Source organism: Ascaphus truei, chromosome 4 (assembly GCF_040206685.1).
Source record: "Ascaphus truei isolate aAscTru1 chromosome 4, aAscTru1.hap1, whole genome shotgun sequence".
Lineage (NCBI taxonomy): Eukaryota > Metazoa > Chordata > Amphibia > Anura > Ascaphidae > Ascaphus > Ascaphus truei.
In genome coordinates this window covers 31,872,083-31,944,171 of record NC_134486.1, presented here as the reverse complement: position 1 = coordinate 31,944,171, position 72,089 = coordinate 31,872,083, and the positions used below count along the sequence as shown (strand labels likewise).

The 72,089-nt window shown below is 45.8% G+C and overlaps 1 protein-coding gene across 1 annotated transcript; it reads left to right on the top strand.

Moving 5' to 3' along the window:
- The first annotated feature begins 27,200 nt into the window (after positions 1-27,200).
- On the top strand, positions 27,201-49,697 carry DEGS1 (delta 4-desaturase, sphingolipid 1). The gene is made up of 3 exons (XM_075595517.1): positions 27,201-27,477; positions 42,917-43,659; positions 45,444-49,697. Exons 1-3 carry the CDS (start codon positions 27,396-27,398, stop codon positions 45,588-45,590), a joined length of 972 nt encoding a protein of 323 aa, XP_075451632.1. The 5' UTR covers positions 27,201-27,395; the 3' UTR covers positions 45,591-49,697.
- The last annotated feature ends 22,392 nt before the right edge of the window (positions 49,698-72,089 follow it).

Below are 72,089 nucleotides of genomic sequence, written 5' to 3'. Positions count from 1 at the left end.
AGTATGTTACCTACTTTCCAACTAGGGCAGTATGGACTCTTGATTATTGATGATGCCCATTGTAATAATAGCTTTATTTCATATAACGCTTTTCTCCCAGTTGGACTCAAAACACTTCACAATTACAGTATAGCGTGCGGTGTTACACAGCCCATAGGAATGGGACAGGCACAGTCCCTGCCCAGGTGAGTTTACAATCTATGTTGTTGGTGCCTGAGGCACAGGGAGATAAAAGTGACTTGCCCAAGGTCACAAAGAGCCAGTAATTGAACCAGGTTCTCCCTGATTCATACTCAGTGTCATTGTTTACAGTCAATCTTTACTCGCTGAGCCGTCACTCCTGTACAACAGCGTGCCCTGCTCCTGTGAGTGACTCGCGTATTTTATTCCTACCGTCACCACTACAGCCTCCTTATACAGAGCGGACTTGGTGACCTCTTTCTCACTTCTCCCTTTGTGTATCCCCAAAACAAAATCAAGAGTATACACTCAATATACTCAATATACTCACAAGCTCCAAATACAATGCACACGTGGTGCCCCAGTGCTGAGGTGGGAGGCTCCCAGGGTTGGAAACATAGAGATGCCAGATAAGAAGAAAGAAACAGCGGGAACTGCAAAGAGTGCAAGAGAAAAAGATTATTCACATAGAGCTGCTTATGAATCTCCCTAAATGTATGAAGCTTCATATGAGTGTCACGGTGTTTCCCCCACCCAATCGCAGATAGGGGCCATTACAGGGTGTGTGGTGCATATACCTGCTGGCAACAGGAGGGCTGAGTCGTCCGACGGTGGTAGTGGGGATACAGGACTAGGCTTCTGGGGTTCATACACCACATATCTGCTTAGCAGTGCAGCGCCTTCATCTGCCGTACGCTCCAGGAGCTGAAGGTGATCTCCCACAGTAGAACTTATTACCTCTCCCCCCGGTATGGTCATGCACCAGACCGGAGGTATAGAACAACAGGAACGGTTTATTCGCTCTGTACAGCACAGTTACACGGCAGGTTTCGGCCCGATGCAGTACTCTCAGCTCTCACTGGATGATGGTCCCTGGACCGTCACTACAGGCCAAGGGCACCCGCAGCCGTCCTAGCTCTTCCCCACCTCCCTAGCGGAGGCAGAGGTATGGTCCACACTCACTCTCCCTTGGAGGGAAAAGCACATCGGAAAGCCTCAATCTCAGACTCCCAGTTGTGTGACCTGCCTTCCTCAGAGGTGGAAGGACACTACTAACTTCAGGGTGGTCCTTCCTTTAAGTACAGCCAGGAGACGGGCACCCAGTTGTCCCAGTTACAACAGGATGTACCCCCTCCTGCTGTCACTCAAATGCAGTACCAATGAGGGGGGGGAAAAACCCCATACCAACTACTGGCAAGCCTGTAAATACCAGAGTTTACTGCCAGCCCATTGGGTAGAATAGTAGCCATCAGGTGACCTGCCTACATGAGGTTTCATGTGAATAAATTATCTTTGGTTCTGTTGCAATCTTTGGAGTTCCCGCTATTTACACAAGCCAATTACTAAAACCAGTTAAAACCATGACAAAGCCATCCCCACATTCTGGGAACTGGATCAACAAGCTCAAAATAGGCATGTTCCTTATAAATGTAGGACAGTCACAGTATATGGGAGATCTATTGAAATACAAGGTGGATCAAAGAGGAGATCCAAAAAAGACCCTCACGTAATTCACTCAATGCTAGTAGGATAAATTTACTTTGGACTAAATGTCCGTGAGATACATTATCTCCATGGGGCTGGTATTAAAACCAAGGGTCAGCATCAAAAATGGCACAGTGAATGTTTATTATTTACAGTGATGTTAAAATCCCTGTTGATGAGCGGCAGCGTAGTGGTATGCTGGGATAGCTTTACTTAATACTCGCATATATAATTGCAAATAAGCATTTGAGTGCGAGTATAAGAAAATTATATCTCCCATGCTAAACCCACCAACCAAGTATAATGGACTATACAGATAGTATACCAGATGGTGTGTAATGGATAAAAGAAGTGTTAATGCCAAGTAGTGGAACGGTATACAATGGTAAATAGACATACAATTTTTTTGGAATCTCCTCTTTGATCCACCTTGTATACAATATATACTATATATACTTTCCCTCCATGCACCTTGTGTGTTAAAAGACTATCAATTCCGGATGATATAGGGTGAGCGGTCCGGTCAATCTTTGTTATATTGATCTATTGAAATGCAAGATAGCATCTGTAACTATTGCTTGCATGTAGGCGTTTGCGGACACTGATACACTCCAGGTTGTTTTATTCCATATATACACAATCTGATGTGCAAAGCAGCCATCCTCCCCAAATACAAAACACTTTTTGGCCCAGATCCACAAAAGGGTGCTATGCTTTAGCACGGCTTTATTCCCATTCATATGATCGGGAGCTGGGGCATGCTAAAGGTTAGCCCCCTTTGTAGAGCTGGGCCCTTGTACTTAACGGAGACGCTGTCAGGAATCGGCGTCCTCCGCACTCCCCACACAGAGCACTCTCTCCCCTCAGGGAGTCCCTGGACACACAAAACAATCCTGCCTTACCGACCTCTGCGGCTCCCTGCCCCTGCCGCCGTCGCGGGATCACTCCCCTCGGCGAGTCCTCTGCTCAGCGCCGGGCGCGCCCACGCCCTCCCGCGCGCACACCTACACCATCCACTGGCTTGGTCCACGCGCGTACACGCGTTACGGAGCGCGCTCATTCTGCACACTCTTCTTCCCGTCCCCCGGACCTCAGGCTCCGCCCCCGCACACCACACGAGCATACTCAGGTTACCAACAAGACTCACCTGCCTGTTATGCCTGCACCAATCTGCAGTGTCTCCCTGTAGCTCTTCCTGTCCCGCCTCTGTTCCTAATTGGACCTTCCTGCTTTATCTAGCTCCTCTCTGCTCTCAGTCTTTGCTCGACATAGTCTCTGTATGGAAGTACTTCTGGATTCTCTCAGTGTTTTCACAGGTTCTGACGCGGCTTCTACGACCACCCCCTCTGGCTCTCGATCTCGGCACTCCTTGGACAACGCTCACTCTGGTAACCCCTTGAACACGGCTTGGACTACGACCTATCTCCGCTCTCCACTCCCTGACCTCGGCAAGGCATTCTTCACTCTATCTCTACAACCGGTACCGGCAAGTATTGTCTACCTTACTACACCTGGCCTGGCAACACTTTATACCACACTCCGGACACACTCCCTTTGCTGCGGGTGCGTGTATTACCACTTCCCCCTTCAGCTCAGGGGACGGGTCTGGTCTGCGGGCAGCACCGGCGTAACATTATGTCGAGCCCACAAGAAGCAGACCAGACCGAACTTCAACAGTTTCTCTCCAATCTGCTTCAACAAAACCAGGCCATGGCGGATCAAATTGTGGCCCTTACACGCCAGGTCGCAGTACTCTCAGACCGAGTACCGACCTCGACCTCGCCAGATGTAAGCCCCCACTCCGCAAGCGCAGTTAGCAGCTCGGATGTAAGGATTCCTCCCCCCAAGCCTTATGCAGGTGAACCGCAAGATTGTAGGGGTTTCCTAAACCAGTGTGAGGTGCAGTTTGAAATGGCCCCCCATCTCTAAAATACTGATCGCAAGAAGGTAGCCTACATTTATAAGCTCCTCACTGGCAGCGCCCTGGCTTGGGTTTACCCGGTTTGGGAGCGACGTTCTGACCTTACCCAAGATTACCCGGCATTTAAAGCCGAGTTCCAACGAGTATTCGATTCCCCCGCTCGTCGGGAGATGGCATCTGTTTCTCTCCTCCAGATCACTCAGGGACGGCGAATGGTGACACAGTATGCTGTGGAATTCCGGACTCTAGCAGCCGAGACTAACTGGGGACAAGAGTCTCTCGTCTCCGTATTCTGGCAAGGCCTGGCAGATCCCATCAAGGACGAACTCTCTCGCCAATCCAGGCCGGATCAATTGGAGGTCCTGATTGATTTGGCCGTCCGAGTGGATCAACGCATCCTGGTATGCCGCTCAGAGCGTCAGCGCACTCGCTTCCATAACTTTCAAGTTCCGCTCTCCAGTACTCTCAGCAGCACTCCTGCTCCCCCAAGTGCTACCACACCTCTTTGTCCTGCACTGGAGATGCCAGAGCCAATGCAATTGGGGGTACAACGCATCCACACACCGATACGGCAGTTCCGCCACGCCGGGGGATTGTGTTTCTACTGCGGATCCATGGAACATCTGGTTCGGGAGTGTCCACTGCGCCCGGGAAACGGGAACACCCAGTGAGTACAGAGGGGCTCTCTCTGGGTGTAATGTCTCCACGTCCCCTTCATAAAGATGAACTCCCTAAGAAACTTACATTTCCAGTCTCCCTTTCAGGCGATAAGTTCAAGACTTCTACCGCTGCTTTCATTGACTCAGGAGCTGGAGGAAACTTTGTGGACCTTGAATTCGCCAGGTTAAACCGCATACCGCTCGTGAGGAAGAAGGTTCCCATCGCACTCGTCGGTATCGATGGACGTCCTCTTACCACGGCCCACATCTCCTTAGAGACGGCCCCCTTGCTTCTGTCCTCACATCTGCACAAGGAGATCTTAGTTCTCGATGCCATTCACGCTCCTGGGATACCCATCACCCTTGGTCTTCCTTGGCTACAGCTTAACAATCCTCTCATTGACTGGACTTCCTCTGCTCCCATTTCCTGGAGGCCGAGGTCAGACGAGACTCATCAACTGCTGGCCAATACCTCTGTTCCCGAAGTTATTCTACCTTCTGTTTACCACCAATTCCGGGACGTTTTCAATAAGGTACAGTCAGACCTTCTACCGCCACACAGGACTTACGATTGTCCGATCGATCTGGTTCCAGGTTACTCCCTACCCAAGTCCAAGACCTACCCCTTGTCGTTACCAGAATCTCACGCTATGGATGAATATATCCAGGAGAATCTCAAGGAAGGCTTTATTCGTCACTCCAATTCCCCAGCAGGGGCTGGGTTTTTCTTCGTCAAGAAAAAGGACGGGTCGTTGAGGCCTTGCATCGACTACAGGGGTTTGAACCACATAACTATCAAAAATCGTTACCCCCTTCCCCTTATTACCGAACTGTTCGATAAATTACAGGGGGCCAAGATTTTTTCCACGTTGGATCTACGTGGTGCCTATAACCTGGTGCGCTCAGGAAGGGGGATGAATGGAAGACGGCCTTCAACACACGTAGCGGACACTACGAGTATCTGGTAATGCCTTTCGGCTTGTGAAATGCTCCCGCTGTCTTCCAGGATTTCATCAACGACGTCTTTCGTAAGGTACTCAATATTTTTGTTATTGTATACTTGGATGATATCCTGATTTTTTCCAAAGATCTCCAGGACCATATACGACACACCTCCTACGTCCTTTCCCGTCTCCGTGAACACCATTTGTACGCCAAACTGGAGAAGTGCACCTTTCATCAAACCTCTACTCCGTTCCTGGGGTACATCATTTCCGATGAGGGGTTTATGATGGACTCCGGTAAACTTCAAGCAGTCACTGAATGGCCAAGACCCAATTCTCTCAAGGCCATACAACGTTTTTTAGGGTTCGCCAATTACTATCGAAAGTTTATACGTAATTTTTCTACCATTGTGGCACCCCTCACTGCGCTCACCAAAAAAGGAGCTGATCCTACTGCTTGGTCATCCGAGGCCATCTCCGCCTACGAGACACTCAAGAAAGCTTTTAAATCCGCACCTATTCTCCGTCATCCCAACATTGAACTTCCCTTCGTCCTGGAGGTCGACGCTTCTGATTGCGGCGCTGGTGCCGTTCTTTCTCAGAGACCCACGCCTCAAGATAAGTTACATCCCTGTGCATATTTTTCCAAGAAATTCTCATCTGCCGAGAGGAACTATGACGTGGGTAACAGGGAACTTCTGGCCGTGAAGATGGCTCTTCAAGAGTGGAGACACCTGCTGGAGGGGTCGAAAGAGCCGTTTACTATTCTCACGGACCACAAGAATCTTCTTTACATAGAAAACGCTCGACGCCTTGGTCCACGACAGGCTCGTTGGGCCATTTTTTTTTCTCGATTCGATTTTCACCTTTCCTATATCCCCGGGACCAAGAACGTAAAGGCAGATGCACTCTCCCGTATACATTCTGCTGAAGAGAGACCAGAGGAACCTTTGGAGACTATCCTTCCACAAGAGAGGATTCTCGCCATGTCTTCTTTCAAGAGTCTTGACAAGATTTTGCACGCCCAGAGATGCATTCCCAAGGATTTGGTCGTTCCCGACAACAAACTCTTCGTACCTTCCAAATTTATTCCAGAGGTCCTGTCTTGGGGTCACTCCTTTTAAGAAGACTACTGATCTCATTCGTCGGAATTTCTGTTGGCCTAGGATGTCTCAAGATATTTTGGAGTTTACCCGCGCCTGTCCCACGTGTGCTCAAAGCAAGACTCTCCGTCAAAAGCCTCAGGGTTTTCTGTTACCTCTTCTAGTTCCAGACCGCCCCTGGTCCCACATTTCGATGGACTTCATCGTGGAGTTGCCCAGGTCCAGAGGAATGAACACTATCTTGGTGGTCGTGGACAGGTTCTCGAAGATGTCCCATTTCATTCCACTTAAAGGATTACCCACCTCCCCCGCCCTTGCTGATATCTTTACGGAGCAGATTTTCCGGATTCATGGGATCCCTTCATCCATTGTTTCTGACAGAGGTTCTCAGTTCGTATCCAAATTTTGGAGAGCTTTCACGAAGAGATTGGGCATCTCTTCTTCTTTCTCTTCCGCCTATCATCCTCAGTCCAATGGACAAACGGAGAGAATCAATCAATCCCTGGAGAAGTACCTGAGATGTTTCATATCCGATTTCCAGGATGATTGGGCTCAACTCCTTTCTTGGGCAGAGTATGCCGTCAATTCTGCCAAAAACGAGGCCACCTGGGAGTCGCCCTTCTTTATAAATTATGGGTTCCACCCTCCCTGTCTTCCCATCCCCAACATTCCTTCTGGAGTACCCGCTGTAGATTAACGCATTTCTTCCCTCCAAACCGCATGGTCCAGGATTCAGTCTACCCTTCTCGACTCCTCCCGCAGAACGAAACTACAGGCCGATCGTCGTCATCGTTCGGCGCCCAGTTACAAACCAGGAGATTTGGTATGGCTCTCCTCTAAGAATATCCACCTCAAGGTACCATCTCCCAAACTGGGACCTAAGTTCCTGGGTCCCTTCCCTATTTGTGAACAAATCAATCCCGTGGCATTCCGGCTCCAACTACCACCCAGTATGAAGATTCCCAATGTCTTTCATGTATCCCTCTTAAAACCATTTATCTCCAGTCACTTCTTTCCGGATCAGACTCGTAAACCGGACCCCATTACTGTCCAAAATAACGAGGAATACAAAGTTCACTCTCTTTTGGATTCTCGCCTATCCAGGGGCCAGCTCCAGTTCTTGGTGCAGTGGAAGGGCTTTGGCCCTGAAGAGAGATCCTGGGTACCTTCAAAGGACATTCATGCCCCGGCCCTTCTTAAGTCCTTCAGGAAAAAGTTTCCAGAGAAACCGTTCATGGACCGTCCTGAGGCCGTTCCTGAAGAGGGGGGTACTGTCAGGAATCGGCGTTCTCCACGCTCCCCACACAGAGCACTCTCTCCCCTCAGGGAGTCCCTGGACACACAAAACAATCCTGCCTTACCGGCCTCTGCGGCTCCCCGCCCCTGCCGCCGTCACGGGATCACTCCTCTCAGCGATTCCTCTGCTCAGCGCCGGGCGCGCCCACGCCCTCCTGCGTGCACACCTGCACCATCCACTGGCTCTGTCCACATGCGTACACACGTTACGGAGCACGCTCAGTCTGCACACTCTTCTTCCCGTCCCCCGGACCTCAGGCTCCGCCCCTGCACACCGCACGGGCATACTCAGGTTACCAACAAGACTCACCTGGCCTGTTATGCCTGCACCAATCTGCAGTGTCTCCCTGTAGCTCTTTCTGTCCCGCCTCCGTTCCTAATTGGACCTTCCTGCTTTATCTAGCTCCTCTCTGCTCTCAGTCTTTGCTCGACATAGTCTCTGTATGGAAGTACTTCTGGATTCTCTCAGTGTTTTCACAGGTTCTGAGGTCCTCTGGCTCTCGATCTCGGCACTCCTTGGACAACGCTCACTCTGGTTACCCCTTGAACACGGCTTGGACTACGACCTATCTCCGCTCTCCACTCCCTGACCTCGGCAAGGCATTCTTCACTCTATCTCTACAACCGGTACCGGCAAGTATTGTCTACCTTACTACACCTGGCCTGGCAACACTTTATACCACACTCCGGACACGCTCCCTTTGCTGCGGGTGCGTGTATTACCACTTCCCCCTTCAGCTCAGGGGACGGGTCTGGTCTGCGGGCGTAACAGACGGTCACATAGGACTCACTGGCCATGTTCCAGTCAAATATGGACCCAAGTTACAGCAGTCCAACTGAATGATGGGAACATGAAAGAGACAATACTCTTACTTATTGCTTTGTCAGTAATAATGCTGCTGGTGGCCAGTCTGAGTTTACAAACGTAAACAAATAATAAAACATCTTCTGGATCAAAAGTCTTACAGTGGTGAAAAAAATTGCTATTTTATTTCAGGGACATAACTAAGGAAGAAAAAACATGGGTCCAAATAGCTTCTTTAAAGTGGCATTCCCAGCATCTTACTGATTGGCTGATGTCAGTGTACCTGGAAAGGACCCGAGCTGGCTGCACTAGCATCTACCATTCAAGTTCTTCAGTGTTTGTTAATGAATAGTGTGAGCTCTGACACACGATGAACCACTGTTCTATTGCACACGGGAATCAGCCCTACAGCACCTGTATATTGTAATGGCTGAGTCTGAGCCATCTGTCAGAGAGGAGATTAAACATTGTAATGCGCTCACAGGAATAAGCGCTGCATTTTAATTGGTTCCCAGTGGTATGGTAAACATCTAATGCACCGATGGGAGCAGAGCCTGTATTTTGATTTCTGGATGAACCGAACTCACAGCCCGTTTAACTCTTCTGTGAATTAGTAGCTGCAGAAGCAAAGGAAAAGACTAAACAAATGAAACAATATAAACTTTGGAAAAATAAAATAAATGGCTTCTTTTCTTGTTTGGTAATAAAAAGGTTTGGAAAAGTAATGCAGAATATTAGTAGCCAAACTGGTCCTTTCCCTGTCCCCCCCCCCCCCCCCCCCACACACCTACATTCCCCTAGACTAATGCCCAATAACCCATTTAGCCAAATGTGGCTAATAGTGCTTTGGGGCATTAACGATAAAAAAAATTTTTTTTTAAATTGTATTAAAAAAAAAAACCAGTAGAAGATTAAAAATACATTTTAAATCAATGTAAACCATTGAATGTCCCTGTGGCTACCTAGGCCCTCTCAAAGGGGGCATAGATAATCACATTGGCAATCAATGGTAAGCTATAATTTATTTATTATTTATTTATAAAATGTTTTACCAGGAAGTAATACATTGAGAGTTGCCTCTCGTTTTCAAGTATGTCCTGGGCACAGGGTTAAGACAAATAATACATGGTTACAAGTACAGTTACATACAGAGGCGGCACATTTTATTTGAGTGCGGCTAGCTCCGCAAGCCTGGGGATGCTCCGGCATGCTAGCCCTGGTGTCCCGCGATGTGGGGGACGGCGGCAGGGGGTTCCGGGGGACCCGGGGGACCCGGCGGACCCGGCAGCGGGAGGGAGAAAGCCCCGATCGGAGGGCGCTCCTCCGTGTCTTCGGCGCGCGCCCGGCACCCTCCGGCGCGCGCCAGGTTACTGCTGCTGCCGAGAACGGGCAAATGCTCGAATAAACTCAGCCGCAGCAGTTAGTGAACAGGGTATACATTATATACAAGACATTGCAGGCACAGTTAAAGATGATATGTTTATAGGTGTACAGTATGTAACAGTTACAGACCAGGTTACAATGAGAGACCGCTTTAGTTTTGAAATAATTTAGACTGGTGGCGGCTGTGAGAGTCTCCGGTACTTTGTCCCAGCTGTGGAGTACACGATAAGAGAAGTAGGAGCGGCCGGATACTTTGTTGAACCTTGGGGCCATGAATATTCTTCTGGAGTTACATCTCAGGTGATAAGTGTTGCGTGTGGTAGGGGTGAGGCGCTTGTTCAGATAGGCGGGTAGCTTGCCCAGAAAGTATTTTAAAGCAAGACAGGAAAGATGAACGTTGTGCCTAGACTCAAGTAATGACAAATCATTACCTTACTGATTAGTAAACCATTGCCAAGCATAAAGCACTAACCGCTACGGTAATGAAGGAGTTAATCCCTCCCACTACATGCCCCCCCCGGGAGGGCTAACCACCCAACCCAGGGTAACTACCCCCATCACCCACCTGCCCTACCCCAAATAGGAGTAGCTCCTTCCCATACACACACACACACACACACACACAGAGTAATGGGCAACAGTCCTATTGTAACAGAGTGCTCACAAAACAAGGCGTGACCGCGAGGCCGAGGTGGGGATTTGAGGTAACACCAACCCACAGCCGCGTGGACGCGTCTGGAGTGTAGATTGGTCGAGGAAGCCGGGTCGGGGTAGGAGAGGTCTGGATAGTCAGTAATGCTTGCCGAGGTCGGTGTTGGAGAGTAGCGGGTCGTAGGAGGTACTTAGCCGTGGTCTGCATTGGAGAGAAGCGGATCGTCGCAGTGGTTTGCCGAGGTCGGGATGGAGAGGTGCGGATCATCGTTGGTAGCCGAGGTCAGGAAAACAGAAGAGCGGAAGAGTAGCCAAGGTCAGAAGCAAGACAAGACTGTGGAAGCAAGATAGCAGCGAACACCACACATTGGAAGGTTTATGCTCAGCTGATGAGCCAGGGGGGCGGCTGAGCATATAAGGAAACCTGAGACCAATGAGGGCGAGACTGTGATAGGCCGATGGAGTGCAGGAGACAGGTGTGGAGAGGATCCCTATAGCAGAGAGATGACGAAGCACATGCGCGTGCTGACCGCACGCCGCGTTTGCGCGCTGGGCACTGATGACGTTGCCGCGTGGGCGGAGTCTGGATGCGGGACCGGTAGGGGACAGTGCTTATGTCCGTGTGGAATGTGCGCACGCCCCTAGCCTTGCGGCTAGTCCCAGAACCAGCAGGAAGAACGCCAGGAGTGACGGAAGGAGCGGGGGCCCGATCACGGGTTGAGGTGAGTGTCCCGCAGATCATGGATCCTGACACCTATTAACCAAATGTGGCTAATAGACCTTTTGCATGTTGAAAAGGATAACAAAATACATTAAATAAAATATATATTATAATAATCAAATAATCAAAACTAAGCCATTAAAACCATTGATTGCCACTCTGGCTACCTAGGCCCTCAATGTCGGCCTAGATAGCCACATTGGCAATCAATGTACACCATAAATAAAAGTATTAATTACCCCTGCCAGGATGAAGGCCATCATCATCCTCACTGGCACCCGGAGACTCAGTCAATAAAAGGGCCGATACCCTGGACAGGAGCACAAAATTAGAAGGAAAAATGCTTTATACTCTGCTTAATTAGGTGTTTTTTTGTGGGGCACTTAGGTTAACTGAGTTCTGGCACATATTTTTAGGAATCACCAAGAAACTCCCTGTATTGATTATGAAATTATTAGGAAAGAGTCTTGAAAACTAACTAGGAATGGATCAGTGCTATTTCTATCTCATTTCTTTATTTCAAAGTGAATTATAAATTGCAGTGCAAATATACATTAATTGTTCCTTGCTTAGGGTTACAACACCGTTTCCCTACAAAAACCACCACCGTCCATTGCAATCCAAAATCTACAATCTATGGCGAGTTCCTCATACAGAAGCTTCCTGACTCGTATGCAACATCTATTCCTGGGTCATATAGGGCGAGTAAACGCCTTTAGAGACTATAAGATTAGCAAAAAAGTGTCTTGTAAAAATTTGACTGCAGGGCATTGCCTTTTGTAGCCAATATCATGGCAATGACAATATATTTTAAAAGATGAAAACTCTGTCATTAAAAATATTCATAGTATAGAAAAACTTGGGGAGCGCTCTAAAAGATTAAGTGCAAAATGTGCAAACACTGTGAAAATATATATATATATTGTGGCAGGACGGCTTTGTGGCAGGGTCAGTAAGATGCTAGACGCTGTGTAAAGCTTTAACTGTAGTGGTTTATTAGCCACAAACAAATAAACATAATGGGTACTGTCCCTTTAAATCATAATAAAAACATATTAATAAACACCTATTCCCATTAGGGAAAGCCAACTACACCATAGCTTTCGCCCTCACTAACTGCATGGCCAGCTAAGCTGGTTCCCAAGCCAAAACATGCCCTGGCATATGGAACAAGGTAACACAGTCTCTGCATACAACAATAAAGTGTTTTTGCTTATCTGTCAGTCCTTTGGAGTAGACGTCACGGCTTCAGCATGGCCTTGCGTCCTTTTTTCCTAGGGGAATTCAGCCCCACCTTGAGCCCAGAGACCTTCTCTGTAACAGCTTCCGCAGCTGGGGAGCACTTCTATCTCCCCCTTCTCTGGGGAAAACAGTCTCTTACTCTGTGACTCCCAGCATTGTCTCTCTGTGTTTGTTTTAAACACTTCCTTGTTTCACTGAGGAGCCCAGCCCCTGATTAATCAGATTTCAGCTGCTGCTCTTTCTCTGAGGAGATTAACGCTCTGTGAACTGGAAAGCACACTTACTTTACTGTTCCAGCCTACTGAGTCAGTGACTCTGTCAAAAGTTCAATTATATATTTATATTTTATGCACATGTAGCCCTGGTCCCCAGCGGCTCCTAGAGACCCCTCTCCTTAGGAGCAGCGTGGTCGCGGGTGCCGCCGGAGCCATCGACGGACCCGCCGGCTGCTTCCAAAGGTGGGGGCCGGAGCAGGGAGTGGTGAGAGCCTTAGGAGGCTCGGCGGCATACCCGGTTAGCGGGGGCCGCCATTGCGGGTGCGCACACATGCGGCGCGATCACGCATGTGCGGGGCAGAGTAGGGAAGAAGCTAGGGAGCTGCAGGCGGCCCGTAAGAGTTGCGCAGGTGCAGAAAGGAGCACGCGAACCCTAACCTACCAGGGAAGGCTCTTGGAAGGGACTAAAAGTCCCACGAGCCTCCGCAGCGCCCCACGTGACGCCAGGGAGCCAATAGGGCTGGAGGATAGCCCTGCAGGAGCAAAGAGATACATTTCGCGGGCTTGGAGCACGTTAGGCAGTTGGTGCCAGAAGCTAGGGGAAGGAGGTAGGGTGCAGGAGTCAGTGACTCCCTGCACTAGGCCAGCAGCCCCCAAGGCCCCAGCTAGCCCTGAGTCACCCAGTAGTGGGAGTTGTGTCAGGGACAGCCCCCAGGTTTGGGACCCTGCCACTTACTTTCTAGAGCCAGTTAGGGACATAGCAGAAGCTGCGCGTCCGTCCAGAGGTTTGGGCTCAGACCTTTGCTGTTGCTGCATCAGCCATCCGGGTGGGATCGCCCCGGACGGTAGTTTCGATGTACTGTCGACGTCAGGATCCTTTGTGAAGTTCCTTGGCAGGCCCGGCACCGGAGTGCCCGGCAGGTAATTTACAAGTGCACCAACGAGTCATATCACATTCACAAGGGACATAGTGGCTGCGCAGTCACACATATTCTCACTTGAGGGTGGGGTAATACTGTGTGGGGTTACGGGACACTGGGTGGGATCATGAGGTGGAGGTAGCGTCCTGCGCGACGCAGTAGATAGTGTCTCCTGTAGGGAGGGACATCTGTTGATATACGTGCATATGCTTATGGTTGCTGCAAGTAAAGTCATTGGTTGTTTTACATACGTTGTGTGGAGTGATATATATATTTCCTGCGAGGAACCATTCCCCCTCTGGTGGGAGTCATCGCAGGTGGAGGCGCTGCACCAAGTACGAGGTTATTCATATTGTGTAAGTATATACCCCAGGTTCCCCGTGGCGGAAGCTCAGCTCTCCGGGTTGCCAAACAGGTACCGCACCACCCTGAGAAGTAGTCAGACACACCTACCCACCTCTGGTGGGAGCCATCGCAGGTCGAGGCGCTGCACCAAGTACGAGGTTATTCATATTGTGTAAGTATATACCCCAGGTTCCCCGTGGCGGAAGCTCAGCTCTCCGGGTTGCCAAACAGGTACCGCACCACCCGGAGAAGTACTCAGACACACCTACCCACCCCAATCTCACTTAGGGGGGGGGGAAAGAGGGCTACACACACACACACACACACACACACACACACACACACACACACACACACACACACACATATATATATATGAATAAAATATAAATATATAATTGAACTTTTAAAACCACATATAGTTGGGATTTTCTTTCATGTGTCTGCAGGGATCTTCACTCTTCCTCCCAGGGTTATAGAAATAAGAGCCAGAGGTCATAAAGTTTATTGAGAACAACAATAGAGCTTTAAAAATGTGCACTCACATTTACAACTCTGGAAATAGTCCTTGTATTGGACACCAATACATGGTGTCATACAATACACCTTCCATGTATTTCTCTCCCGAGTCTCACTCTTACTCCCTCTTTTCCTCACTCACTCCCCCTCCCCTTTCTCCTCTCACTCGCCCCCACCCCTCTCTCCCTCAATCCGCCCCCACCTTCCGTCAATTACCTCACTCTCACTCAATCCCCAAAAATACATACCAAAAAACCCCACCCCCTAAATACATATAACCCCACCCCCCTAAATACATAAAACCCCACCCCCAATACATAATTAAAATACACCCACACCCACACATAATAAAAATACACCCCACCCCATAATACATATTAAAAATACACCCACCCCAAATACATATTAAAAAATACACCCCCAGCCCCCAATGCATATTATAAAATATACCCACCCCCCAATGCATATTAACAAGACCCCCAAACCCCAATACATATTAAAAACACCCCAACCCCCAAATACATATTAAAAAGACTCCCCCCAATACATATAAAAAAGACCCCCACCCCAATACATATAAAAAAGACTCCACCCCCAATACATATAAAAAGACCCCACCCCAATACATATAAAAAAGACCACCATCCCCAATACATATAAAAAAGACCCCACCCCCAATACATATAAAAAAGACCACCACCCCCCAATACATATAAAAAAGACCCCCCAATACATATCAAAAATGACCCCCATTCCCCAATACATATTAAAAAAAAAAACCCTCCCCCCCAACACATATAAAAAAGACCCCCACCCCCAATACATATAAAAAAAGAACTTCACCCCCAATATATATATATAAAAAAAGACCCCCAATACATATTTTTTTAAAACACCCCCAATACATATTAAAAAAGCCCCCAGCCCCCCAATAAATATAAAAAAAAGACCCACTCCCCCAATACATATATTAAAAACAAAAACTTACCTTGTGGATGGTCAGGCCAGGTCCAATGTCTGTGGGGCCCCGGCGGCCGACGCTGCAAGTTGGGCCCGATCCCCAACTCTCCCTCAGCTGCGGGCCTCTATCCCTCTGTCCACACAGGGCTCCTGACTTCAGCGCGTGTATGCCGGAAGCTGGTCCACGCTTACTTCCGACATCTCTGTGGAGGTCATGTGGGCCAATAGGAAACCGCAAGGGATGATGTCACCGCTTCCTATTGGCCCACGTGACGCGGGACATGTAAGCCGCCATTTTGATAGGCACACAAGCTCCCTGGCTGCAGAGATACAAGTACCGTTACAGAGGTAAGTGTAGCCATGTGTAAAATTGGTGTACATATCTCTTTCTCATGCTGGCAGTAAACCTGGTAAGTATGCAGGATTGCCAGCAACAATCATGGAGGTTTGCCCTCAAACCCTGGTGAGGTGTCATATGTCCCAAAGGAAGTGACAACATGCTTTATGTCCACCCTTAGTGACACAGAGCGTGTCTGTCCTCTGGGGGTGATATGACACAGCACTGCCTAAAGTTAGTAGTTCATTTCCTGTTGATGTTCTGCCTCTGTTCAGTGAGAGGCATGTGTAGGTCTGCAACAGTGTTGCAGTGGTCTCATGCTAGCTGTGAGTCTGTGCAGCTGAAAGCAGACAGAGAAGCTGGGGAATCTCTTTGAGAGGAGAGGTGGAAAGCAACTCTATTAGAGAGAAGGGACCTTCCTAATGGAGTGCAGCAGAGAGATGAGCGGCTGAGCTGCTAGCTGTGAGGGGCAGCTTGCCCATACAAGATCAATAAAGATGTCCTTGATAAAAGATACCCTCATGTATGAGTCTGGAATTACTCTGCAGAGGAAGGCACCACAGAGGAGTTCCTCATCAGAACCATCCCCATGCGGACGCAGGGATCCTGATGAAGTGGAGGCGCTGCACTGGATATAGGTAGGACTCGCACACACTACCTCAGATATACCTGTCTGGATTGACATCCCCGAATACCACCATGCGGGAGACTCAGGGGTCCTGTTGCCTACAGGTGCACCACCAGACACAAGCATGTAATGGGGGCTGGATAGACCACAGGGGCCAATATGAGATTGGGGGGGTCAGACCAGACACGAACAAGCGTTACATAAGTATCTCTGGAAGCAGAGGGTCCCCCGGGGGAGCTGAAATTAACAGCTCCAGAGACCCCCTTCTTCAATCCTGTAATAATAAATAAAAAAAATAGTAAATCTTGCAGTGCTACAGGTTTGGCTGCTTTCATTAACAATCTTGTATGCTCCTCCTAAGTCATAAAGTAATCAGGTTTCTGCACACACCATGTATGTCAAATAACCCACTACCGTATAAAGACAGGGGGCAGGACAAGTTGTGTATAAAGGGAGCTAAACCCACTCACATTATCAGGTTACAATATTTACAAACATTTCCACCATTACCTTTTAAAAAACAGTTTAATAATACCAGCGCTAACCACGTTATTTTCATCGATTAATAGTATCTTCATCAAGACTTCAATTTATTGTTATATGGGGCTCAACCTTCAACCTCTTCCCAGCCAGCAGAGCATTCCAAAGTACAGCAGCAAGACGTCAAGATTCCAAGTAATTACTTCTACATCTGCGCTTTTTTTTTTTGGCATTTTACTATTTAAAACAAATAAACAAATAAATAAATGTCATAATTCTATTCTGTTGCAATTAAACACATAGAAAACATTCCCCTGAAACATGGTTCACTATGCAATGACTACACTGTTTTTCTTTTATCCGTTTCTAAGAATATGATCTTATCTTGTTCGAATGACAGTGCTATACAATATATTGAGCAATTAGAATATAAAGCAGATTCAGTTTTGTTCCTCGTGCGTGTTTTTTTATCTGATTATAGATTTATGAGGCTGTAAAAAGAGCCTCTGGGAACCCTTAATTAGTATTATTATTACTTAAGGAAATGCCTACTCTTGGTGATGTAAGTCAGGGGTGCGCAAAGTGGGGGGCAGAAGATTTTCCAGGGGGAGGGGGGGGGCGCAGCAGTTACAGAGGTCCCTCTCTCTCCTAAAGGCATTTAAATTAAATGCCGGGGGACCGCATGAGGCCTCTGCAGCTTCTCCTACATGGTCTTGGGCGATGTGTCGCCATGGTAACCCGGCGTTAAATGGGTCACATGACGCTGCGGTGCCATGGCAACATGAAGTCACATGACCCCACGACGTCATTGGACGCCGGAGCCGAGCAAGAGGGGGGGTGCGAGCCGTGAGCAGGCAGGGGGGCGCAGGATCAAAACTTTGCGAACCCACTGACGTAAGTTAATGTTTAATGGTGTCTGCGTAGATAATTCCAAAGTAACAACTTGTGCAGCCAACACACCACACGCAAACAAGTTCTTCAAAGTGCAGGTCTCCTCAAAGATCGGTGATGAAAGGACCATACGGGACCTGAAACGTTGTTATTCCACTGTTCTTGGCTGTCACATTAAATGGAGAATTGCATTAGGAACGTGTGAGTAGACCTCTACTTTGTACCTCTGTTTGTACCTCTGTCTTTGAGGAGATGTGAGGAGATGTGTACTTTGAAGAAACTGTTTGTCTGCATAGATGTCAATAAGATATTTCACTCTGATTTACCCACCAGACTATTCAATGTGCCTTTCCCCCCAAAAATAATCTTGAAGTTGAGTCTAATGGGGTGTCCTCCTGAGCTGCTCTAAAGAAGTTTATATCGAGATGGAGATATAGATATACACATGAACATGCAAAAAATACCTAGGCCCAAAAATGGAACACAGAAATAGAAAAAAAGAAGAAACACAGGGTGTTACGTCCTGAGAATGTCACACACTCTCCAATAGTAAGGCCGTGCGTATAGTGCCCGCGACGGGCGACGGAGACAAGACAACGCCCAAAAACAAATACATTGCCGCCGCCACCGCGTGCGCTTATAGTAAGCGCGACGGCAGCAATGCGACGGAGCCGGGAATATTTGATTTTTCAAGGGCTGTTGCCTCATGTAAATCAAATGCCCGCGACGCCACTGCAAAGCGAAATATAACTTTTGCTAGCGGCGACAGGTGACGTTGCCGGTTGCAGGCACTATATGCACGGCCTAAGTATTGCACTCACATTCCGTTTCCTTTAAACATAGCGTCTCCAATGTGGAATATATACAGTATACTGGAAATCGTGGCTTTAACAAGTATCGGTGGAGTGTAAGATTGTGGTTTCACTCTTCTCTGCAGACTCTCTGAACTCCTCTCAGGAAGACATAAAGGTGCACGTAGCATAGATCATCCTTTTTTATTTTTGGTTAAAAAAATTAATGCACTTACATCAATATATAAAATGTTGTGCTCTGAGAAGCAAACAAGACTGGAATGGAGCTCCTGGGATGCCAGCCTCCTCGCATCTCACTCTGACTCCGCTCTTGCAGTCACATCGTCAGGTTCCCTGATGACTCACACTGCTACTCAAAGTCCTGGATTGGGAATTCCTTCCTTGTCTGGTTTGCGCTCCTTCACCCTACGCGTTTCACTTGTCGGCTTCTTCATTCTTCAGGGGTGCTACTCACTATACTGATGCTATTGATTATATACCTAATCTACGCTTCCCTATTGGTCAAACAATGAATTGGCATCTGATGTCAAACATAATTAAATGTCAAACATGAATTAATTAAAACATGAATTAAAAAATGCAAAAGCACTAGTGATACACACTCTGATGTCTATAGTCTGATGAAAAGGGAAAGAAAAAAGGAAGTCTTTATATGTCGTACACTAAGCTGATACTTAACTGGTGCTTCTGGTGCTACTCATCCAATGGAGGTCCTCCTACACTGCAGAAGATTTTACTATAGAAAGAATGATGCACACAACAACACACAACAGAAGCTCTGGGTTTTGCTAGCGCCCATCGACTTTCGATCTCCACTGATTTCAGATGTGCCTCCTACAAGTAAAGTCTGCCACAACTGAATGACTACTAGCTGTGATTGTAGCATGAAGAGAACAGTATTGATGCAATAGCACTTTCCGTGGTCAGTGTAAAGAATACACCTGAAAGTGCCAGAATGTAGAATAGAATTTCTTTATTGTGTAATGAGCCTGGCCACACGAGACAGTATCCCTTCAGAAATGAGCGTTCCTATATGGCTCCAGAAAGGGAGCAGTACCAGATGTGTTTCTGTTGTAAAGAGCCCAGTCACATGAAACTGTGTCCCTTCAGGCCTTATGATGATTATGTGGAGGAGAATGACTCCTATGTGGCCCCGGGAAAAGAGCAGCATCTGCAGCAAGAGGAATATTTGTTCCAAGCCAAAGACCACCCTAAATTGAGAGGTTGTTCCTTCCCTCTGAGGAAGACAGGTCACACGTCTGGGAGACTGAGATTAGGGCCTACCCATGTGCTCTTCCCTGCGGGGAGACGTGAGCGTGAACCCATACCTCTGCCTCCGCTAGGGAGGTGGGGAAGAGTTAGGACAGCTGCTGGTGCCCTTGGCCTGTAGTGACGGTCCAGGGACCATCTCCAGTGAGAGCTGATCTAAGGAGACTTTATTCGGCAGAAGACTGCTGCGTAGCTGTGTTACTGCAAAGTGTGTAGTAATAAACTGTTCCTGTTTGCAATATACCTCTGGCCTGGTATGTGATCTAACTGGGGGGAAGAGTACAAGTTTTACCGTGGGAGATCATCTCCATACATAGATGGAGACGCGGCACTTCTAAGTATTATCTGGGGTATGGACCCCAGAAGCCTGTTCCTGTGTCCCAAAGTCATCGCGGACGACTCAGCCCTCTTGTTACCAGCAGGTATGCACCACACACACCCTGTAATGGCCCCTATCTGCGATTGGTGTGGGGGGAAGGGGGAGGGGAAACACTTACATTTGGAGGCGCTGCTGAGATGCGATAACAGGACATGCTTACAGCGAAAGAAAGCTGGTAGTAACAAGGTATGCTTCCAGAACAAGTACTGAATGAAGAAAGGAAGCTAGGTGTAGTAAGGAGGAGAGTAACCTCGCACAGATGCCCTAGACTGCCCTATCGGGTAAATGGTCTGGAGACACAAAGGCTATTGCTGTTCTAAGTCACCATGAGGCGGGTAATCGGGATGCCTATGGGGTGGCCTGCTTAACGCGGTTAAGAGGGACCCCTGGATAGGATCCGCAATACCGGCAGCCACAAGGGGCGGCGTAAGGGTGCTGCATAGGGAACAATCCCAAAGTACTACTAGCCAGTTGTCATGGGAGAGGGGGTTTGGACCGGTATTACACCCCATTTGGCCACCCCCTGCTCTCACTTGGGAAGCAAGGAGTTAACTGGACTGCGGTCCAGTAATGTGTTTTTACCCTGCTTCAGAATCCAAACGTATATGTCCCTGTAAATGTGTATTGTTCTCATCGCAGTGTTTGCACCAACACATACACTGGGGTTGATGCGGGAGGGAAGGGGTTAATGTTAATTCAGTGTTTATAGCCCTTTGTTCACTTTTCCCGCCTTTTCAGGCTCCAGTTTGCAGCCTTCCATAGGTCGCCATTGCAGCTCCATGCATTCCAATGGCGGATCTGGCGGTATTGGGCCTATTTCCAGCGAAGACCAGCAGGTGGCGTCCGAGAGGAGGAGCGGCGGTTTCCCATTGTAAGTCAATGGGGCCATTGACTTCAATGGGGATTCCTCGACGCCAACCTCCAGGAATGGGTTGGCAGCCATCCAAACCGAGATGCGGATACAATGTCTTTAAAAAGAGCTTTTATCACTGAGGTCAAGTACACCTACAATTGGCGTGGGAACCTTAGGTTCTAGGGCACCCAGAAATAACATTCTTGTTGCCCCTAACCCCTAGGAACCCCCACACACGACCACCACCGGGTACGAGAATGAGGGACCCCCGTAAAGGGTCGAGCTCAGCAAGAGGGTCGCGCCATAGAATCCAATGGCGGCGCTCGCCCATGCATTTCCTATGGTGGCGCCGGCCATTGATTCCAATGGGGGAAAAGCCGCATGGCGTTAAAACGGTTAAGTCCAAAACGGTAAAATGTGTAAGTCCATATCTCCGGTTCTGTGAGGAGCAGAGGGCTGGGATTTGGATTGCATGTAGTCACTGCTCCGGCATGACTGCATGGCCATTTCCAGCCCTCTCCGAACAACCAGACGGAGTATGGGCAAATGTAAAGAACTGTGATTTTCCCCATAGACTTCAATGGCGGCCTTACTCCATTGAAAGACTATGGCGGAGGAGCCCTATAGACTGCAATGGCGGAGTTGCTCCATTGAAAGCCTATAGCGGCAGAGCACGTTGATTTCAATGGAAAAGAGTGAAAAGCAGAGATTCATTTTTAAAGCGGAGAATCCTGCATTAAAGTAATAAGAATGTTAACTGTATTTGTGTATCTCCGGTTCTGGGGGTCGCAGAGAGCTGAAACTTGGCCACCATGGAGAGTCATCTCCGGCATGAGGGACTGGCAAGTGTCAGCCCACTGGGCCCAGCAGAACGGATTATTTTAATATGTGAAGGTATTAAAGTATGAATTGTATTTTGGGTCTGGTATAAAAACTCAGAGCCCATATGTTATGTTTATGCTTAGGATGGGAGACAAATGGTCGATCATAAACTCCTGATCAAAGACAACCCCACCCTGCTTGTGTATGCGAACACAAAGGAATGCAGGACATGGGTACTTGATATTAAGTGTTGTACTTCACACCTTGGACAAAGGGTATCCTGGCAAAGCCAGACTTGAAGACGCCATTCTTGTGGGGAGGGGGGCTGAGGAAATAAGCCCCCTGTTTAGAATATTACCCACCCCGTGGGCGGGTATTACGGTGCCCCTCAGGTGAGCTGGCAAGGAGAGATTGGGTGCAGGTAATTGTTCTCCAATGGCCTGCACTCAATAATAAAGTATAGGATTGGAATTACATATAAACCACTGTCCATCCTATACTCTGAGTTTTCGTGTCTTTGTGTATTTTCGTGATTGCTGCATGAATTGCTAATCGTGTGATCTGATTACTTCATCATTCCAACCCTAAGTAAGTGTATATTTTGCCTGTTATTTGTATATCTTGTGTGTTCACCTTCTTTAAGGAATAAACTCTAATTTATCATATCTAAGTCGTGTTCAATTCAACCCAGAGATATTTTGGTGTGTATTATTATAACCTATCACAAGTTACCGTGACACCAGTAGCCAGACTAAAGAACCACAGAGTTCCTGTAATGGACTAAGATCGTGTACAGCGTGTTGAGATGGAGCTTTGCTAGCCTGGGGTACAATCTACACTTGGTAGACTACTGATCTATGTGCTGTGAGGAACCACAAGGAATGGATTCCTGTCGGAATCGTGGTCACGGAGTGGTCTGTGAAAGAACTGTATCTAAAATGGAGGTTCCCTTGCCCGGGAATCCAACACGTGAGTTGCATGATCTAAAATGGCGTCTCCCGCCAAGCCTAGATAACGCACGTGCAGCTTGCAAACAGGCGGCCTGTGATCTTTTTGCAAAGTTCTGCGAGGGTTTGGCGCGAAAGCCAGAACCCCACCCAAGCGATGTGACTGGCTCAGCCAATAGTCAGAGTCACGCCCCGTTTACGTCACCGAGTGCCCCTCCTCTAATCTCCACCAGAGGGAGGAGACACGTTGACAACCAAAGTCTGAAGACTTTGGAGAATAAGGGAGGTACCGGATGCAGCGGCCGCACCCTCAGTTCTTTGGAGCCTGGCGAGTGAAAGGATCGAGCTACCCTTTACTCTTGTGCCCTTGTGTTCAGCGAACAATGAGTATGTCTAGCAACATGGAGTTTACTCATTACCGACTACCAGGAGGACTCTTGGTGGTCACTGTGGAAGCGAAGAGGTACTTGCGATGCCTCTGTCCCAAGTGTGATTTCACAGGTGGCGAACTAGCCTGGGGAGCCCAGTGTGCCCGCTGCGGAGCACTGTTCCTGAGGCCTACGCTTACGAGGTCTACAGAAGTCACTGAGAAGGATACAACTGACCCGAATACTTGCGCGGTCGATGCCATTGCTAAAGAAAAAGCTACCTCAACCATGGAGGCTTCGGAGGGTCCGTGTGCCCTACCTGAGGTCCAAGGGGATTCAAGTATCCTGGCCGTGAACCGGCCCACGAGATGTCGGGTAAGGAGGGAAGGGGGGGGGGGGGAGAGGAGGGAAGGTGGGGAGGAGAGGAGGGAAGGGGAAGAGAGGAGGGAAGGTGGGAAAATGGGAAGAGGGAAGGGGGAGAGAAAATGAAGGGACACAGACATATATATACACACACACACACAGCCAATGACATGCCCCCTCCCATACTAGCCACGCCCCCTCCCCCCCTGCTCTAAAACTATTGCAGGACAGCGATCGCTCATGCTTGGACATCTGGTGACATCACCACTCAAGCATAAGCGAGCTCAGATGTGCCAGTATAAGGCTGTCTATAGAGCGCACCAACGTGCGCTGGAGCAGAGGCGCCGGCGATGCAGGAGGAAACAGAAAAATCTGTTTTCACGTGCGGCGACCGGGCGTCATGGCCATGCCCCCCAACACACCTCCCCGTCTTCTCTGCATGCAGGACACAGATCTCTCCTGCTGCAGGCGGCGGGGAGAAGCTGAATGAACGCTTGTGCCCTCTTCAGCGTTCACCATGACCGGAACCTTAAGAGTCCCTGGCAGGGTGCCGCTGAGCGGGCGCGCTCACGCTGGCCGCGATGAAACACATTGCGGCAATGTGTGTGGCCAATGTGAGCAAGCGCCTGAGCATGCGCGGTGCTTAGCTGCTTGCCAAGCAAGCAAATTTGAATTTGTCGCTTGCGCCATCGCCACGCATGAGTGCCCGCCCGCTCAGGGCCACCCTGGGCCCCAGTGCCTGCGCTGCACGTGCACCTGCCAGTCTGGCGCCGCGTGCAGCTGAGTTCCCCGGTCTGCGTGACAGGGGCCAAGGCTGTCTTAACGTATGGACACACTGGGCAGTTGCCCAGGGGCCCCACAGCATAGGGGGGCCCCACGCGCCTGGCCCATGCGTGCCCACCGATGCTCTCCCCCCGTCCGGCACCCCGGCTCGCTCTTAGGTTTGCCAGGTGTCCGGTATTTGGTTCCCCTGTCCGGACATTGGATAGAGCAGGGCTGCTGCTGCTAGGTGGCTGGGCAGCTTCTGATTGGTTGCTGCTGTGTAATTCAGCCAATCGGGGGGTGGCAGGAGCCTGTGGGGTGGGGCCAAAGAGCGGAGGAAAGCATGCAGCAGAGAAGTGAGGCTGTGTTTGTGTCTCAGTGTGTGTCTGTCTATCTGTGTCCTGTATGTATATGTGTGTGTCTGTGTGTCTCAGTGTGTGTATGTCTCAGTGTGTCTGTCTTTCTGTCGGTGTCTTTCTGTCGGTGTCCTGTGTCCTGGCTGTGTGTGTGTGTGTGTGTGTGTGTGTGTGTGTGTGTGTGTGTGTGTGTGTGTGTGTGTGTGTGTGTGTGTGTGTGTGTGTGTGTGTGTGTGTGTGTGTGTGTGTGTGTGTGTGTGTGTGTGTGTGTGTGGTGACAGACTGTACATACAGTACTGGCAACTTTGTTTAATTGCTCACTCACCCTTTCTTTTACTATACTAACAGTCTTCCCATTTTCAAGATCTATTAAAAATAACCCCCATTGAAAATTCTCAGAAAGGCTCCATAACTCAGCTCTCATCACAGCAGCATTGCAATCTCTGCAGACCCTTCTTACTTACAGATCATCCCCAAGAAGGCAGAGCAGGTTACTTATCCAATGGCATGATTTAATATGCAATTTAAAGCTGGATTTTGAAGTCTAAATTTGAAAGCTACTGTACTGATAATGACAGGGAGGGGGGGGGGGTGAGAGGATGAAGGGATGGGGGGTAACAGAGGATGAAGGGAGGGAATGAGAGAGGATGAAGGGAGGGGGTGAGAGGACAAAGGGGGGGAGAGAGAGAGGATAAGGGGGGAGGGAGAGGATGAGGAGGGGGTGCAACAATGTTGGAATTTGTGGGAGGAGCAGTAAGATCAGTATTGCTCGCCATGTACAGTATGACTGCAGGTCAGTTATTTATAAATGATCTGACCAATTACGTAATTTGTTCTAAATTTCACTCCAAGCATGCACCAATTTGCACTATTTCATATTCTATTTCCTAAAACAATCCTCGGAAGGGCGCTCCCTCCCAGGACTCCTCCCCAGATTTTACGAAATAGAATATAAATTGGTGAATAGTTGGAGTGAAATTTAGAACAAAAGACATAACAGTCAGGTCATTTATAAATAATGTTCTTCCCCACCAACGATTCTCGCGCGCGTCGCACCTTTCACCATTGTGTCCAGTATTTTTGGACAAGCCACCTGGCAGCCCTACTCGCTCTCCCCCTGCCCGGCACCACGGCTCCGCTCGCTCTCCCCCCATCCGGCACCACGGCTCCGCTCGCTCTCCACCCGCCCGGCTCCGCTCGCTCTTTGCCCGCCCGGCACCCCAGCTCGCGTCACAACCGCTCGCAGCCTAGAAGTGCAGCACTTCCGGTGCCTGCTGCTAATGAGCGCATGGGAGCGACAATGTAGGCAGGGCCCCGTGCAATGCTTTGCCCAGGGGCTTCTAATGTTGTTAAGATGGCCCTGACAGGGGCGCGGCCATGACGTTACCCAGCAGGTTAGCCCTCATTGGCTGGACCGCAGGGGGCGGGGCCTAGCGCTCCGTCGCTAGTTCTAATCACAATTGTAATGCCTCGTCCAGGGTGGCGCTGAGCGGGCGGCCACACTCACGCTGGCCGCGATGAAACACATTGCGGCAATGTGCGTGGGCAGCGTGTGCGCGTGCCTGTGCATGCTCGGCGCTTAGATGCTTGCAGAGGAAGCAAATTTGAATTGCCGCTCACAAGCGCGTCACGTGAGCGGTTCGCCCAATGAGGGCGAACCAGCTCCGTGACGTCATGGCCGTGCCCCTCACACAAATCGCCCGGCCGAGCAGGGCGCAGCGTACGAGCGCCAGCACACCCGCTCCTTGCCTGGCCGCAGCCTAATGCAAGTCTGAAAAACGCACCGCACAGCCCAGCGGCCACCTCTCGCAGCGGGCCCGGCCCCATTGAGGGGCGGCTCTTGTATGGCGAGCGCTGCGGCAGTTAGCGGGGGACCAAGGCTAAGGCCTCCTCCAGGGTGGCACTGAGCGGGCGGGCGCGCTCACGGTGGCCGCAATGAAACACATTGTGGCAATGTGCGTGGCCAGTGTGAGCAAGCAAATTTGAATTTGCCGCTCGCAAGCGCGTCACGTGACCAGCTCCATGACATCGTGGCCGCGCCCCCAGACAAGCGCGCACCCAGCCGACCAAACAGGGGCGCAGCGCACGAGCGCACCCCTTTCCTCCCTGGCCGCAGCCTAATTGGGCGAACAGCTCACGTGATGCACTTGTGAGCGGCAAATTCAAATTTGCTTGCTCTGCGAGCAACTAAGCGCCGAGGAGGAGCGCGCTCACCCTGGCCACACACATTATCTCAATGTGCTTCATAGCGGCCACCCTGGCCGAGGCCTTAGCTATCACACATTCATCACTATGTCACACAGCCACGCTCACTGCACACAGCTTTATATACGCGAGACCACCTATTTGGTGCGGCACATAAGGAGCGGGTCTATGCGAGCCTCTCCAGACATTATTGGCTAGTTTTTGTGTCACTCCCCATCTCCCCCAGTCCCAAATACGTCACAGGGGTGGGGAGGCGTGGCTTTGTAACACTACTCGCTGTTTAATTGGCTCCTCTACGTCATGCGAGGGGTGTGGCCTTACTCTGCCCATCGTCCCGGGGTCTTCAGGGTCCTTGCGCTGAAACGCCTCGAGTCACTGTAGGGGGCGGGGTCTCGCTCTGCCGTCACACGTCGCCCGGTGGGCGTGTCCTCGCCGCGCCCGTCCCCCCGCCTCCTGGTCTCCGGCTCTGTATAGCGGGAGCACACACGGTCCCCTGCTCAGTACAGCGCGGGTCTGTGCGGCGCCCCTCCAGGTCCCCTGCTCATTACAGCGCGCACCCGGTAACACCGCAGCTATGGGAAACAGAGTGGCCCGGGAGGACTTCGAGTGGGTGTACACCGAGCAGCCGCACGCAGACCGGAGGAAGGAGATCCTGGGTGAGCACGGTGTCATCTACTGAGATATATATATATATATCACACACACACACAGTATTAGAAGTATGTGATGTGTGTGTATATAATATACACATCCTTCTAATACTGTTTTTTTTTATTTATATATATATAATGTATTATATTACACACACCCTAAATAGTGCGTGCATACCTTGTATTTGATTCCTGAATACCCACATGTACATTATGACTCTTGCTATACAACTGTCCTTGCCCAGTAGGCGATAGATGCAGATGCATGGCAAACCTCCCATATGTTGGTACTCCTTTCTCACACACACGAATGCCACTTCTGCCCACATTTAATATCCCCATGAAAAGAAAATATATATATATATATATATATATATATATATATATATATATTGTTCTCTTTTGTCCTTATTGCACACTGGTGCCTGTTATTTTGTTGCAGCTCAGATAAATAAGGTGCCCTCTCGCTTTGGCATGGTGCTTGCCTGGTGTCATGCAGGAGGATGGAGGCTGCTGCCTCTGCACTGAATGCGTGGCCCTGAGGCTCAGGATGGGCACTTGGCAGGCCCTGCTACTTCTGTGCGCAGACATCTAGTGCTGCCAATAACCGAGAGAGTGGTGTTCGCGGCAGGGAACCAGTGAGACAGAACTTAGGTTTTCTGCTTTATCTCTCTAATCCTTATTTTGTTTACTGTGAAGCAGCCTTCTCATTGCTCAAGAATACCACTATTCTCTATCTGACTCGGGCCTCTCACTCCCGGGGGATGTCTTTCTCTTTCACTCTGACCTGACTGTGTCTCTCCCTCTCTGAACGCTCTTTCTGCTGGATGTCTTTCTTTCTCTTTCACTCTAGGCTCTCTCTGAGCTGGCGGTCTCGGTCTCCCTCTCTCAGCGCTCTATCCCATCTCTTTCTAAGCAATTTCTCCTACCCTTTTCATCTTTCTTGATCACACACTCTCTCTCCTTGAGAGCTGTCACACACACTCTCTCTCCTTGAGAGCTGTCACACACACTCTCTCTCCTTGAGAGCTGTCACACACTCTCTCTCCTTGAGAGCTGTCACACACACTCTCTCTCCTTGAGAGCTGTCACGCCTGGCCTCTTCTTTTTTGGCTATCTCTTTATACTTACTTTTCGACAGAAGTATATCTCCCTGTCTCTTTCTCGCTCTCTTCTGCCCCTTTCTACATGGCACATGGACTCTTCAGTCTAACTTGCTGTCTCTTCCCTGTGCCTGCATTGTATATACTCTCTCCCAGCTTGTATCTTACGGTCCCGTTCCTATTTCTATATATTGCATGTGTTCTGTCTCCCTCACTCTGAGCTATGGGCCTGTGTTTTATAGGGAAGGTCGTGGTCTTCCTGTCTGTAGACATTTTTTTGTTTGTTTCTTTTTTTAGCCTTTCCTTCCTCTTCATACGGCTACAGAATTGTTATTTCACAGGGAAGGCCACAAGATAACGTATCTGTAGATATCCATATAGATCCATCTGTATATACATCTGATCCTATGTGAGATGCCTTGTGTTGGGGTGGAAGGGGGGTGGGTGGAACTGAACCGATAAAATCACATTTGAAAGCTGCTATGGTGGAAACTTCTGCTGCTGTTTTGTGGGGATCGCATAGAATGTCCACCCAGGGATTGCTACTTAAATCAAAGTTAGAGATCGCATTAGTCCCTTATCTTGTAGAATTTTTATTAGATTTGAGAACAGCACTGCGTCGTAATATTCATTGGGACAGGTCACAATTAAATGAATCTTTCCCCAAAAATGGGACTCTGGTTTACGTGACCAAAATATATTTTAAAACCATGGCTTATTAAAGCAACCCGTATGTATGATGATGAAAATGGCATAGCTTTGAACCCCTGTGCTGGCAGCTGGGCCAGCGATAAGTAGGAGGTAACCCTTTGTGTTCCCCAAGAAGCCTTCTACGCACCAGTCAGTACGTGCTGGCACTCGTGCATTATATGCTTGTTTCATGGTTGGAGGTCGTAGTATGTGATCGGAGTACTGGGGGACCTGCCCGCGATCACATGGTTGCGAGCCGGAAGACCGGAGCTACTAGTGTTCTGGCCCTCAAATGGTTTATGGTGACCTCTGCTATTTATAGCTGCTGAACCCCTAATACCAGGATGTGATGCTCCATACTGTGCTCATTCACAGATAGACACACCAGTGTATATACAGTGATATTTACACGCAGTATAAAGAAAAAATTGATAATTGCGCCAACCATAGTACAGTATGGTTCAAGACTTCAGTCCTTCACAGAGTGTAATCCTGCTGCCAGAGTTTCTTAGAGGTGATTCTCTCTCTCTCTCTCTCTCTCTCCTTTCTTTCTTTCTTTCTTTTCTGGGTCGGCACAGATATTTTCTGATCACTCTAAGTCAGCGGTGCGCAAACTGGGGGGGGGGGTGAATTTGCAGGGGGGCGCAGGCTGCTCTTCCCCCAGGTATTTAATTTAATGCTGAGGGGAAAGCGTGAGGCCTCTGTAACCTCACTTACCTACTGGCAGCTGGGTCTTTTGCGACGTGGTGTCAAATGACGCCGCGGGGTCAGGTGGCGTCATGCGTTGCCATGACGCGGTGGGGTGACGTGACCCGCAACGTCATTTGAAGCCGTGCCTTCGGGGGAGGGGCGCGAACACTGCTGCTCCCAGGAAGGGGTCCACAGCTGAAAAAGTTTGCGCAGCGCTGCTCTAAGTGATATATTACAGTAAGATTGGTGTGCTGATTTGTTCTTCACTCTTTCTATGTCCGGTGGTGTTTAGGCTGTTCTGCTGTTCCATGACAAACACAAGCGCCTTATTTGTTTGCCTTTTTAATTCAATAGTTTATTCAGAGGTTTATTACATATTATACTAGGGTGTTTTGCAAAATGTGACTTAGGAAGATTAGTTTAGTGGAATATAAATACTCTGCACTACCACAAGGATTATTTTTACGTACATTAGTGAAGTGGGGGTTAAGGAAATCATAGGACATCTTTAAATGGTTCTGCGGTTTCTCTAATGTAGGGAAATGCTGTTAAGGGGATGAGCAGCCGTGCGTGGTTGATTGGTGGGAGGCAATTTAATGTTTTTGAAAGGATATTTATTTTATTTATAAAATGTTTTACCAGGAAGTAATACATTGAGAGTTACCTCTCGTTTTCAAGTATGTCCTGGGCACAGAGTTAAGACAAATAATACATGGTTACACATACGGTTACATAAGTGAACAGGGTATACATTATATACAAGACATTGCATGCACAGTTAAAGATAATATAGGCGTACGTAACAGGATAGTTCCCTTTAACCGTTTCACAGTCAGGTTTTAGTGGATACCTAAAGCATCTTGTCTGCATCTTTGTCCACAAAAATAATCTGCAGTGTAATAACTTTATTTAGCTTTCTGATTATAATTCATGCTCAGTTTGTGGGATCCCGGCTCTTGTTTTGATGTTTGCTTCTACTGCAGTTTTGTATGATGGAAGTTTTAGAATTGGTTCCCTAAAACATGAGTTGGTGTGACATGTTATACTCAACATGGCTAAAACAGAGCTCCTCATACTTCCTCCCTAACCTGGCCCTACTACCTCCTTCCACATTACTGTTGGAACTACGATCATTCACCCAGTAGCCCAAGCACGCTGCCTAGGGGTCCCACTCGACTCCTCTCTCACATTTGCCTCTCACATTCAAAACATTTCTAAAACTTGTCGCTTTTTTGCTCCCCAATATAACAAAGATTCGCCCTTTCCTCTGTTGCTCGACTGTTAAAACTCTGACTCCGGCCCTCATTCTCTCCCGTCTTGATTACTGTAACCTCCTGCTGTCCGGCCTTCCTGCCTCTCACCTGTCTCCCCTACAATCTATCCTAAATGCTGCTGCCAGAATCACTCTACTCTTTCCTAGATCTGTCTCAGCATCTCCCCTCCTGAAATTCCTCTCCTGGCTTCAAATCAAATCCCGCATCTCACACTCCATTCTTCTCCTCACTTTTAAAGCTTTACACTCTTCTGCTCCTCCTTACATCTCAGCCCTAATTTCTCGCTATGCACCATCCCGACTCTTGCGTTCTGCTCAAGGATGTCTTCTTTCTACCCCCTTTTTATCTAAAGCCCTCTCCCGCCTTAAACCTTTTTCACTGACTGCCCCACACCTCTGGAATGTCCTTCCCCTCAGTACCCGACTAGCACCCTCTCTATCCACCTTTAAGACCCACCTTAAGACACACTTGCTTAAAGAAGCATACGAATAGCACTGTGAACATTCTGAACACATGATGCATAAAGCTTGGCCCCCTGCAGACGCACTTACCAGAACTCCCTACTACTGTCTCTGTACGTTCTCCCTACCTACCAATTAGACTGTAAGCTCCTCGGGGCAGGGACTCCTCTTCCTTAATGTTATGTTTATGTCTAAAGCACTTATTCCCATGATCTGTTATTTATTCGATTACCACATGTATTACTACTGTGAAGCGCTATGTACATTAATGGCGCTATATAAATAAAGACATACAATACAATACAATCAAAGGAGTTGTGATTTGCAGTAGGAAAAAAGTGTGTTGTGTAGCCGACAGTAGCAAATGAATGAAATCCAATGCAGCTGCACTTGTTACGTGCATGGCGTGAGCGCTGCAGAGCAACCGCGCAAGCTTTTCCCAAGAATTTTTTTTTTTTTGGTGCGCGGCGGCCGCGAGACGTGAGTGTTTCAGCCAATGAGGGTGTACCGCTCATGGCCACGCCTCCCGATGCCATCTGCAGTGCCAGTTTTGGCCGTGCGCATTGCACTTGTGACGTCACGAGGAAGCACGCACTGCCGGACCGGGTATAATCCAAGCCTTACACTAACGGAGGGGAGCGCAAACGTTTGCAGCTGCGCCCCCCCCACCCCCCCCTTACCTTCCCTCCGCTGGTGCTCGCGCCTCCTCCTTACCTTGATGCGGCGTCATGGGACAGTGCGTTGCCATAGACACGAGTGACGCCGGCAGAGTCAAGGTAAGTAATAGCGTTCAAAGGCTCACACGATCCCCCAGCATTTAATTTTAATGCCCCGGGGAAGAACGTGGGACCCCTGCAACGGCCCACGTGTTCCCCCCCTCCCCCCCGGAAAATCTCCCGCCCCCACTTAGTGCAGCGGTGCACAAACGTAATTTATAAGATGTGCCGCCTCGGCAAAACAGACCTCGCCATTCGGGGTGTCTTCCAGACAATCAAATCACGGTGTTCCCCTGGGAAGAGCTAAACCTTTGAGTGATTTTACATTGTCCCGATCTGAAGAATGGTTTGAACCTTTCCAGCATAAATTGCTGTGATAGTACTTCCGCCAACCTCCACACATAATACAGCCTTCTCATGGCCCATAGAGGAGAATGGCAACGGTTTGTGAACAGCTGGGTAGGGAGCTGCAAGATTAAATGGCCAACTTGCAGGCACAGCTCGCGGATGTTTTGATTTTGGAAGGATTCTGCTGCTGGCCTAGCATTACCGAAGCTGAAACCTTTATTATGTGAGTCTTCATAACATTTCATGAGCTCCCTTTGATGTTTTAATAAAGGTTTAGTATTCATAGTTTTAATTTAATATTTTTCATTTCTCAATAAAGCCGCAATTCAAGCAATATCCTACGTGTGTCTTATTTTTTTTTTATATGAAAGTATTTTCTCATAGTACAGAACTGATTTATAAAAATGTAAAAAAAAAAAATCAGTTGATTATGAGAAAATATTTGTAGTATTGGGGGGAAAAAACTGCCTTTCTCTAGCAGTGAACCAATTGTATCTAACTGCCCAGTCAATTATATTCCTGGACTACATTGCTCACAATGCTGTGCAAGAACTGAATTAAATAACCCTGAGAAAGTGATCGATTTACAGGAGAACGGATCGATCTGCAGCTTAGCTAATCACTTGTCAGTGTGCAGATTGTATTGATGCACATATTGAATGGTAAAAATATATATATATATAATTTTTTTTTAAACTGCAGCTGAATATGATGTAATACGCGCAGGCAGAAAATAGTCACAAATTAGATTGTAAGCTCCTCGGAGCAGGGACTCCTTTATGTTATTTCTATGTCAGAAGCACTTATTCTCATGACCTGTTATTTATATTATTTGTTATTTATTTGATTACCATGTGTATTACTGCTGTGAAGCGCTATGTACATTAATGGCGCTATATAAATAAAGACATACAATACAAATTAGCCATAAACATTATAGTATACAAAAGTTTGTTGCATGGTGGTACAAACAGGAATGAGACTTTACATCAATGACGAAGCATGGGCTCTACCTCTTTATCAGGATTCTCTGGCAATGTGCTGTGCCACTGTATGCAGACTCTGCTATTGCTGAGACACGCTCAGCTGACAAGTTACAACGGGGACTGCAACCTCTGACCCCTGCACAATGCAACCTGTTGTACTGTATATCAAAAAAGAGTGCAACTGTAGTGTTTTAACTCCTTCACGGCCAGAGTGGCTGGCAACTGTGTGGTTACTGTGCATTTTTATTGCTATCACTGAGGTTTGCTTGTCTGTTTTAAAAACGGTGTGGGGTCTGGGAGTGGCTGGAAAAGTCTTCCCAGAACTACTTCCTCCTTCCTCTGCTCGCTGATTAAAAACAAAAAAAAAATCAGCTGTATTTTTTATAAAAATCCCCAAAATTATAAATGAATGTGTCTACTAATGCCTTATTAATGCCATTAGTAGCCCTCAGATCCTTACCTGAGAATATTAAGATAAGACATTTTGTTCCTGCTAAGAACCCTTGTCCTGTGCATACAAACCAGCTTTCTTATTCCTGGTGGGAAAGTGATGATGATTCACAGCAGGCGTTACCATGTGAATACTCTCTCCTGAGAGCATTGGTGCTCTTAATATAACAGATTGAATCCAGCTAGGAAAATAAAACAGAGGTTGGCAGGTAATCTTCTTGTTCTTTAAAAGGCGCCACATGAGTCACTTTCAAAAGAGGGGGGGGGAGGGAATTGCATTGAATGAAAGGCTTTTAAAGCTGCAGTTCAAGCTGATTATTATATGTATGTATATATTTATATTCCAGGAATACATTTCCCACAATGCTGTGCAAGAACTGACTTAAATAACCCTGAGCAAGCGAATCATTCAATATGTGCATTAATACAATCTGCATCCTGACAAGTGATTAGCTAAGTTGCAGATCGATCTGTTCTCCTGTAATCGATCACTGAAGATTCTGCTCGTGGGTTCTTTATATCAGGGGTGCGCAAAGTTCTTGCTCTGCGCCCCCCCCCTGCCTGCTCACCCACCCCCTGTCTAATGTTACCCCTTCAGTGCCCTATCGACGTGAAGGGTGCTACTCTGGGGGGGCCCCTCTGACTTGCTCTGTACATTATCCGGGTTTACTTGGTTCTTCCCTGTCACCGGAAGGAGAAAGTGAGCGCTCGGGAGAGATCGCGTGATTGCTAGCGCAAGAGGTGCTGTGGCCACGCAGGTGACAGGTCCCACGGGCACTGAAGGAGTTAAACAATACTGCGGTGCTGTGAGGCTGCTTCCCTGTGCTGGAGAAGTATATTCAAATGAGTGGGATATTGAACAGGGACCAAATTAGTTATGTGACTGTCTCATGAAGTCGCATTTTTCCCAGCTGTTAATGTATTCCTAAAACGTTGGTGTTTGGTGATGTATGCTACCATCCTGCCCCCTACCTGATCTCGCCACACCCTGGCAGCGTTTCTTAGGCTAAGGCCCCGCTCCCTCAGTCAGCGCGCCCGCACTGCAGACAGGCGGCGCGCTGACAGACACAGACCGCGATATGCAGTTTGTAGGGAGGGGGGCGGGAGTGGGAGGGGGGGCGTGGTTTGAGCGGAGGGACCCGCTACTCCCTCCACGGACTCGGGCTCCCGGGCTGCAGGAGGGAGCTGCTGCGGGCTGCTTGAAGGTAAGCAGCTCCCGCTCCCTTCCCCCACAAATGCCCTACACACACACACACACACCACCTTGTGTAGGAAGCTGTCTGACAGCTCCCGCCCCTGCCGCTGATAGGCTCATCAGCACGCCATGTGACGCGTCACCGCTCAGGATCACTATTTTCTTGCACCCCCTGGCGGCTGACGCATCACAGCGCGTAGTGAGCCGTGCAGCGAGGGCGGACTGGGACCTGCTCAGGATGATTCCCCTGCTGGTAGGGAACGCTCACGCGGCCGCCCACGCCGCCGGGCACAGCGGGTCCCAGCCCTTAGGAACTAGTACGAGACGGGAAACAGTCTGTCGATTTTGCATATGGACAACATTCCTTTATTAGCCAAATGGCCTAAAGCGGGAGACAATCATTTAATAAGGTTGTTGCTAAAGGTCTGGCAAGGTGTCAGGTTGCTTTGCGAATATTTCGATGACATTTTTAAGGCAGATTCGCCACGTATTTTCGTATTCACCAGGGGGGGATAAACCTGAAAATGTAATGTTCCTTTTATTGCTATATAGATCCTCGTATATCCTTTCAGTATGTACATCTTTATTTATATAGCGCCATTAATGTACATGGCGCTTCACAGCAGTAAGGCTGCGTCCATAGGACTGTAGCCGTGCTGAGGCGCGTGGAGGCTGAGGGAAAGCGGGTGCTTTCCCTGGCCTTGGTCTGCGCGCCGTCCGGGAGCGTGTCGGGGGAGGGGGGCCTATGACGTCACGGATCTGGTTCGCCCTCATTGGGCGTATCGCTCACGTGACCGGCCCTGCGCTCCCTTGAGCGCTTGAATTTAAAATTTTGCTAAGACTTATGCTTCTGCACGCTTGCGTGCGCGAGCCCCTACTAAAGCCGCTCTCATTGCGGCTGCAGGGGCTCACTGCCGACCATGCCCGAGGCCTAATACACGTGACAATCATATAAATAACGCACAAAGAAGTGCTTCAGACATTAAAAGTAACATTTAGGAAAAGGAGTAATAAAATGCTGATTAGAGATTTTCTGAGCTGTTTCTAATCTTTATTTGTAGGGGCAAAATAATACAAATATGTCCTGGTTAAAGGAAAAAATAGCTGATCAATCTATGAGAGCTTATGTCTGCATGGTGAATCATTCGTTCTGTAGCATCTACTCAAACAGCTCATATAACTAGTCCTTACCTGCCAATTAAGCTATGTATGGCTTTTTGTATGAAGCAATTATAAGACGATAAGTGATTTCCATGGATGAGAATGTTGGCACGAAGTATACTTGATGGGCTCCATTTTATACCCGAAGGGTTCTATAAACAATACCCTTTTTAGAAAAGATAACGTCAGCAGATTTCACAATTTCCTTACAAAATGGATTATAACAGACAAAATGGAGATTGAATGACGAGCCCAATCCCAAATCCAACATGGGTGTGCGTAGACCAAATGGATTGTGAATCACAAATCTATTTACAAAACGTACTTTGCATTTTTCACGCGTTTGATTTCCAAGAACATTCAGTGCTTTTGTGTGAGTTTTCTTTGCTATGTAAAGAGTGGAGAAACCCAAGGGAACATTGCCCCGTGTTGCACTATTCTGATTTCCTATCGGGGCTCAAAGTTTGGCACATCTGGGTCGTGCTATTCCGGTGGCCGTGCAGTTCAGTGATGTCACTTATGCTTGTCACATGTCTATGACGAGTTCTAGTGAGGCAAAAGATGCTAAACCCTGAAATGAAGGAAGGGGCTTGTGTGTTTGCTCTGAGCTGCAGGAATTGTTTGCTTTGGCAGGCTAGCAAGATGTGATCATTGGACGCTTACATTGCAATATAAAACTACATTTATGAGAGGGCTTTAATTTCTATGTACTTCTGGTGCCAGAGACACACGTGGGTAAATATTTTTTTCCCAGCTTACGAGTAAAGGTGAAAGGTGGATTCGGCTACAGATTTCTTACCACAACTCGTTCAATGAAGTAAAGACGCCTGTATCACCTCCTGCCAGTGTGAACCACTGCTTAATATCTGACATTAATACATGTGCAAATGTCACATCAAAGCCTACTCTCTAATGCAAAATGTATATTCCAAGGAGTAAATAGTACAATACTGTTCTGGTGAGTACTCGGGGATAACGAGTTTTAAATGACTGTTGTTATCCACAATGGGCCCGGAGTAATCCGATTGAGATCAGTGTTATCACTCCCAAATCGGGGATACCTGGCTTTAAAGTCCATAGCAGTTATGGACTATTTGGGCACGATGGTGCTTTGACTCCTGGTCATTGAGTGCCGGGGGCAGTAATGACTTGGTCTTTTGGATCAGATTCTCACTGTAGGTAAACATGTTAATTCCCAGCACTCTTGCTAGTCCCCATTATGTATACAGAGTAAGTGCTTGCGCTTGTCTAAGCATTTTCCTGTATACGTGTCCCTACTTGTGTTCAGTGATGAGCAGTACAGGCACGATTAACCACTGCCCCAGAGAGCTAAAAGCAGCCATGCAACATTCACTTACAAAAATTAATATTGTTGTGCATGAACCGTTTACATCTCCCAGAGCGCATCTGTGGTCCAGGGTTGCCCTGCTTCAGGAGCAGTGGGCAAACCTGAAGATGCATAGAAGCTGCAGGGTCGCAGCCTATCCCGGCAACCAATAGAAAATCCACAATGTCACCGGGAGAGGCATGTATGCTGATTCATGGTCTTCTTGGCCACTGTGGACACATAGTGGTTTTGTTACATTGATGTCTATTACCTGGAACTAGATCATAAATGATATCTGGAACATGGTGACTTCCAGCTCTACCTTCCTACTCCAGTGCTTCCCCACCTGGGGGGGCTGGACCAATAGGAGGGAGAGGGGTGGCATGGAAACAAAAAAAGGCGGCTCAATGATTGGGAGTGGTGTATACTGTACATTGCCAGTATTTCTCAATGGCAAAGGAAAAAGTGTGTGTGTGTGTGTTCCTTCATATTTCACTGTTTTTGTAATATTTACATGGGTTTGTTTGGGGATAAACTTTGGTCATCAAATACCAAATGGTGACCCCATAGGCAAAACTGGGTGAGGCGAGTTTAGGATATTTCGTTCCCAAACGGCTTTTTTTTTTTTTTTTTAACGCTTATTTGAATACGGTATTTATGTATGTATGATGTGTAACTTGCTTTTGGGTAAATATTGTTATGTAAATAAGTTGAAAGCTCAGTCCCATCTAGCCTTTGTTCAGAGCACATTATCTGTTTGTTTTGTGTTACTGATGGCATATATAATTTGCCCTATTATCATGTGGGGGTGTGTTTTGTGTAAGTGGTTTTTTTCTTTATTTTTTTTCTTCTCCCCCGTTTCCAAGAATTATTGATGCAAGTGGTAAAAATAAAAAAAAAGTTGGAGTCCTAAACTGATTAAGGCCTGAGGCTTGATCACTGTAACTTTAGGCCAAGTTTATAGTACTTGCGACGTTGCGCAGCGCTGTAGGAGGTACATATCCGTCGCGTGTGCCCATAGTGGGCTGACGTGAGGTCGGCGATCGCTGGAAGCCAGAAGATTTTTGAGGTTACCTGCGATCGAGGGGCGACTGCACGTGAGCGGTTAAGCCAATGAGGGCGAACTACTCACGGCCACGCCCCTCCCCCCCCCCATCGCGATCTCTGGTCTCCACCAGAGTGCAGGAATCCCTGTAGGACGGTGACAGATTACATCACCGTAGTCCCTACTATAAACTCAGCCTTAGCTCTGCCGCTGCCACATTCTTGTGTCAACATGAACTTCATTAAATGAAAGCTGCATAGTCTGTGATTAGTATTTCAGTTGGGCTTGTAGAGCCTACATGTGTAGCGCTAACCGAAGTTTAAAGAAGCAGCCCCCCATTAAAATGATGACCATTTATCTTGTCTGAAACTGGGGCTTTTGAGCTGATCTGCCCGACTTACAGGGACCCCCTGAATGTGAGTAAAATACAGTATGTTTTTTTTTTTTTTTTTTCCTCCCCACTTTGAAAAAACTGCAGATATGGCCATGGGGGGGCGGGGGGGGTCAGTAATAGAAAAAGTCCCCATGTCTTTTTCAGATGACGTTTGAATTTGCTGTTGGAGTAAGTCTCACCCCCATACCCAATCTGTAAAAAAAAAAAAAAATGACCAGAGAGGCCTGCTGCTTTAAACTCCAAAAGGGCCGTTCAGGACGTTGCATGTGGTGTTAACTGACTGCTTCATGTTCCTGCAACTTAGTGCATGGCGACCCTTAAAAAAAAAAAGAAAGTAGTGGTACTCTGCTTGATGAACAAAATTTTTTAAAACTTGTGATATTTTAAAGCTTTAACTTAATGTTATGCTCCAAAAACAGACTTTTCTTTCAAAATAAATTGGTGCCCACACGCTTGTAAATACAAGTGGTACTCTGTTTGTGTAATGTGTACGCACACGGGGGATTCCATGTCCCCATTACACCTTGACCCCTAATTTTAATGGAGGTGTAAGATGGATGCATGGAAATTGTTACATTGCATTTCAGTGTATGTTATCCTCAAGCTAAAAACCTTTCAGAATTGGGAGCAAGAGCAAATGAGGTTACAAGAAAATATGGGTGTGTTCGTTTTTGTCCTTGCGGTTTGCAGAAGTCAGCTGGGTTTTTAAATATACAGCTAAACCCCGTTATAACGCGGGTCTCGGGGTCCACCCCGAGACCACCGCGTTACTAACGGGGTCGCGGGGAAAAAAATGGCCGCCGCGCTTTAGCGCATATTCATCCCGCGGGACAGGAGATGGGAGCGGGCATGTCCCTCCGCTCCCCGCTTCCCCCTGTCACCGCGGGGCAGGAGATGGGAGCGGGGATGTCCCTCCTGTCCCCGCTTCCCCCTGTCACCGCGTGACAGCCCGCGTGGCAGGAGATGGGAGCGGGGATGTCCCTCAGGTCGCCGCTTACCTCAGATCCCGCTGCCTGCATGGAGGTGGTAGCGGGGGGTTTCTTCTCCCCACCGCTGTCCCTGGCGCTCCCGCTGCCTGCGCGGGAGGAGGGGGGGGAGCGGGTGGTGGTGCTGGTCGCGGCCTTTCCTCTGCTCCGACCCCCCGTCTGTGTAGAGTGAGAGAGTGTGTGTGTGTATGTATATATGGGAGAGAAAGTGTGTGAGAGTGTGTGAGAGTGTGTGAGAGTGTGTGAGAGTGTGTGAGAGTGTGTGAGAGTGTGTGAGAGTGTGTGAGAGTGTGTGAGAGTGTGTGAGAGTGTGTGAGAGTGTGTGAGAGTGTGTGAGAGTGTGTGAGAGTGTGTGAGAGTGTGTGTGAGTGTGTGTGAGTGTGTGTGAGTGTGTGTGAGTGTGTGTGTGTGTGAGTGTGTGTGAGTGTGTGTGAGTGTGTGTGAGTGTGTGTGAGTGTGTGTGAGTGTGTGTGAGTGTGTGTGAGTGTGTGTGTGTGTGTGTGTGTGTGTGTGTGTGTGTGTGAGAGTGTGTGTGTGAGAGTGTGTGTGTGAGAGTGTGTGTGTGAGAGTGTGTGTGTGTGTGTGTGTGTGTGTGTGTGTGTGTGTGTGTGTGTGTGTGTGTGTGAGAGTGTGTGTGTGAGAGTGTGTGTGTGAGAGTGTGTGTGTGAGAGTGTGTGTGTGAGAGTGTGTGTGTGAGAGTGTGTGTGTGAGAGTGTGTGTGTGAGAGTGTGTGTGTGAGAGTGTGTGTGTGAGAGTGTGTGTGTGAGAGTGTGTGTGTGAGAGTGTGTGTGTGAGAGTGTGTGTGTGAGAGTGTGTGTGTACAGGCAAAATACATCTGTTAAAGTGCAGTTGTCTGTTTATTTCTATATAATAATTGTGTGCAGTGTGTGTGCAATGTGTCAGTGTGTGCAGTGTGAGCAATGAGCAGTGTGTGTGCAGTGTGAGCAATGAGCAGTGTGTGTGCAGTGTGCAGTGTGTGTGCAGTGTGTGCAGTGTGAGCAATGAGCAGTGTGTGTGCAGTGTGTGGTCAGTGTGTGCAGTGTGTGCAGTGTGTGCAATGAGCAGTGTGTGCAGTGTGTGCAGTGTGTGCAGTGTGTGCAGTGTGTGCAGTGTGTGCAGTGTGTGCAGTGTGTGCAGTGTGTGCAGTGTGTGCAGTGTGCAAAAAAAAATTAAAATTTTTTTTTTTTTTTTTTTTTTTAAACGGGAGCCACGGGAAAACCGCGTTATAACCGAATCGCGGTATAACGAGGCGCATTATAACGAGGTTTAGCTGTACTTTCTTTGCCTACGCTGGCTGCTTTTCCAAACCGTTTTGCTCTGTGTACTAAAGCATGTTGCTTCATGCAAACCAGTAGTTCTCTTGCACAATATGCGCAGATAATGCTGGCTTGATGTTCACTATTGAATTGCAGTGCTGGAGGTGCAGACTGTTGGGCACAATGATACTCCATTGTACAGCTGCAGTTATTGGCTTGTGTATGACAGTGACTGTACACTACACTATGTACACAGACTAATTCACTGACTCCATGAATTCCTGACCCACGTGTCTTTACCTGTTTATTGCATATTCTGTGTCTTTGCCTTCTCCTAAATGGCTCTGATACGGCGATGGTGCGCATATATCTGATATAACCTAGGTAACACAGGTTGTAATAGGTTGACTTTTTTTACATCCTCATCTTCCTCGATACCTCTGTGGTAAGCAACAAACTACATAAACCATAACCCATCCCTCACTACATCTAGATTGGACCCATTAAATCCATCGTTGCCGCTAAACACATTGGTGGGACTAAAGTAGCAATCCTCTTCCGAATGCATTTAAGGCTGTGTTATGGTGCTGTGTTATGGTGCTGCCTTGTTTCTTGGCATAACTTTCCTTTCCCCGAAAACGCATTCTGCCGAAGTAAGGCCACGCTTATAGTGCTGGTGACGCAACCGATGACGTCGCCATTAGCGAAAGTTATCATTTTGATTTTAAGTGACGTCGCTGGCGACAAGGCCAGTGATGTCATGAAGGGGTGGGCCGCGGTCTCTGGTTTAGAGACCGTCACATGTGGTGACTGTCTCTAAAAAAATTAAATAGACCCGGCTTCAACATTTTGGGTCGCTCCGTCGCACTTACGATAAGTGCTTGCGACGGAGTCAATGTATTTTGTTTCGGAGCGGCGTTGCAAGGCACTATAAGCGCAGCCTTAGTTGAGTTTAGTTGTCTGACTTTTTCTATACCTCCTGGGGGTGCATTTAATTATTGTTCTATTCCTGGGACATTGTTCATTGGAGCGTGGTATCAGGAATGGAATAAAGGTGCAAGAAACTGGGTTTAAGAGAACAGAATCGGTACATTCAAAAGGTTCCAGGAATAATAAAATGAATGCTTAAACCCTTTACAATGCGGTGGGTTGGACGCCCCCTGGCACTTACTGCTTTGCTGGTTCCACTAGCACTGACTCTGTCAAAGTAAATAACTCCATGTTGGCTGTAATTAGGGGATCGGTCTGCATTTTATTATTTTGGGTCTTGGGCAATAGCAACGTTGGGTATCAGCACTTAAACTAGTGAACATGTCCATTATTACTGTCTAATCTTTTCCCCTGATTTTTCTTCATTTCTCAGCTAAATATCCCGAGATCAAAAAACTCATGAAACCCGATTACAATTTGATCTGGATTGTTACGTTGATGGTAATCACCCAGCTGACCGCATTTTACCTGGTGAAAGACCTGGAGTGGAAGTGGCTCATGTTCTGGACATACGCATTTGGCAGCTGTGTCAGCCACTCCATGACCTTGGCCATTCACGAGATCTCGCACAACAGTGCGTTTGGTAACGGTAAACCCATGTGGAACCGCTGCTTCGGGATATTTGCCAACCTACCCATCGGACTCCCCTACTCTGTCTCCTTCAAGAGGTACCACATGGATCACCATCGCTACCTGGGAGGGGACGGCATTGACGTGGATATACCCACCAAGTTGGAGGGCTGGTTTTTCTGTACACGCTTGAGGAAGCTCGTATGGATCATCCTTCAGCCTCTTTTCTATGCCATCCGTCCCCTTTGCATCAACCCCAAGCCCATTTCTAAGCTGGAGATCATCAACTTGGTAGTGCAGTTCTCCTTCGACGCTGTTATTTATAACTTTTTGGGAGTGAAATCTATGGTTTACATGCTTGTGGGGTCCATACTCGGACTCGGATTGCACCCCATCTCAGGGCACTTCATAGCTGAACATTATATGTTCTTAAAGGGCCACGAGACGTACTCCTACTACGGGCCGCTGAACTACCTAACCTTTAATGTCGGCTACCACAATGAACATCATGACTTCCCCAGTGTCCCTGGCAAGAACCTGCCACAGGTAAGTACATTTTATATCACACCGACCAGTGTTGTGCAGAATATTAATCTGACACTGTTGAGCAGAATACAGCAGGCCGAATCCATTGACCCTAACCGCACAGACATACACCAGACTAGATAGCCAAACCCATACATGCTCCACCTACAGATCTGACCTGTTGCTGGCTGCAGTATTAGGATTTACCCGATCACTGTCTTTGAAATGGGTCTTTCCAAATTCGAGTTACAGCTTCTGGTCATTGAGCTGTCACTTTGGCCTCTGTGCCCAGGCACTGAAGTTAGATTGTATGTCTGTGGGACAAGTGCATACTCTGTGTACTTTACGGTCATTGCTATAGTCCTCTTTCTAATCATGACCTGATATTGCAATATATACTATTGCAATAACAAAGATTCACATCCGTATATATGGAGGTAAATTCAACAATAAAACTATAGGCAGTTAACCCATTGCAGGAGTTTAGGGAATTATAAAGAATTGGACATCGCAAACCAGCATTATTTAAGATGGGTGTGAGGCTCCATTTTATTATCTAATATTTTTAAACACCATTTTATTGTTGTGTAGGATTTATTTATTTTCTTGCTGTATGCATTTGTTTATAAAGGACAGACTGATCGTCTGCCTGTCTCTAAAGTAATTAGCACAATTAAGAATTTCCCAGTTTTGGGTATTCACAACTCCATTCTTCCGTTACTAATAAACTCTGTGAGTCTCCTTTTTTTATATGGCTTAAATATAAAACTGTGAAATTTATTGAACAGCATCTTTAGCCAGAGTGTTTCCTTGGCGGAGCGCTGCCTTTCAGTGATTCCCCTCCCCCTCTGGTATCAAAGGCTCACGTAACCCCTTGAGTAATGAAACCACTGTTACTAATGGAATGGCGCCGCTCAGAGCTTTCACTTCACTGTCTGTATCTTTAGTGAGAGGCTTAAAACTATTCTGCATCTGATGGCCTTTCTCAGGACTGAGACACATGAAAGCGCTCCTTGCTCCCTAAATACTGGTAATGTGCTTAATTGCAGGGGAGCATAAAAGCCCTATAACTCACACCTCAGTCTTATTCTATATCTGTAATGGGATCAAAGGGCCGTATCATTCATTTTGTAAACAAGCTATATATATATATATATATATATATATATATATATATATATATATATATATATATATATATATATATATATATATATATATATATATATATATATATATATATATATATATGTATATATATGTATGTATGTATAACTTAACTCAGTATTATGGTTTAGCCTATCCCATAGCCTCTCTTGCATTCCCAGTAAAATCAACCCCACACTGATGAGACCCATCAAGGTCGAAACGGCTGTCTGTGGGTGGTTTTCTGGGTATGCACCTTAACCCTGGCTGTGCTCAAAGCTGTGACCATGCAGCAAGCTTAAGCCTATAGGGAACCATGTTAAAAATGGTTATTGAGGCAAAAAGTGACACTGTGTGCTCATTTGCATGTCATTTCCCAGAATCCCTTGCTGCAGTGGAAGTGCTGTATGCTGGGTGATAATGGGGAAAGGCGGGGTTGCAGACCTGCCTAAGTCATGCAGATGAGCATACAGTTATATTTGCATATATATATATATATATAATCACCAGAATAGAATCTCTCTAATAATGTTTAGATACACTTTATTTAAAATTATTATTATTTTTTTAAACAAGTTGTTGTTATGCTTTACTACCATCAGACTTTGGCGTGTGTGCTGTTCGACTTTAAGTCTGGTATCTTGCTATCCCTGTTGCAGGTGCGGAAAATCGCCGCTGAATATTACGACGTCATGCCGCAGTATACGTCGTGGGTTCGAGTGCTGTACGACTTTGTGATGGATGACACGCTCAGCCCGTACTCCCGCATGAAAAGGACACTGAAAGGCGAAATTAAAGAGGAGTAAACTAGCAGTGTGCAGGACTTTGTGTTCACACCCAAAGATTGTCAGGTTTACTAACACAGGGAATCGGCACAACCCATGACGACCAGTTTGTGTAGCTATAATACCCTCTGCAGTCTCTTTGCCTTAACCTCTTACACTCCACGTGAGTCGCTTATCTAAGAGCCGTTGCAAAACTGATGGTTTCATCCCCCTCCGCTGCTAAAGGGGCCAGCCGCGTGTTGCTGCGCAGACCCCTCCGGCATCAAAGGGGTTAAGTTGCAGCTCATGTTGGGGACCCTGTCCTGGACGTGCTGCAATAATTAGGACAGAGTGTAACAAAGCAACTTCATTGGTTCCCACTAGTCCTAATGATTCCAAATTCTTCCGCCCAGTACTTTCCGCAGTGTCTCGGGGGTATGTTAACTCTTTATAAGATTAAACTTCTGTTGTTGCCCCGTTCTACCTGTTTCTTGAAGTCTCCTCTAGAGCCCCTGCAGGGTTAAAGTGACACAAGGACGTCACTATGTACTTTGGTACTTCCAAACCGTGTCAGGTCTGCTCCATAAAGGGCTGTGATGCAGAACGCATAGAGATTACTCTGGTTTTGTGCTGGGTCCCCTTTTATATTCCTTTTCATTTCACTGGTTACCAAGTTGTTTAACAGGGGTGTACTTTATATGATCAGTTGTATAGTAGTTGCATATTTTGGCATTGTACAAAAGACTCCTTTTTTTTTTTTTTTCTCTCCCCCTCTGTTTTTTGTGGAACATATTCCCCATCTTGTTGAAACTAGCACTGTGGTATTCGCACCGTGTGTGTTCATGACACACACCACTCCCCCTTCTTCCCTCCCCTCCCCTTATTGGTTAACATGAGGAAGTCACGCAAATGTATTGCAAGTGGAATGTAAGTTTACAACCCCAGCAGATATGGCCTATGGATCTAGTGTCCGCATTATGCAGAAATTTACTTTACTGATTACTCCCTATGTTTATTAGCATGTATATTAATAACTAATGCCTGCAGCCCTGGAGGGACCTGCCTTGCAATGTGTTGTATGTAGTTCTCTCTAGGATGATGGTGTAAAAGAAGATTTTCTTTGTTTGCTAAAATAACAAAACACCTTTTTTGTTGCTGCTTGGGCCTGGGTGCAGGAATATCCCTTCTCTCTCCTCCCCCCCCCCCCCCCCCCCCCCCCCCGGCCTGGTATTTAGTAATAGGAATTCACATTTTTTGTAAGGTAACAGGCCCCACAGTCGCCGAGCACAGAATTGTACAAGAGGGGTATAGAGCGGTCCAAGTGAAAATCAGCATTATGATTGCTATCAAGTAGATGTAATTTGTCGTGGGTGTGACACCGCGACCAAAATCGCTGAATTCAATAGATTTTGATATTTACCGCGACGGCCGCACCACGTGACTGCAATAAGCCAATCACATAGCCTCTACATGACGCCAGCGCCGTCGCAAAAACTCAATGACAACTTTTGCGATGGCGACGGGTGACGTCACCATCAATGTAGCCGGCACTATAAGCTCAGCCTTGGCGGTGGCGATTCCATAGATCAGTCAGGCTTTCGGAACCACCTGTGCTGAACCAGGGATATCCATAAAACCTGGTTTTTTTTTTTGTTTTTTGTTTTTTTTTTACTTGGACCTTCATGACATTTGGCACGATTCTTCTCCAGCTCCCCACCCGCATCCCTCCAATGCTATTTCACAAGAAGTATCTGGTTGGCATACTTGGCTCTGTACGTTTTTTTGTTCTTCATTTCCAATGTGTTCTTGGTTTTGGTCTGACCAAAAAAAATCCACTTGGCCAAATACATAGAAAATCTGAAGGGGCTCCGGGCCCCTGTAATGCCCATATAAGCGTCTCCTACTCTTCACATGTCAGCTAGTTAACCACTGTGCTACTGGAGTTGCCTGCAAAGTAATGGCCGTAAAACTCTTCTAGAACTCCTAACTTCTGACATGCCCAAATCCCTCAGAATTGGTGCAGCTCTGCACTTTTTATCACACCCGTTTACCCAGGGACGACACAAGTCATATTAAGAAGTTATTACTCAAAGATGACACAGGTAATTCCCGCAGCAAATGTTAACATTGTTTACTGTCGGTAAAAGCATTGCGGGTTAAATGGGATCATTTAGATTTACTCTTTTGGCCATTTTCAGCAAAAATTCTCCATAAACTTCAATGTGGATTTTGGTCCAAAAACTTCCACAATGGCTGCTTTGGCAGATATAGAAAATGCCCATAATCTCAGTCTTTAGCCATTTATAGTAGTACTCTTAATGGTATAAAATCCAGTGTTCGTACATTTATTGCAACAAGCAGAGTGTGCAAATTACTGTCCGATTTTGTAATGTTGCAACCAGTTTTCCCAAGCATTTCAATAACTCGTTTATGCACATATATTGTACGTGCATAATATGCTCATATATTGTACGTGCATAATATGCTCACATATTGTACGTGCATAATATGCTCATCCACATAAAATATATATTCAGCATCTATTCATTTTTCCTTTCTCCGTAGAAGTGCTGGATGCATTTCAGCAAGAGACCACACCAATTCTTTCAGTGCTGAGGGGGTTAGTCCTGTAACATGGGGGACTTGCTAAACGCAGCTCTATCGCAGCTAACGCACCCACATTGGTGAATTCTGGCCGAGCGGAGACATATATATTCTATTGCCTGCATAAAAAAGCCTTTGGCTGCAGCAGCGTGAAAGAAAGAGGTTTGTAAATGGAAGTGTGTTAATTAAGGGCAACAAGTGTGTGCTTTGTAACATGCAGTGATATGAATTGTACCTTTTTTAAATGGCAATGTTTTTAGGGAGCTGTAGCAGGCTTTGAGTACTGGAGTGAGACCTGTGGAAGTAGATGCCATGAATGTCAAACAGGTTTTATCAAGACAAAATTGATTGATTCATTGACTGACTTGTCTATAGATGCTAGGGTTTTTGGGGGGCGGAGGGGGGGGAGGTGGTTTGCATCAGTGATATACTTTGCCTGAGAGGCGGTGCAGGTGCGATCTGTACGCAAGGTATTTTCTTGAATTCTATAACTGTTCCTCTGTCATTTATGAACTTGCCTCTCCCTAAAGTTGGTCTGCCTAAAATTATTTTACTGGCACCAACCAGTAATGTGCTGAGGGATGTCGCCTGCAGAATGGGAACGGCCCATATTCACTAAATTGTGCTACGATTTTAGCATGGCCTAACTCGCATTCAAAAGAGTAGGAGTTAGGATGTGCAAGAAGTTAGCACCCTTTAGTGAATATGGGCGTCAGTGGGCTGATTATCGGTCTCCTGGGTGCAAAACGCTGCATCAGACATATTGAAGAAAACGCTCCCATTGGTTTCAAATTCGATATAATCATCCTCTCTGGTCTGATGCTATTTTTACAGCAAACTCTGAATATCGCTTTCCTAATGGGTCCTGGCTTCTAGACACCCAAGGGAGAGGCAGTCAAACCACATGCACTAAATCGCTTTATTTCTTCTTGCAGCACTTTGTTCGTTTCATTTTCCACTTACATTTGTGTGGTCTTTAATCTTGTAATTTCTCCCCAGACTTGGTGGTTCTGCAAACTTCTTCTTCTCCTCTCTTGGCAGATTTAATCTTGTGTTTTAAATGTCTTGATCCAATTCTGCTGTGGAAACACAGATCATTTTACCCTGATTTCTGTTCAACAATTTGTTCAATGTAATTTGTAGCAAGATTGAAGTTTAAGCACATGGCAAATATTTTCTGCATTGGATGTGCAGGAGGCTTAATATGCTCTGCTTTTTAAAAATCTAATGTGCATTGCCAGATATGTTGACGATAAATGTTATTAAACACATGATTTTCTAGCTCTTCATGCCATTTCACTTAATCTGCCCTGTTTCTGTCTCCTCCAACCCCCCTCCCCCCACCTCTGCCCCCCCTCCTCCCCCCACCCCTGTCGTCCCCCCTCCCACTTCCATTTAACTGTTCCATATTTCAATCATTTACCACATGCAAAGAACTCTGCTGGTCCAGCATGAGCTTGTTGAAAAGCTTTTGTATAAAGTTGTCAGTATTAAAAATGATTTATGGTGTAACATGACTCATTAAAAGATGTTTGTTCAACGTTTTATTGGCATTCAGAGTTTTATTATTTATTAGTCTGCACTTTTCAGATAACGAGGTATTTGACTAACAGATTACACTGTTGGCGTGATTCAAGTGGTTTAATCAACTGGTGCAGTCTCTTCTGTTCCCAGCATTTATTTATAACGTTTTTTATTTATAAAAATGTTTTACCAAGAAGTAGAGTACATTGAGTTACGTTTCGTTTTCAGGTATGTCCTGGGCATAGAGTTATAACAATACATGGTTACATTAAATGAACAGAGGTTAAACAGTCAATTCAGACATCTCTTGGACAGATAAGAGTTGGAAAATTGGGTACAGGGGATAAAAGGGCTTGTGAGTTTCAGATTGATGTCAGCACACGGCTCGCATGCTCTTGCTGTGCCAAAGGCTGTCCGCCTATGGGACGAAGCAGATGTACACTGAATCCACATTCAATCTGAAATCCCTTCAAAGTCCTTCGTCTTCCCGGCTCATTAAAATTCCAGTGGGTGGAGTTGACGTTCCACATAGTACCAGCAGAAGCCTTAGGACACTGGTTCTGTGCAGAGGGGAGCAGCTCTTGGCAAGATACTCCGCAAACCTGGAAGCCATATCGGTAAAAGGGCAGCGCCACTAGGTGGGTAAGGTGGCACCCGTGACCAGGAGCTTACATTTAAGTAGCAAATGAGAAATTGGTTAATATAAAAGCGTAGACGGAATAACTTTGCCGAGCATTACATACGCGGCTCCTGCGTCCCGTTTCGGTCGCTGTATATTCAGTCTTGAGCAGAGGTCCTGTTTTCTGTCAGGGAAACCTTCAAGAAACCTGTGCATTACGATTTAGTGAACCAGCATTGAACACCATTTTAGACCATGAAATGACAGCTTGAAAGATTAAAGTGCAGCATAGCCAACCTGACTGTCCTGAGGTTTGATAACTTCCCCTTGATGCAGGATTAGTATTGGTTCTGCGTATCGGTGGAAAGCTCAGACTTGAACCAGAACAGCTCAGGAATGTCATTAAGTAAAGATGCTACCCCATGTAGCTGGCAAAAAAAAAGAAATGTTGTCAAAATTTTACCAGTTTAATTGGTTTAAAGGAAGCTAATCTAGCCATGATAAATTCAAATATAAGTGGATGGACCGATATGACTGCCGCTCCAAGGTAAGAAAATTGTGGAAACTCGCCAGCGTTGAAAAATAAAATCAATTTATTAGACTATATATAAAAAAAAAAAAACAGAACAAAACCCCTCCTCCCACGCGTTTCACACCCACTGAGTTACTTCTTGAGAAAGTGGGCGTGGGCGGAGGGGTTTTGTTCGTTTTTTTTTTTTAATATATATATATAGTTTAATAAATTGATTTTATTTTTCGACGCTGGTGAGTTTCCACAGTTGTTTACCTTGGAGCGGTAGTCCCATCGATCCCCTTGTTGCACTCAATCCGATCGATCGGACGCCATCGAGGGACACGGAGGCGAGTCTGCGCAGTGATGATTCACTGCAGCAGGAGGAGAAAAACGGTGTTTCATAGTGCGTAACGTTACTCCACACCGGAGACGCGGGGTCAGGATCACGGTCACTAACAGAGTACATAGTACAGTGGGCCACTAGTCACTTCAAACGGGTACCCTAGTGTTCTATTCCAATATACCCCCTACAGTGTCCCCTCTTATCTCTCACTCCCTGACTCTACATCTCCATAACCCGTCGGTAGCTCGCGTGTGTGGGTTTTTTTTTGTTTCTGTTTTCATTTAGTTATCTTTTTTTTTTTTCTTCTAAATTAAAATATAATCGCCTTTTTTATTTTGGTTCTTTGGCTATGAACTACAAATGAGAGGGATCTGAATCTGCCAGTGTTTTCTTTACCCTTCACCCTATCAGAGAGCCAATAAGGGCAGGGGGTGGGATTGTGGTGGTCATCAAGTGCTTGTAGAGCCAAACAGCTGACTGTTTACATACTACTGTTTGTTTTTATTTTGGTTTTATACATGGGGTACAGAAAGAAAAAAAGGGGGGGGGGAGAGAAACAGTCAACATACAGAAATATCTGTTATGTTAATGTACCAATAAACCATTTACTTCCTCATTTGGCATTATTTCTTGTTGGCACATACTACATTTTTAAATGATTTTAAACTTTTAGGAGTCTAATGGCTTTTACTAAAATCTATAGCCCTTAACAAGTAGATGCCATCGGTGCACTAGGAGGTATTTAAATTGACTAGTGTTACCCAAGGTTCCGTTCTCGAGCAATCCACCGACCAGATCATTCTCACGTACACAACTTTCTTAATGCTAACAGGGTCAGTGCTGGTTTAGTTAGTTAATGGGCTTACTCCCCAAATCAGTGAGACACTTGGTGACGTGTGTGTCTCTAATTGGGCCTAATACTGTACATAAAGCTTTACAACAGTGCAAGACAGTATTTCTAAACCCTCCCCGGAGAGAACCACAGCACTTGTTTCTAAACCCTGCCTGACGAGTAGCTCTGGTAACAAGACACAGGCATGCTATTGTGTACTCTCCTGCTTGGAATGTAGCTATTCCCTGCATGTCTCGCGGTAATTAGTGTCCTTATCTTGGTTTTATTATTATCGGCGAGACGTGTCCCAAGTTCAAAGGTCCGTTATGTTTGCTAGTCCCCAAAAAATGTACACGTCTTTCCTTGTTTTGACCACATACTTCCTTGTCAAATTCTGCAATACTTTTCTGCTTTAGGAGATACTTGATATATTTTGTTATGCAACATCAAAACTAAAGCTGTGTCACATTTTAATCTGCTCTGTTACTGTTGCATGCGCCCACAACATATATTATCTTTAACATGTTCATGCAATGTCTTGTATATAATGTATAACCCTGTTCACTTAATGCAACTATGTATTTGTAACCATGTATCTGTCATCATAACTCTGTGCCCAGGGCATACTTGGAAACGAGAGGTAACAATGTATTACTTCCTGGTAACACATTTAATAAATAAATACTAATGTGAAGTTTTCTTTGTTTTTTGGGGGGGTTGCCCCGTGTTGTAAGTTACAACTGCTTTGCAAGTCTGCAGCTTTGGGTTCTCATCAGCATTTCCCCGTCCGTTATGAAGAATAACGGGTGAGTAAGCAATTCCTGTTACTCGCACTTTCCACATGTTACAAAGAGTGGGTTTCTAGTATTATAGCGATGTTTCTCTTTTTAACTATTATTCAGCCCCTAAATAAAGTTAAAAGCACATGTATTAGCAATTACTGTATACATAAAATGGTGTCAAATTACAATCATGCTGTTATCTGGGTTAAAGCAAAAGTTACATTGTATGTGAAAGTGGAACTGTGCTTTTCTGTATTTTATGTAACACCAAAAAAAATAATAATATTTAATAGTGTAATAAAAATGCTAACATTATTCCCCCTCCCCCCCTTACATCTGCCACTGATAACTGCAGACTAATATTGGTAATCTAATTTAATGAAAACAATCCAAACTGACAAGATTAGCAAACATTAACATCTTGTTTTATTACCATGTGGATAGAATGATCCTTTATTGGCACAGGGCTAGTCTGGGCTGCAACGCGTTCTGGCTGATTAATTTATTCCTGTCACTGTTTGTTTGATATCCTCAGATTGTGTCTCGGGCACAATACAATCTTTGCACAGAAGACCTTACAATATAAGCTTCAGTACTAATGGAGACTAAAATAACTTGTTCAATAGCCTATAAATAAAGGTAGCATTGGCTTAAAGCCTAGCTACCCCACTTCAGAAGCCTGTACCTCCTTGGTAAAGGGCAACTCATTGTCCTTGAATACAACTCTCCTTATGGGCTAATTCAATATAATCCAAAAGTTGAGCTGCCATTAAAATCGCTGGGAGTTTCAATTAGCAGTATATTGCATCAGCCCCTATGTTTTCTGTATAATCTTTCCCACCACTTCAGAAAAATCCTTTCTAAACCACTAAATGACAATAAACTTTATGCCAAGTAAACCCCCTTCCACTGAACTGACACAAATCTTCCTGAAAATGAGCTGGCTACGTTTAAATGAATATGACCGCTCCCTAAAACATCCATTCCCAGCCTCCAAGATAAGTCGGGCAACGTTCCAAATCCTTTCCTGGCCCCAGTGCTGGCAGAGGGGCTAAGGGCTTGTTTTTTTTTTATCATGTTTCTGTCTAAAGACATTATTTTAATGTAAGCAATGCAGTACTCTGCACTGTAGAGGCTGATCGCCCCTATCGTAGTATGCAGTGGCAGGAGATTTTTTTTTACCCCTGCATAATGCAAAGTAATTTTACAGCTACGTGGTACCCCCATAGACAGCTGGATAGCAAGGATAATCCACAGACAAAGGCTGAGGTGAGCAAATCAACGTGCTCCATATCACAATTAAAACAAACATATTTTTTTTTTCATTAACAACTGCAAAAATTGTGTGTCTGTTCCCCAGAGTAGAGACAGTGAAATAGTTAATAGGTGGGTATGCCTACGGTATAATCAAATACAGGCAGTCCTCGGTTATCCGACACAATGTGTTACTCAAAATGGCGTCGGATAGCGAAGCGTTGTAAAGCGAATCACATTTTCCCATAGGAACACTGTTTAAATCAAACGTTCCGTTCCTGAAGGCATTTTTAATGCTAAAAAACACAAAATATTTTACTCAAGCAATAAGATTATGCTGCACACACATACATTATGATGTAAAGATTCTATTTATTGAATCCAGAACTGTATAATAAAACTGTTAGACATGTTTAAAGGCATAAATACACCACAAAACCTTCTCACAGACTGATCTGGACGATTTCCCTGACTGCAGCTTTCTGATTGACATAATGTTGCAACTTTGCAAAGCGTCGTAAGAGCGTCGGATAAGCCATTTTAGCGTCGTAAATCCGGCCATAGGGATGCATTGGACAGCGTCGGATAAGCCATTCGTCATAAAACGAAGCGTCGTAAAACGAGGACTTACTGTATACCTAAACCTATTGGCTGTGAGCCATATAATAGTGTGAATAGATAGAAGTGAATCTGCGTAAATGCAAGCATGGGCTGGAAAAAAACACCACAAACAGCTGACAGCTGCTTGGTAGATGATAGTGTCTACCTATTAGGATGTGATGTCATTATTGAATCATAGTCTCAAAAATGCTCAGCTGATAATGAGTATTATAGAATGTAGATATATGAATAATATGTCTGCCTGGTCAGATAGCATAATGGCTAATACATAGTCATAGATAACATTACACATATGGATAACGTATATAGTATTGAGTAACAATATATACATGAACATGATGTAGTACTGTATATGTAATAGGTATAAACTCCAATGACCCAAGCTAGTATATAGATACGACCGTATTTCCAGATGATCAAGCACACTGCCGCCGTCTCGCTTGTTAGGGCCACCAGTGTGAGGTCACTACAGCCCGACGTGCGTTTCACGTGAGGAGGTACACTTCTTCAGGGGTGAGGAGTCATGCATGGCTATTTCGATTGCCAGATATACCCTCTAGAATAGGAGGAGACGGAAATCTAAGCCAATCCGGCACATGGAGTCCAGCGGGATAAACATCGCTCGGGACTACCATGTGAATCGGTGCCATAATGAATTCGGCAAATAGGGTAGCTATGTGAAGAAGTTAATTTGCACTTCGATCAGGTGATCCATAAATAAAAATGCATCTCTAAGGTGTAAGACCACATGAATGTGTATCAGTGTATTCACATGAATGAACACATTTCACTTGGACTGGTTGTTTGTTTGTACAAGGCAGATGAAGAGTTCCATGTCGAGGAATAATGGCTATCCCTCAAAAATCACATATATGCATATGCAGGCAGCAATATCCAAAGTAAAAGTATACATACACATAAATAGGCACACATATGTACCAGAGAACACATGTACCTGTACGTTTAGTAACCAATTAAGACACAATATATATCAATTCTGACATCGCCAGGTATGTGGATTATCTAGACACAGATAGTAGCAAATGATCTAGTGGTATATATGCAGTTACAAACAAATTGTCATGAAACCATATAGGTTTGGAAAAAGTATGGGATGAGAACAAGATGGTACCTATGTAGGTTCATATACAGGTGGCCAGAGAGTGTGTGTATATATATATATATATATATATATATATATATATATATATATATATATATATATATATATATATATATATATATTTTATATATATATATATATATATATATATATATACATATACATATACATATACATGTATTGTATTGTATGTCTTTATTTATATAGCGCCATTAATGTACATAGCGCTTCAAAGTAGTAATACATGTGGTAATCAAATAAATAACAGATAATATAAATAACAGATCATGGGAATAAGTGCTTTAGACATAAAAGTAACATTTCGGAAGAGGAGTCCCTGCTCCGAGGAGCTTACAGTCTAATTGGTAGGTAGGTAGAACGTACAGAGACAGTAGGAGGGAGTTCTGGTAAGTGTGTCTGCAGGGGGCAAATCTTTATGTATCGTGTTCAGAATATCCACAGTGCTATTCATATGCTTCTTTAAGCAAGTGTGTCTTAAGGTGGGTCTTAAAGGTGGATAGAGAGGGTGCTAGTCGGGTACTGAGGGGAAGGGCATTCCAGAGGTGTGGGGCAGTCAGTGAAAAAGGTTTAAGGCGGGAGAGGGCTTTAGATACAAAGGGGTAGAAAGAAGACATCCTTGAGAAGAACGCAAGAGTCTGGATGGTGCATAACGAGAAATTAGGGATGAGATGTAAGGAGGGGCAGAAGAATGTAAAGCTTTAAAAGTGAGGAGAAGAATGGAGTGTGAGATGCGGGATTTGATCGGAAGCCAGGAGAGGGATTTCATGAGGGGAGATGCTGAGACAGATCTAGGAAAGAGTAGAGTGATTCTGGCAGCAGCATTTAGGATAGATTGTAGGGGAGACAGGTGAGAGGCAGGAAGGCCGGACAGCAGGAGGTTACAGTAATCAAGACGGGAGAGAATGAGGGCCTGAGTCAGAGTTTTAGCAGTCGAGCAACAGAGGAAAGGGCGTATCTTAGTTATATTGCGGAGGAAAAAGCGACAAGTTTTAGAAATGTTTTGAATGTGAGGGGCGAATGTGAGAGAGGAGTCGAGTGTGACCCCTAGGCAGCGTGCTTGGGCTACTGGGTGAATGATTGTAGTTCCAACAGTAATGTGGAAGGAGGTAGTAGGGCTAGGTTTGGGAGGAAGTATGAGAAGCTCTGTTTTAGCCATGTTGAGTTTAAGGTGGCGGAGGGCCATCCAGGATGATATAGCAGAGAGACATTCAGAAACTTTGGTTTGTACAGCAGGTGTAAGGTCAGGTGTTGAAAAGTATATTTGTGTGTCGTCGGCATAGAGGTGATAATTAAACCCAAAAGATGTTATTAGGTCACCTAGAGAGAGTGTGTACAGAGAAAAGAGAAGAGGTCCCAGAACAGAGCCCTGGGGTACCCCCACAGAGAGATCAATAGAGGAGGAGGAGGTGTTAGCAGAAGAGACACTAAAAGTACGATGGGAGAGGTAGGATGAGATCCAGGATAGAGCTTTGTTCCGAATACCTAGAGTATGGAGAATGTGGAGGAGAAGAGGGTGGTCCACTGTGTCAAATGCTGCAGAGAGGTCGAGTAATATGAGCAGAGTGTAATGACCTCTGTCTTTGGCAGCATGGAGGTCGTCAGTTATTTTAGTGAGGGCTGTTTCGGTGGAGTGAGCAGTGCGGAAGCCAGATTGTAGAGGGTCTGGGAGAGAATAGGTGTTGGGAAAATGGAGCAAGCGAGAGAATACAAGACGTTCAAGGAGTTTAGAGGCAAAAGGCAGGAGGGAGACAGGTCGATAGTTAAAAAGACAGGTAGGGTCAAGCTTGCTGTTTTTGAGTAATGGTATGACTGTTGCATGTTTGAAGGAGGATGGAAAGGTTCCAGAGCAGAGGGAGGAGTTAAAAATGTGTGTGAGCGTAGGGATTATAGTAGGAGCTAGAGGTTTTAGGAGATGGGAGGGAATGGGGTCAAGAGGGCAAGTGGTAGAGGGAGAAGCGGCGATCAACAGCGACACATCCTCCTCTGAGACAGTGGAAAAAGAGTCAAGGAAGGCAGGAGAAGAGTTAGGAAGAGGTGTAGGATGGGAGGAAGAAACAGAGGGGATGTTCTGCCGTATGGATTCCACCTTTTCCTTAAAATAGTCAGCAAAGTCCTGAGCGGAGATGGAGGAAGGAGAGGCAGCTGAGGGTGGTTTGAGTAGAGTATCAAAGACAGAGAACAGTCGGCGTGGGTTAGACTTGTGCATGTTGATTAGTGCAGAAAAGTAGGCTTGTTTAGCTTGCGAGAGGGCAGAGTTGAAACAGGATAGCATAAATTTGTAGTGAAAGAAGTCTGCGAGAGTGTGAGACTTCCTCCAGAGGCGTTCAGAGGAACGAGTGGAGGAACGCAGCATGCGCGTGTGGGAATTTAGCCAGGGTCTAGGGTTAGAAGGACGAGTGCGGCAGAGAGAAAGCGGGGCATGTAGATCAAGAGACGAGGACAAGACAAGTTGTAGTTCCTGACCAGGTTGTCAGGGTCTGTAGCAGAGCTGAGAGAGGAGAGGGAGGAGCTTAAAGTGGACTCAAAGTCAGGTAAGTGAATAGAGCGCAGGTTTCTGCAGAACCGGGGGGTAGATGGAGGTGGAGAAGCGAGATAGAGAGAATGAGATGAGGTGATGGTCAGAGAGAGGAAAAGGGGAAATGGAGAAAACAGAGAGAGAGAAGTTTTTAGTGAAAACCAGGTCTAAGTAGTGGCCATCCTTGTGGGTGCTGGCTGCAGTCCACTGTTGAAGGCCAAAAGAAGAGGTTAGAGAAAGAAAGCGGGAAGCCCAAGAGAGAGAGGGGTCATCAATGTGGCAATTGAAGTCCCCAAGGAGAAGAACAGGGGAGTCTGAGGAGAGAAAGAAAGAGAGCCAGGATTCAAAGTGAGAGAGAAAGGCAGAAGGGGGATGAGTAGAGGTAGGTGGGCGATAGATGACCGCCACATGAACAGGGAGAGGAGAGAAGATCTGGACAGTGTGAGCCTCAAAGGAGGGAAAAGCAAGAGAGGGGGGAATAGGAAGGGTTCGGTAATTGCAGAGAGAGGAGAGCAGGAGCCCCACGCCTCCACCCCTGCCATCAGGGCGCGGAGTGTGGGAGAAGGAAAGGCCACCATAGGAGAGGGCAGCTTCCAGAGCAGAGTCAGACTGAGTGAGCCAGGTCTCAGTTATAGCAAAGAGAAGCAGGGAGTGAGAGAGAAAGAAGTCATGTACAGAGAGGAACTTGTTAGAAAGGGAGCGAGCATTCCAAAGGGCACAGGAGAAAGGGAGAGAGGAGGGAGGGTGGCAGGGGATGGGTATGAGGTTGGAGGGGTTGACACCAGAAGGAGTAGAAGTTGCATGTGGGAGGCGAGGACGAGAGCAAGTAGAAATAAGACGGGGACCAGGATTGGGAGAGATATCCCCAGAAGCAAGGAGGAGAAGCATGGGGTGTTTTTTAGTGCAGGGGATATAGCTGTGTGGTGTCAGAGGACGCAGGTAAGAAAGGAGTTCATGTGAACTGAGAAGTGGTGAAGAAAGGAGAGATGGAGATATATGAATAGAGTTTGAGACATACTGAGACATACTGAGGCTGGTAGAAAGAAGTGCATAATTTGAGAAGAAGTGAAGTCACAGCACATATAAATGGTAAAGGCAGCATCACAGCAGTAATGATACAGTCTGGTATAGATGATTTCCTCCTTTCCAGCGTAGTTCAAATGCAGGAATCAGGGCCAGTTGGGGTGTTCACTTCTTCTTCACTTCTTTTGAACTTCCTTTTAAACTTCAGTTGTTCAGTAGTCCTGCCACTTATAATGTATATATATATATATATATACACACGTGTAGACAGAGACACATTAACCATGGTCACTATGACGGAGAAGAAGCTATATCCATAGTGCTAGATCAAGATGTACAATATATACATATGAATAAAAAGAAAGAATGGCAGTAAGTATATGTATGATGGAATATGGACAGATGTAGGAATGGACTGACCTATTGGATCTGCTACAATGGTTGAACTATATAAAATTAATCTGTATACCTAGATCACCCTACCCATGTGAAAAGAATGTGTGTGTGCATATATACGTGTGTTTATAAATATAAGGTCCACGAGGAGTAACAATAGTGTTGAAATATTGATAAATTATATAGTGACAACCAGAGTGTGATGACTAAGTAATTAGTGAAGGGATAGTGACCGTGCCAGGTAATAATAAAAATAGGAATAGTGCTAATAATAAATAACAGAGGGATTTTGGAATTGACCAGGAGGTCAATAATAACTCCAAGAGATGGCATACAGAGCGTCTAGTCCTCTACCATACATGTGTATATAATTCTAATCTGGAATATCTCTATAGCCAATCCTAATCTTCTCCATTTATAAAAATGATGAATATATGAACCCCTTGTTCAAACCGTGGGGCGCAAGTGTCCTTAATTTATGAATCCACCTACATTCCCTCTGTAGGAGCCTGCTGTCCCAGTCCCCTTTACGAGGACCCCATGGCACATGTTCAATGCCCACGTACTTCAAAACAGTGGTGTCACCTTGATGCATCTCAATAACATATCTCGCGACAGAGTTATCTAAGTCGTTACGAACGGACCCAAGATACTCAAAGACCATAACTTTGAGCTGCCTATGGGTCTCGCCCACATACTGTTTTCCACATTGACAGGTAATTAGATAAACCAGGTGAGGCAATTTACGAGCCCCCTGACTTGAAAAAACGTCAATTTCTGTGAGTCAGAGAATTTCTTTGTCGTTACCATAGATGTTCTGGCCTTGCACCGTCCGCATGGGTACGACCCACAAGGCTTGTGTCCAAGCCATGTTTTTTTGGGAGGGACCTTAGAGTGACTGTGCACAAGTCTATCCTTTAGGTTGTGCGGTCGTCGGCACACCATGTTGGTTGAAGGATTCAAGACTTGTGCCAAGTCACTATCTTGCATGAGTATGTGCAAGTGTTTTTGGAGGATATGGCGAATCCCCACTGATCATTAAATGTACTGATGAACCTAATGGTGTCATTATTTGGATCATCCCTTCTTTGATTCTGAATCAGGAGTTGTGGTCTTGGAGTGTTCAGGGCTCTGTGATATGCTCTCTTAATCACACCTTCATTGTGACCTCGTTCTTTGAAGCGATTGGTCATATCAACAGCCTGTGTCTTGAACTCACTTATACTAGAACAGTTCCGTCTAAGCCAAAGGAATTGACCGGTGGCAATACTATTCACCATATGTACCAGATGATGACTATCAGCCATTAAGAGGCTGTTTGTCGATGTGCATTTTCTGTAGATAGTAGTTTCAAGCTTACCGTCGCTGTTCTTAATAATCGTGAGGTCAAGAAAGTCGATTGTATGTTGTTGTGACTGATATGTCAATTTAAGATTATGATTGTTGACATTGAGGGTATCAATACATTTCTGTAAGAGGTCTTCAGTCACTCTCCACAACAGCACATAGTCAATGTAAGTCATCCAATGTTCAATATACACATCATGGTCTTCCATGAACACCACAGTCTCCTCCCACCAGCCCAAATAAAGATTTACATAGGTGGGGGCACACGTGATGCCCAGGGCGGTTCCCTTGATCTGATAGTAGAGTTTGTGATTGAACAGAAAATAATTTTTCAGTAGGGTAAGGTCCAAACGTTTTAAGACGAAGGTGTTGTGGGAGTGGGAGTGTCCATCTCGAGCCCTTACAAAATGCGAGACTGCTTTCATCCACACATCGTGTAAAGACTCTCTACGTCGAGACTCACTAGTAGAGCATGTGTATCAACTTCGATGTCCTCCAATCTAAGGAGCACATCCTTCATATCTTTAAGATAAGAGGGTATGGAGCTGATGAATAGACGTAAGAACCGATCCGGGTATACACTATTTTCCTGAAAGCGCAACAATTTGAGAGTGGCCAGGAACATATAATTTTGCATCAACACTTCTCCAGAGTTTGGGAATAACTTATCTGACACAGATAAATAATGAAACACAGCGGCAATTACAATTTAAAAAAGTATATATATTTATCTATTTAACTTTTTCATGTGCGACTGCATCTTTTATAACTCCCTAGCTTAAGATCACAAGGGATGCAGGGACGCTCATGATTATCAATGATGCCCACTGAGAAACTATCTGACATTGGTATGAAGGGGCTGGAGACTTTTTTTCCTGCATAATGCTAACTAACCTCTTTTTATAGAGAGCTGATAAGGTGACCTGCCTTCCTTTCTAGACCTCTTAATTCTCTCACCTTCCTCTTCATTTCACACCGGCCTTTTACAAAACGCAATCAAACACGGTAAGCGCAGGGGCAAAAGATTTTATCGGTATGTCATTGTCATCTGTTAAGTCACCGAGGCATATTTTTCATGAAACCATAAAGATCAAGATCAAAGCTTTCATTGTCTTATCAATACATTGTAATGTATCTCCTTGGGCATAGTCCTTCTAACAGGAACCATGAAGACCACAGCATACTTTATTGCCTAAGGAAATATTTTATCTGATCTCATTTAATTGTTGGCAACTATGTTGAAAAAACAAAGACCTATCTGGTAACCGGCTTCAATTCACCTGCGTGATAGTGATCCAGTCCAGAAGGCGGTCATTTGGCAGGTATGCAAATACAGTATACCTACAAGACGTGTAGAAGGGATACACAATGACAGAAAATCCATGCATGTTTTTCTGTGGTTGACACACACGCCAAGATAAATTTACTTGGCAAAGAGGATGTTTTCTGTTCTGTTGAAACAGTGCTCTGTACCAAGAGTTTAAAATGCTTTATCACTCATTTTTTTTGATTATTAACCCAACTTTCAGCTCCACACACCTTTAATGAGGACATTATTTAGTGACCCTTGACTGACCGAACTTGGTGGGTGTGTGACCGACTGGATGGTGTGTGACTGACTGGTTGGTTGACTGGGTGTGTGGGTGACTGCATTTATTGGGAAGGATTGTGCTGGTGACCTTAGTGCTGAGAAGGGAGGGGGCCCACCTGTGCAGCAGAGAGTTCGGTTTGAGGAAGACGTAGGAAGGGGTACAGGCAGCTGATCATTCATGTTGCGGCCTACTTCTGGGATCCTGCGCATGCACGTGTCCCCAGGCTTGCACATGAGCGCATCACCGGGCCTGCGCACGGTCATGTGTGATGCGCCGGTGGCCCAAGCATCGTTCTGTACATGCGCGCCTGTGACCTCCGGTGCACGCGCGATGCGCCGGAGGCCCGAGAATCCTTCTGCGCTTGCACGTCGGATAACTCTGCCTATGCACGATGCGCCAGAGGCCCGAGCATCCTTCTGCGCATGCGCGCCTGAGGCCTGGCACGCGCGATGCGCCGGAGGACCACAGATCCTTCTGCGCATGCGTGCCAGACGCCTCTGCGCATGCACGATGTGCCGGAGGGCCGAGGATCCTTCTGTGCATGCGCCGAGGCCCGCAGCCATTTCTGTATCATAACCACTTCCGTCATGCATTTTTGTGACAACGAAGGAAATTGTTACCCATCAAAACCCTGTAGGTGCCGAAACAGAAGTTTCACATTAAAAAAAAAATCCTGCTCTTCATCATTCTGTCTTAACTGCCTGAGGATGCCCTCCTTTGCGCTGAAATGACATTCAGTCTGTGCACAGTTGCGAATGTGGCAGCAGCGGGGCAAGGTCATACTCGGGTCTCGGCTGCCCCTTCTTTCTCAAAGACCAAGTGCCTTTATGATTTCTGGAAATCCATGCTTTACTATGTTTGACAAACCAACACAGGCCCTGTAAGCTCAGAACCTAAATCCACCACATCATATATCAGTTCATTTAACTCTATAATATGTTAAGTTTACGCCTTTTTGTTCTATGCATGAGGTCAATCCTAGTAGCACTCTCTTTTTGACACATAATATATGATGTGGTGGATTTGGGTTCTGAGCTTACAGGGGCTGTGTGTGTTTGCTTTCTCTTTTCTTTACCAATTGAAATTAACAAAGAGAGAGATATTACCAATGAACAAGAAGAAAAAATGGAAGAGAAAACTATATAGGAATCTAGAAATATAATTAAGGAACCTAGGATGATATTAAATCAGGAACAACCCAAAACATACGAGAAGGGTGCTCCTTATAAACCAAAATATCTACCAAGAACACCCCGTGAATTTGGACAAAATTCTAAGCCCAAATTCTTTGTAAAACCTAGGTTTCAAGCATATACACCAAAACATTACAAGCGGGAGCACCAATAGGCATCTCATAGGGATAATAGACCAGATGCTAGCACTAGCTGGCATTACGATAACAAATATAATAAGAACCATAACAAACAAGGATATAAACCTAAATATGAGGATAGGATTCCCAAAAGAGAAAATGAGAACAGATTTGACAGAAAAGAAAGAGAAACGGATAAGATCCCATTGAAAAATAGATTTGAGATTTGCAGAATCATCAGGATGAGCGTGAGAATGAGGATTTTTTTATCCAAAATGGAAAAAACAAGACTCCTCAAATCCGTATGGGATCTCCATCACCCACCACCCCTAGAGACGAGAAACAAAATATAAAGAAAAAAATTGGATTTAGAAGTGGTAGAAGAGGGGGGAGAAGGAGAAGAACACCAATCCAAGAAACCATCCCAGACAATAATACATTCGTTTCTAATGGGATTTTCAGTTTATCTTCCCTGGTTATTGATTACTCCCTTATGAAGGTTTTAGGGAGAGGGTTGTCCTTTGCACCTACCAGCAATGTGAACCACTTTGAATTGCATGTAGACATACAAAAATTCATTAGGAAACTCACGCTTTGTAGACACTTTTCAAACAGCATCAACAGCCACCATACCAGACACTAACAATCTATTAAATCCTGGTACTCTTACAACCAATGAACAGGCTGTTTCAGTTGACATTATGGATTTGGTAGACCAAGATGCAACAGAAGAGAACCCCATTATTCACTCACACCATGTCTAGCTACGCCACTGTTTTACTTATTAAAGTTTTGCTTTAATATATAACAATACAGTGATTTGAATTACAGAAAAAGACAAGAACATACAGTTCTAATAAATGCAGACAGTTTCTTAAAATAACAGGATAAACATAAGCAGAAATTCCTACACAGTACGTCAACATGTCATAGGTTCTTCCCAGAGAGGTCACTGGAGTAGGAAACATTAGAATTCACGTATCTGATCCAAAACACACCTCTGTTGAAATGTAACTCTTAATAGAAAAGTAGGGCTTTATATGCTAATTCCATAAGCCCACCTCTTTCATCAATCAACTCTGGCAGTTCTACGACTCAAAAGAAAACCAACCTTTATTAGGACTTTAAAGTTTCCTAAATATATGTAACCCTTGTTCCCCCCCACCCAGACTCATCTGGTGTATCTAGGGTGCATGAGGGCAGATTACATGCGGTGTGGTGGTGCATACCTGTGAGGAACAGGAGGGCCTGAGCTTCCCGCGGTGTTATGGGGGAGACAGGACCAGGCTTCTGGGGCTTTGGCCTCCATGATGTCTTAGTGGTGCAGCGCCTCCATCTCCTATAATTCCCGGGGATACGGGAAAGGAGCCTTATAGAAGAACCCCCTTGGTCCTGGGGTGAATACTCCAGAGTCACACAACGCGTGTTAAGAGCAACAGGGTCTTTATTTACTCACTCTCGGCAGTGCAGTAATTAGCAGCAGCAGCATACAGTGACACAGGTACAATGTACACCCTCGGCCTCCTTCTCCTCTCCCACCAGATAGTTCTCCTGAGGATGGTCTGAAGAGAGGTCGTTGCTCCCTGCCTCCACCCGCAGCCCAGGGCGCTACGAGTGGGGCTAGCTCTTCCCTCACCCCCTAAGAAGGGTGAGAGGCATCGGTCCACCTATAGATCTCTAGGCCCTACTCCTCCGGAACCTCGCTTCACTGTCTATGACTATCTGACGGTCCCGCCAGACACTCCAACACTCTCAGACTCCCAACAACTACTCCTTGAACTCAGAGCATAGCTGAACTCCTTGCACTCCGAGCATAGACTGACTCAGGGCTCACAGGAACCGCAACTAAGTTTGGTCAGCCCCGCCCCTCATGACATCAACAAGACCTCCCCTCTGCATAGGCCTACAGCAGAGACAGGCTTGTATCAATCAAGCAGGCAGGGCTTTCAAAGGGGGAAAACCCATGATTACTACTGGGGCCTGCCTTTAACAGGGCTTACCACAGTAGTAGGAAGATTTAGTAGCCCATGCTGTTTACAGGGGGCTACATATATAAAAGACTTCATAACTTTGTTTAAATAATGCTTAGACACAAGCCATCTCCACTGTTGCGCCTGTGCACTCCACATACACGCCTCAACATAAAATATGACCACACAACGTCTATTTTTGCAGGTTAAACAGATATCTGTCCTTGGCACCTCCTAATCGCAAAGTGTTTGGCATAATTTCATTTGTGTAATCACAACAGTTTCGTGTATCCTTTTGTTATTCTTGCGAATTGCTGTCAGGCTCAGAATTCCATATTTAATAACCTTTGACAGGTAGGGCTAGTCACACACCACTGATACTCTGTAGGAACCCTTCTAAGAATACCATTAAAGGTATATTTAAAGGTGTCCTGTTTATTCTAGGGTCAGGGAAGCGTATTTCAATCCCATCTCTGGTAAAACAGATGATGACTTGGTATAACATAAAGAGGGCCTAGCCAGGGGTTTAACCGTCCGGAAAAAAAACTATTCTTGTATTTTAAGACCATTTATGACTAACGTTAACCCCTTGTGATTAAAGTATTGATTGATTGAAATACTTAATATATTATTATGACAAACAATATCAACAGTATCACGAACATCACTACTGACACTATCCCGGTCACTCTTGATATCCCGTTTATTACACCCATAATCCTCATGATACTGGTGTGGAATCAGTTAAGGCACATATGCTGTCAGGCATTACATATGCCAGTCCCCTTGGGAATATTTTATTGATTTGAGTTGATTCTCAAAAATAATTATTTCAAATTTGAGAAATATTTTTTTTCTTTCTTCAATTAAGTGGTACGTTAACGGGATCAAATATGGCCCCATTGTATGCAAACCTCTGTATGGATTGCTTCTAGCAACTACATATATTGGCTGATAAAGATTATGCCCAGAATATTGTCTTCTACAGGATGTATATAGACAATATCTTCCTGATCTGGCATGGTCTGGAGCAGGATTAAACAGATTTTATTGGCAATCTTAATGGTTTGGAATCAACGGTAAAGTTTACACTCAGAGTCTTAGCAAGCTCAAAACCCAAATCCACTCCATTATTTATATACAAATACCACACAGGAATCTGGAGTACAAAGTCAAAGGAAGGTTCACCTGTCACTCCAGCAATGTCGTGTACCATATCTTGTGCATGAAATGCCCAGGGGGCTGCTACTACATACGTGAGACGGGACAGGGGCTAAACAAGAGAATCACTCTGCATCGCCACAGCATCACACGCGGAACAAGAGACAATCCTGTTGGCAAACATTTCTCTGACTCTGGCCATAAGATGAACGATCTCAAGGTGGCCATACTCAAAGATAATCTCAGAACACCGAAAGAGAGACGGTTGCACGAATATAAATTTATGAAACTATTTGGGACACTTACCGGTGGCCTAAACTGAGACCGCAGTTTCATGAGCCACTACACAAGAGAACTCTCTTCCCACGAGTGCTAAGGCCCATGTCTATGAATACTGCGCTGTATGAATGCGCCACACACCTGCCTCTTACACATACAAATGTACAATGTAATTCTGTCCCTTTATACCAATAGGGACCACATAGTACCCACACACATGCACAGAAATGCAACACCCTCTTACATTTCTACAACTACCCACACCATTGTTATACACTCTCCCTCTAAATACACCTTTTGTAAAGCGCTGTATACACTGTGGACGCTTTATAAATTAAGATTTATCCACACACATACATACATACATGCTTACTCTAACATCACAAACATTCAGGGACCGTTTAACTCCTTAAGTCATAAATCGCATACTGCACAGGGGGAGGGTTAGGCTTCACCTACAGAGATAACATTCCTAGCTGTCCTGTTTGAAAGTAAATGTCTTGGCTTAATCAATTGTAACACACCTGAAGAAGAGATCACTGTATCTCGAAAGCTCGCACAAATAAAAGCATTTAGTTAGCCACAGAACGGTATCGACTATTTGTTTTTGATTTGACAGACAGACAGACAAAGATAGATAGATAGATAGATAGATAGATAGATAGATAGATAGATAGATAGATAGATAGATAGATAGATAGATAGATAGATATTGTGTCATTTTGAGTGCTACTGTGTAGTGACCAAAATGTATGCAACAAGAGACAAAAAGGCCCCAATGCTACATCCAATGACAAGTTATTGGGTACATTACTATGTATTTTATCTATACTCATACTTCATAAATATGGGTAATTTAGTTCAATACTTTGGCCAAAATATTTTAAGCCTACAACCACGTCACGGTAACCCCATCTCAGCAGGTCGTACACTACGAACATTATACTGTGTTATGTATTTCTTCCACTGCCTAGAGAGACCAGGAAACACAAGACTGCAGCCAACAGCATGGGGTGTGTGACTTGTGTGCGGTGCCTAAAGGGTTACATTTGAAAAAGCAGTACATGTGTTATGTGTGAGCTGCGGTGCAGTTAAAACTGGTTGAAAACCAGACGTGTCCTAATAATTAAAGTGAAAAAAAATCTTTAAAAAAAAAAAAAGAGTACAAAAAAGACATATATACCTACCATTATCCAGCAGCAGGAAAAGCAGATACGTGGTAGGTACTGTATATATATGTCTTTTTTGTACTCTTTTTTTATTTCGATTTTTTTTTCTTCACTATAATTATTAGGGCACTTCTGGTTTTCAACCAGTTTTAACTGCACCCAGCTCACGCATAGCACATGTACTGCTACTTAAAATGTAACACTCCAGGCACAGCATACTGTACATGTCACACACCCCGCGCCTTTTGGCTGCAGTATTTTGTTTCTTTATATCTCTAGGAAGTGGAAGAAATACATATTAGAGAATGATATTCGTAGGGTAGGACTTACTGAAATTAATCTACTGTGATTTGGTTGTAGGCTTAAAATATTTGACCTACGTATTGAACTAAATGACCTATATTTATGAAGTATGAAAATAGATAAAATACATATTAATATACAAAATAATTTGTCATTTGACGTAGCATTGAGGACTTTTTGTCTCTTGGGGTATTTAAGGAGGAGAGACAGTTCTGGAAGGTAAGGTTCCAGGAGGACATGAGGAGAGGAGCCTCGGGGAGAGTAGACACCCATGCTCTTAAGGTAATAGAATAGACCAGGCCCCCCTTCTATGTTATGTTTTAGACAGGGACAGTACCCTTGTCAGTTAGGATCCCTAGAGAAGACTAAGAGAGTCCAAGATAACTGCTTTGTATGAAACAGCATGCACCAGAGGGCCTCGGTAACGAGGAGTCCTGGATATGGGTGGATCGGCTCTAACCACAGATCTGCATATACATTCCTCTCAGGCAGAAATGGAAGTGGCAGTAACCATAACGGCTAAAGGTATTGGGTTGCATATACAGGACCCGCCGGGATCCCCAATGGGATACCGACATAATGAGGAAAGAGGTTCCACAACTATTAGAAGGGGGCCCTAGTCTTATCACAGAAAAGGAACAAGTTAAGTACCTTAATCTAAGTGTTAAGAGTAGGCACAAATGGAAGAGAAGTATTTGTGTATGTCTTTGTATAAAACTCTGTACAATGTGTCAAGATTGTCCCTGAGTTGGGGATACGAACAAATGATGGTTGTACTATAAAAGTTCCTGGCGCCCATTATTTCACAACCTTGCTACTTCATCACCCAGTCGCTCGAAAACCAGCACCAAGTCAAGGTAAACTATACACCACACCGACGTAACCTCCATAGGAAGCTGGGCAGGGAAGGTTACATTTGTCACCCAACGTGGGGCTGGGCAAGAGAGAGAGAGAAAGGAAGAATGTTCATGTTTTGCCCATTTTGGAACTTTTAGGGCGAAGAGTTGTTCTATGTGGACTATGCATTGCAAAGCCTTCTCCATATACGAAAGCTGAAATTGCATCAATCCTGAACACAGAATTATACACTTAAAATAGCGTGTATTAGGAAATTGCGAATATATATGGGACATAAGGGACTGTTGATCAAAGATGTTCACTTAAAGCTGAGAGGACCTGTACAGCATAATTGTGGTGAGCCAAACCCCTCGCTACCAGAACATTTTTGCAAAAGTTAAGAGGGACTGAGTTCCCACTCAGTTTATAGGGACAATGTTCCCGCAAAGTCAAGAGGGACAGCGTTTCCTGAACCAGATAAAGAGGGACGGAGTTTCCGAAACAGAGCATAAAGCAGCAACAATGTGCAGAGCCCGTTTCCTAGTGGCGCGAAGTATGCTGTCGCGCCCTCCCGTCTGGACATTTCCGCAACTGGGGATACAGATCAATGCGAGCCACACCCTGAGCCTGCCAGTTTGTTAGGGGAAAGAAAGCAAGTGGAACAGGGAGTAACCATATCACTCACTCTGTTGATTGTGAGTGCTGGACTATTTCACTGTGGATTAGGTGAAATGGTGACTTCTACCATTACTCCACAACTAGTGCACTTTGACGTCCCCGGCAGGGTTTTTTGTCATTACCATAGGAAGCACAGAGTTCCTACAAGCTGCTTGCTTTGGCTGTCGACGTCCAGGAGGAGCCCTATAAAGCACTGCCAAGTGTGCAGAGTGTGCGGCTTGCCTTACATGTGGCAGCATGTACCTCAAACGATGGAGTCGCTGATAAATTCTGCTCAAGGGAGTTGGGACCCGAGCGAAATCGACGGATCTGTCTCTGAGATTCCTGCAGAATCCAAAGCGCCTCCTCCTTATACCAGTCGACCTGGGTCGGTGGACGAAATTGTGAACCGTGAACCCTGTGAGTTCTACCGCAGAAGTGAGGAGTGACTATGATCCAAGGTGAATTCGGAATATCCCTCAGGGACAGTTCTCACGTCTTAAAAGAAATTGTTCACAGAGTAAAATGTTTAAGGATCATGCCAAGGAATTAAAAAACAAAATTTCCAAATTGTATTATATTGTATTGTATGTCTTTATTTATATAGCGCCATTAATGTACATAGTGCTTCACAGTAGTAATACATGTGGTACTCAAATAAATAACAGATAATATAAATAACAGATCATGGGAATAAGTGCTTTAGACATAAACGTAACATTAAGGAAGAGGAGTCCCTGCCCCGAGGAGCTTACAGTCTAATTGGTAGGTAGGGAGAACGTACAGAGACAGAAGGAGGGAGTTCTGGTAAGTGCGTCTGCAGGGGGCCAAGCTTTATGAATCATGTGTTCAGAATATCTACAGTGCTATTCAATGCTTCTTTAAGCAAGGGTGTCTTAAATTGGGTCTTAAAGGTGGATAGAGAGGGTGCTAGTCGGGTACTGAGGGGAAGGGCATTCCAGAGGTGTGGGGCAGTCAGTTAAAAAGGTTTAAGGCGGGAGAGGGCTTTAGATACAAAGGGGGTAGAAAGAAGACATCCTTGAGCAGAACGCAAGAGTCGGGATGGTGCATAGCGAGAAATTAGGGCTGAGATGTAAGGAGGGGCAGAAGAGTGTAAAGCTTTAAAAGTGAGGAGAAGAATGGAGTGTGAGATGCGGGATTTGATCGGAAGCCAGGAGAGAGATTTCATGAGGGGAGATGCTGAGACAGATCTAGGAAAGAGTAGAGTGATTCTGGCAGCAAAAAATAGGAAATATAAAGAGTGGGACATTGCAGCAGCATCACAGAAAGTAAAGGCAGTTCATAGAGATGAGCTGGTTGAGTACAGAAGGGAGAAGGTAAAAAAGAAAATCAGAATTCACAAATCCCATTCATCACTGATTATAATCTGATGACACCTGAGATTAGGCTCGTTATAAAAAGACATTGGAACATACTTTTCAGAGATGATAAACTGAGAATTTTTCTCCCGGGACTAGGGTCTCTACACATTTTAGCATATAGTGGAGCATCATAGTCACTGATGTTGAAGAAGTGTTAACACCCAATGTAATCATCTTCGTGTACCCTACAGCTAAATTACAATGGAAGGTTTTTAATTATAATTACAATCATTGACTCTATATATTAGACTACATCTCCCTATGGACACTATACCCCTGAGGAAGCAAATTGTGATTTCGTGAAATGCATATGGTGAGCTATTCTGATTTGCTTTTGTGTTGAAATGACTGCGAGACATCT

What these genes read in the sequence shown, in the direction of transcription:
- DEGS1 (XM_075595517.1), top strand. Translation starts at nt 27,396, where the DNA reads ATGGGAAACAGAGTGGCCCGGGAGGACTTCGAGTGGGTGTACACCGAG. An exon ending in CCGGAGGAAGGAGATCCTGG is followed by an intron (nt 27,478 to 42,916) that starts GTGAGCACGGTG and finishes TTCATTTCTCAG; the next exon opens with CTAAATATCCCGAGATCAAA. An exon ending in CTGGCAAGAACCTGCCACAG is followed by an intron (nt 43,660 to 45,443) that starts GTAAGTACATTT and finishes TCCCTGTTGCAG; the next exon opens with GTGCGGAAAATCGCCGCTGA.